This window comes from Mustela nigripes, chromosome 12 (assembly GCF_022355385.1).
Source record: "Mustela nigripes isolate SB6536 chromosome 12, MUSNIG.SB6536, whole genome shotgun sequence".
Classification (NCBI taxonomy): Eukaryota; Metazoa; Chordata; class Mammalia; order Carnivora; family Mustelidae; genus Mustela; species Mustela nigripes.
This window is the reverse complement of record NC_081568.1, coordinates 14,128,284-14,200,372: the sequence shown is the minus strand read 5'-3', so window position 1 is coordinate 14,200,372 and position 72,089 is coordinate 14,128,284. Positions and strand designations below refer to the sequence as shown.

At 36.3% G+C, this 72,089-nt stretch overlaps 1 long non-coding RNA gene and 1 other non-coding gene across 3 annotated transcripts; one reads left to right on the top strand and one right to left on the bottom strand.

Moving 5' to 3' along the window:
* Positions 1 to 23,874: 23,874 nt before the first annotated feature.
* On the bottom strand, positions 23,875 to 57,153 carry LOC132027727 (uncharacterized). 2 transcript variants are annotated; one of them, XR_009407177.1, is made up of 6 exons: positions 56,999 to 57,153; positions 56,092 to 56,237; positions 38,434 to 38,566; positions 36,347 to 36,458; positions 34,215 to 34,388; positions 23,875 to 24,073 (listed from the first exon to the last, which is right to left on the bottom strand). It is a non-coding gene; the product is annotated as an uncharacterized LOC132027727 (long non-coding RNA). The 2 variants fall into 2 exon arrangements; XR_009407178.1 differs by lacking the exon at positions 36,347 to 36,458.
* Positions 57,154 to 61,732: 4,579 nt separating this feature from the next.
* Positions 61,733 to 61,885, top strand: LOC132029010 (small nucleolar RNA SNORA62/SNORA6 family). The gene has a single exon (XR_009407649.1). It is a non-coding gene; the product is annotated as a small nucleolar RNA SNORA62/SNORA6 family (small nucleolar RNA).
* Positions 61,886 to 72,089: the final 10,204 nt, after the last annotated feature.

Here is a 72,089-nt window from a genome sequence, read left to right as displayed (position 1 = left end):
AGAGCCAGCAGCAAATCTCCACCGGAGGAGTGGGTTACTTGGACATTTTATTCTCAAAAGTGGTGATATTTGCTGAAAGAGGCTGGAACTGCTACCAGGTAGGTACTAACTGTTGGTAATGACTGACACACTTAAGACGTGAGTAGAAGATGAGGGAATGTGCTGACAACAAGATGGTTTACCAAGGACAGCTCTCGCAAGAATCCCCTCTGCCCAGTTGTCAAAAAGATGTTGAACCACTACAGATCCATATAGAATTTCACCTTGTTAGGGAGGTCCACCGTTACTGCACTTTTCCTCTGGATTGAAGAAGTATATACTGTCAGCAAATTTTCTTGTTTGTAATGATATATGCTGTTGCTGTTGTTGTTACTGTTTTCCCCAAACTAGCCAGGAATTTTGAGCGGCAGTAGGACGAGATTTTATGGGCAGCCTTTCGTCCTCTGTGAATTAGAAAGTAAACTGTTTCTAGACATTTGCCTAGACATTCTACACAAAAACGTTTAATGTTAAAGTGATTTTATTTATTTATGTATTTGAAAGAGAGAGAGAGCACACGTGGCGGGAGAGCAACAAGTATCCCTGCTGAGCACAAGCCCAATGAGGGGCTCAATCCCGTAACACTGAGATCATGACCTGAGCTGAAATCAAGAGTTGGAGGCTTAACTGACTGAGCCACCCAATGGTTCCTCTTGACTATTTTAACAAAATAATCCAAAAAGCACTACTTAATAGTTAAAGATTAGTGACCCTCAGGGAACGCCAGGCCTGAGCGCTCCTCCAATTTCCACCAGTTAGCTGGCTTACTTTGGGCAAGTCATTTCTGCTTTCCACCTTTCCCTTTCTTCAAAATGAAGAGGTTTGGGTGGTTTCTAGGTTTCTTTTCAGTTTTAAATTCTTAATCAAGAGAGGGAAGGAAGAAAAAAGAGATGGTGATGGAGATGGAGGCAGTCAAATTCAGTTTAAGAATGGTGGTGTTCATAAGAAGGAAAATGGAATAGAAATAAAGTTAAAAGAGCAGAATCTGTGTACCTTTGAAACCACAGGAATCACATAAAAATCTTTCCCAAGACAGTAGGTTCTGTGTAGGGATACAACTCTTGGTTCAGCAAATAGTGTAGAGGGGAAGCCTCATGTCTAGAGGACGTTCTTATAAAAGGAAAAAAAAAAATCTCCACTCCAAGGGCATCTGGATGGTTCAATCAGTTAAGGGTGAAACTCGTGATTTCAGCTGAGGTCATGATCTCAGGGGCATGAGACTGAGCGCCATAGGCTGCACGTTTAGTGTGGAGTCCGCCTAAGATTCTCTCTCCTTCGCCCTCTGCTCCTCCCCTGCTCACGTGATTTGCGCTAAATAAATAAATAAAATGTTCCCCCAAAAATCTCAAAAAAAAAAAAAAAATAATGTGCACTTCAAAACTACACAAACAGCAGGAAGAAAGAAAGACAGGCCCCCCCCAGGGGTGAGCAACACATAGAATGAAATGGGGGCGGACTGGGGAGTTTACAGGTGAAGAAAGTGCCCTCTTTGCTTGCCTTTTCCGTGAATCAGTGACCAGTAATGTTTCATTCACATAAATGAAAAGGCACTTCTTTCCAAATCCTCCCTGAATGTCTCATCCCTGGTAACAACCATTTGTCCAGATACCTCCAGTGTTCTGTGGGAAGCTGCAACTTCTGGAAAGCGGTACAACTGTACTCCTTTTTGCTACTTCTCTGCCCCCAAGCTTGTGAGAGCAGGTTTAATGACACCCTCTGAGGAGCCTGGATACGAGACTCTGCTGATTAGACATGAGTAACAGGAAAACTTTCCTCAGCACACATGGCCCATCATGAGGATTTTGAGCTGAGTCAGGAAAGTTACCAGTTAATACATGTTTGATTTTCCTGGACGGATGCAGGGGCAGGAGGAGGGACAGTGTATATATTTTTAGGGTTATTCTCACAAACCAGAAGACTAGACCTAGAGGCAGAATTTTCTTTCTTTTCCTTTTCCCGCTGAAAACTGGAAGGGAATATAGGGAACACTTGGATAATGTTTGTAGGTCTCATGAAACAGGATTGGGTATTCTAGACCATGATATGCATCAGAGAGAGACTCTCCTGCCAAGGGCCAGAGTGCTTCCCATAAAGACCAGCGCAGAAGTGTTTAAAAGGAGAGTTGTTGATCTGATCAAAAGGGTTAACATTGGAGGCTTAGAAGCTCAAGAGAAATATATGATGTTGCACTGGAAAACCAGATCCTATATGGAATGGCAGGCTCAGGCCTGAACAGGCCCAGCATCCCTTCTATCCATTTCTGTGGGTTAAAGCAAGTCACAGGCCCGGCTCAGACCCAATTCCCATTTGCAGATGTGGAAAGGAAGTTTTTTGGAAACATTAGCATTGCATTAGAGGTTGCACTGAAAGAAATGCTGTAGCACAAACTTATCTAATTTCATCTCAGCATGTTGCCTTTGTTAAGTTCATCAAAATATTCGGTAAGAAATGTAATGATATTGGAAATAAGATGAAAATGCAAACTGGACACTTATAGTTAGATGTCTGCAGTGTATAGATCTCAAGACTCAGATTTAAAGACAAACTTCAGTCTTATTGTAATCGATCCTTTTATCAATGGCTTTAATGTTTTATTAATTACGTTCAGTCATTAAATGTCTTAGTAAAATGAAGGAAAGTTCTCAAATTTTGTACCCCAGCTTATAGGCTATCCATGGAATTGTTATGCTTTTGGAAAAAGAGGAAAACTGAAGGATTTAAATGAAATAGTAACAAATATCATAAGTTTTCATATGTTTCTCATGAATACAGTATAAATAAAGCACACTACAGAAGCTTATTTATTTCTATATATTTTCCATCTTTTCATTTCTACAAACCTGACTAAAAACACAAACATTGGGGTTATATCATCTGTAATTGTTGACTTGAGGGATTTTTTTCCCTGATATATCTAGAGGATTTTCCCCAAAGTTTGTATTTTTCCAAAGTGTATTTCTTTTAACCACTGAGTTTTTGTGTAGAAACCGTGGCCTCTGATTCATTGCCTTCAGTTTCCAACAGCACATTTTGTTTTATCATGATTAGGTATGAACAAGTTCTCCAAGTAGGACACATCACAGTTTGGTCTCTTTGTCTCTTTTTCCAGAAAGTCTGTTGAATACATCCCTCAGAAGAATAGACAAGGGCATACTGAGAATGAGGTGACAGAACGTGGTTAAGGCAGTACCACCGGCACAGATGCCGCGAGGGATGGAGAGGGAGAAGCTCATCCTCGCTGACCAGCAAGTATCCAAGACCCTCCAGACAGCGTGAGCAGGAAGTGGAGAGCTGATAGATTGTCTGCACATCTGTTTCAGCTCTATCCCAGCGCAGGCAGCAAAGGGCTTCCCTCGGGGAAAACTGGATGACCTCCCCACTGCACCAAATTCTCCAGACACCAAAAACCTGTTGGGGAAAGGCTAAGACTCTTGGAAGACCTCATGGGAGCACTTTGAATCTGAAGGATGAGTCATTTTCCCGTTAGAGAATTTAAAGGTACTTCTTTGATTATTGCTCCCTCTCATTCTTCGTTCTCTAATTCTATAATTAATAGTAAGTAAACATGGCGGTTTCTGGATACATGATTGCGCACTCTCTCTCTCTCTCTCTCTCTCTCCACCTCCCTTCCCTTATCTGGGTTTTATTTGGGGGTGGTTTTATTCATTTTTTAAAATTTAGTTCTAGGCAAATTAACCTTATCATGATAATTCTACTGTTCAGGTCTTAAGCATTTCGAGTTAGTACTTCTAGTAGCTTTGTAATTAATGTTACAATTGTTAATTCTTAGCAACTTTTCTCATTTGAGAATTATACTAGATAGAACTTGAGTTTCTTCTAACTGAAGGAACAGATTTTTAAAAGTTTTCTTCTTTTCTATTTCTTGCAGTTACTCTTTTCATACCCCTACTTTATTACTTATTCTCCTCAAATAATCTTTGATTCTTCATGATTTGTGAACGTCTATTTGTGAGAATTTAAATCAGTATTGGCAAGTGGGATGGGCTTCCTCACCCGCTACAGTCTTGGCGTTACACGGTGATCCAACCCACTGTTGGTTTCAGAGGCCCGACTGGAGAAAGCTGACTGGCCTGTGAGGCTGGTCAGAATCTCTCCGAGGTGGCAGGGATCTGGCTTTCAGTGAGGAGGTGCTCCTTGTTTATTGTTACAGGAAATTACCTGGGGGACCTTCCTCTGTTTCTCTTTCTGGCCTCCATTTCACATGCTGCAGGAAGCAGTCAACCTACTTTATTTACAAACCTGACCTTACAATCTTACTGAAGGCAGACACTAATGCTTGGCCTCTGAGACCGGACTCTGAGATAACCCTTCCAAAATCTTTGGTCATAATACTTCTCTCTTGCCCATGGGATATTTATCCTAGTGTTTGCTGTCTCTGTCTAAGGGTTTTCCTCTATGTACATACATATTCCACATATTCTGCCAATTACGAGTTCAGCAATTCAATTAATTTCCTATCTTTTGGATGTCGACCCTTTCTAGGTCCCCTGATGGTATCCGTAGATGTTGTCTAGTGGCTATTAATTATCTCTTATTCTTACAGTTCTTTCATTTTAGTTGGATTTTGGTAGTGAAGAAAGATGTACCCATCAGCTTTTCTGAACCTAGGTCCCAAGTCCATCTCTAAAATTAACATTTAGCTGTGTCTACTTTAGTGAGAAACCAAAGAAATAATGGTAGGTGGAAAAAACAAACTCATTGATGAATACGAGAATTAAGATAAATGGGCTCTTGGCTTTTGATTAGAGATTAGAGATTTGGACTACATGTTGAATGGCGACCGTTAGCATGAGGAAGCAGGAAACAGGAGGTGGATTAACAGGATATTTGGAAATAATTATTTACTGGGATTAAAAAAAAAAACGGTTAGGCCATACAATTGCGGCTTAACACTATAGTGCCTTGAGGAAGTAAAATAATAATAATAATAATAATAATAATATTGCATCGGAACATCTTCTATCATCCATATGATGAGCCCTTTCCACTTTTCCCACTCGTAAATCAACTCCCATGAGAACAAAACAACAAAACAAAAAATCTCCTTCATTTTACAACTAACTGTAAATTATAGAGTTTCAAAATATAAAGATGAGCTAATGTCCTACCTTTACTTTTTAAAAATTCATTTATTTATAAGATTATTTCTTTATGAATCATGGTAATCCTAATGCTACTCTTAAATGCTCCTCTTTTCTATGCAGGGATGTTGGACTCTATTTCATTGCTTTTCATTGTTGACCTGCTAATATTTTACTTCAGACAGCTGATATAAACTGAACATAGATTTTTAATCTATTTTTTTTTTATAAAACCCAAATATCTTTTATCAAGCAGGATTTATCTGTCTGGTATTTTTTCAGATGTTTGTACCTTGTTTTAGAATGTCTCTGCTAGATTATTTTTATCTAGCACACTAGCTCATTTTAACTGGAATTCTCATAATAGATACATTCTGAATGCTGTACGCATGACTACCTCTATTTTCAGCATTCATTCAATTTTATCTCCTCATTTTCCACCATATTGAAAACTATAATATCATTTTTCAAATGTACAGTTTTATCTGGATTTTTGTTCATATTCAGTATTCTTAATGCCGTTCTACTATCTTCTCCATTACTCTTGTCTCATGAGATTGAAAGGAACTTCCACAGGAAGCATTGTAGTATCTCCCAGTCCAAAACCATGCCACCTGAAACCACAGGACTGTCACCCTTTCAACTTACTCTGCCCACTGAGCCAGCTCTCTCAGGTTATAACTTCCTGGTGACCTTAATAGAAAACAAAACAAAATAAAACAAAAAACCCTTTACACTTTTATTACCCAATTCACTGAGGAGTCTTACCTATTGTCTCTTTGTTCCAAATCTAAACTAAAGCATAACGTCTTTTCTTTACTGGCTCACAATACACAGTGGCATTGCATAAAGCATCCTGCTCTTTGATGACACTCACAGTAATTATCATCACCAACAATTTCATTTTCTGCGTTTTCCCTTGTGTAATGTCTTAGCAATTGTGTGTGGTTGGTTGCTCTGTCCAAATGGCTTTCAAGCTGAGCACATGCCTCAAATTCACTTAAGCATTTGGGCGGCATGGGAATCATCTATTACTTAGGGTACTCTTCCAGACCATACTTCTATTAGTGAGATACTCATACCCTCCCTAGTCAGAGAGGAAAAAAATGGCGTAAGGTCACGATGTGTGTGAGTTTGAGACAAAGCTTTTGAATTCTACAAATATCTCAATGCATCCTGAACGTTTAAATCACTCAGCTTCTGCCAGTGTAATCACAGCTGTGAAAATTGAATTAAGGTCTCTCTGATTTAGGTATCCTTATTTGACTCTGATCTTTATGTATCTCTTCCTTTTCTCTTTCTCATTTTATTCATTTATTTATTTTTGGCAAGCATATAAGATATGTACACTTTAGTGAGATTTTTCAAAAGTGTCCTGTAATTGTCATAAGGTCCAAAATTATAGATGTCAAGTGATCAGGCAGGGAAGCTTTTCCATATATAAAAATTGCCCAAAAAAATTGCCATGAAATATTCATATCTTACTACCTCTGAGCCAACAAATGAAGAAACAAGATGGTGAAGACGTGTTAAAATAAAATTCCAGTTCCATGTTAAAAATGTTGTCTTTTAAACAAAAATCTTGGGGAAAGGCAGAAGTAGAAGTTTTAAGGAAGTATTCATTGATTATCTTCAGTAAAAAAGAAATACGTTTTTATCCTCACAAAAGGAGAAAAAGCAAAAATTATATATGCAGTTTTCCCTTACTATCTAAAAGGAGAACATGGCTGTGAAACCTTGAGTTTGGCTGAAATGGCCTAAAGCAAAGAAGCAATTACCACTCATTTATTTGGAAAAAAAAAAAAAAAAATTGAGCATTCCCAGACCCTCCAAAATCACCTTTCTTTGGTTTTTCTGGTACCTTAAGATGCATCTTGCTAATGGATGCACAAATACATCCAAGATGAAACCCAGATGCTCACAGACACATTCAAAGCTGTGGGTGTGGGGCTGGACGCTGAGACGCTGAGCCTGGTTGGGGTTGGAGGGAGCTGGGTGGCGCCACTCCCTGGGCCAGGTGCTCTGTGTGCACAGTCTCTGCAAGGTTCCGTGCAAAGCCAACACCAGACAAAACCTTTGCTTTTTGCCTTTTTCAGTAAAAGCAAAGTCGCTTTCAGATTTCTTTCTAGGTAGTATAAATAGGTACTAATATAGGTCTTCAGCAAAAGCCAAGTGTATCTAGATACACTACCAGGGACTATGTGTATCTAGAACCCCACCATCCAGCTTTAACCTTCAGTACCTTTCCATGTAATCATTTACACTTATCTCTCTCTCTCTCCCCTTCTTTCTCTCCGTGTTTCCAGCACTCTAGTTGAGTTCTTACTTTGGAGAATGCTTTGTATCTTTTCTATTTCATTTCTTCAGGGTATTATTCTCTTAGAGATGGATATAGACTATTTTATTCTGTTGAATGGATATTGATTTCTGTTTCTCTGTTCTGTTGCTGGGTATTTGCACTGGGTATTAGAGATTTCCCTAATGACGACATAGGCCCATGCGGTGGCCCCTTGCTGATTTCCTGTAACGCGGATGTGGAACTGATGGTGTCAGGGAGCACGGCCTCCCAGAAATGGTGGAGTGACAGTCTGGACGGAACTTGAAACCATGGCAGATTTGTGGGGCAGAGTCATTATATCAGAACCCAATTTCCCAGCTAAAGTATTTATAGGGAAACCCCCATCTATCAACTCACTATGAGTCAATCCAGTCCAAGGTGGATGATACTCAGGAGGACCCAGCTTTGTCTCTTGTTCTCATTTTCAGGCAGCTCTGCACCAGAGCTTAATACTGCCAGTAATTCTCTCATATGGAAGCAATGACTCCCCTTTGCTTTCTGATGGTCCAAGACAACTGTCTTCATTGACTGGAGATTCTCCCATCATCTTCCTCTTCACATCTTAGACTCATCTTTCTGACTGGAAAGGACAGACCTTTCTCTTGACATGACTAGCTCTTCACAGAGGCTTTTCACTGGGATTCCATTTCCTCTTCTTTGATTCCCTCTAATTCCCTTCCCACTCCATTGGTAATGCAATATATTTTTGGACCCCAACTGTAGACACATTCAAATTCTCCCAGTAGGCCTCCATGATTAATATAAATGAGAACTTTGGCTGGATACCTGCTTAGGTGACCTCAGATATTCTAGGAAGGTTAAAGAAATCTATCCCCCCCCAAAAAAAGAGAGAAGAAACTTCAGAGATGCCTTTGCATGAACAAGTCATACACCTGGATTGGAACATGTATACTCTTAAAGGTATATCTGGGACTGTACTCAACATATATTACCTGATGTGCAAAAAAATTAGTTTACTTCTTTCTAAGCTAAACATAACTCATGATTCTGAATTCACAATTTGATGTGAGTTAAGCAATATAATAAATGAGTGTATTCCAACATACCAGGTTCTCTCTGCCTAATCCTATTTGGGGAGTCATGGCTTAAATTCCCATTATTATCCATTGTCCTCTTATCCCTTAAGAAAGAGGACCCAGGAGTTAAACTGATATTTCAAATGCCCAGTTAGAAATCACATTTTACAACCTCTTTTGTAGCTGACAACACAGAAACACATTTAGGCTTTGAAGAAGGTTGTACAGAAGGGCCTGAAATCAGGTGCGTGAGTCCCAGGCTGTCTACTTTCAAATAAATGATATTATCCTGCAGGATAAGCCACATTCCCATCATTGGTAAAATTCACTCTTCCTCTCCACTAGGCCTCTGGTTGGAACACTGTCTCCTTCCCTTTCTACAGTTCGTAGTACAGTTGCCATCATGCCCTTCCTAGGAAAAGGCTAATACATTTTTCTTGTGTCTGATTGTCCTGAGATACTTAATTGTGCTTCTTGCTTTCAATATCTTACCAGAGAAAAGTAGATTTCTCTATGTGGAGACCCTTGCCCTCAAAAGAAACCTCTCATTCTTCCTAATTTCTTTGTCCTTCTTAGGGTTTGGTCTGAGAGAGTCTGAAGGACAGAGATGAAATCCTGCTCCCTCTCGTTCCTCCCCTAAAACTCTCTGTCCCCTCATATGGGAGCTTGTTAATAACACGTAACTCATGGCTGGTAGTAACAGAATGAAGGGCCAACAGAGATGTCAGTAATTTAAGAGTTACTTATAGACCCTGCAATTGCATTACTGGGTATTTACACCAAAGACACAGATGCAGCAAAAAGAAGGGCCATACGTACTCCAGTGCTCATAGCAGCAATGCCCACAATAGTCAAACTGTGGAAAGAGCCATGATTCCCTTCAACAAACAAATGGATAAAGAAGATCTGGTCTGTTTATACAATGGAATATTACTCAGCCATCAGAAAGGATAAATACCTAACTTTTGCATCAACATGCATGGGATTGGAGGAGATTATGCCGAGTGAAATAAGTCAAGCAGAGAAAGTCAATTATCATATGGTTTCACTTATGCTTGTGGAGCATAAGAAATAGCATGGGGAGCATTAGGAGAAGGAAGGGAAAAATGAAGGAGGAGAAATGAGAGGGGGAGATGCACCATGAGAGACTGTGGACTCTGAGAAACAAACTGAGGGTTTTAGAGGAGAGTGGAGTGGAAGATGTGTTGCCTGGTGATGGGTATTAAGAAGGCACATGTTGCATGGAGCACTGGGTGTTATACATAAACAAAGAAACTTGGAACACTGCATCAAAAACTAACGTACTGTATGGTGACTAACACAACATAATTAGTTTTTTTTAAATGAGTTACATATAGTCCTTCATCTTTTTTGACCCCTATTTCCCACATGTCCTTGACATAGCACTCCAGAATCTCACATTTTTCCCCCATTAGTTGATATATGAGATGGTTTTGAGGAAGCAAAAATGCTTCCTCATTTCTCGAGTTGTTAGGTTGTCACAAATGATTTCGATGTGTCAAATAGGAAGAATGCCAAGAGAAATTAAAAAGGAAAGAAAGAATGGGGATGATTCGTGTATAATACACCTCCAGCCATGACACAGAGCAAAGCAGGTTATCTCATTGGGCTTTCTCACATTTCCTCGGTGCATGTGTCCCCTTTCCTCCACCTCCCACTGTGGCGACCTTCGAGAGCGTGCTGTATTTGGTGTTGCAGAAATGCATCATTACCAGATAGAGAGAGAAGAAAAAAAAAAAAAAAAAGCTGGCGTTGAGAGGGAAAGCTGGGTAGAAGAAGCTGTGAAGAGCCTGACAGGGAGAGCAAAAAGAAAGTAGGGAACCAACTGGAGCTAAGAATGGATGAAGAGGCTTCAGAGCAGTGGCTCCTCTCAGGTTCCTGAGCATCATATGTGTATGTATGCATGTATGTATGTATGTATGTATATATGTATGTATTTATATATGTATGTGTGTGTGTGTGTATATATATACCTGAGAGGAAAGCAAACAGGAGTGTGAGAAACGTTGCTGCATAGTGATTTACCTTTCAAACTTATTCTGAATGCAAGATAGAGATTATGAATATTGTACTTTTTGGACCTATTCAGTGACTCAAGCAAACGTCAGTACAAGGGCCGGAACTATGTGTCTGTCACTGACACAGACTTCCACACTGGACTTCCATGTGGGTTTTGGATACGAAGGTGCGACACTCAGCTTTACGGTCTGAGATCAAGATCACTACCTTACCCTTCTACCCTCAAAACATATCTAGATGCTCGCCCTCCTTATCATCTCTCTAGGTTCCCCTCCTTCCTCATCCCTGCTCTATCCTTTCCCACCTGTCTGGTTTATTGCCGCAGATGGATAACTGGTCTCCCTGCTCTGCACTGCTTCTGCATTTGCTTTCCTAACTGTACTTACTCTCTCAAGAACTGACCATCATTTTTTTTTTTTTTCTAAAATACATCAGCCCCACCGCATTATTAAACTACACAAAACTCTACCGTAGCTTCCCATCGTACTCAGCAAAGAATCCAAACTTGTAAGAGTCTGCAAGACCCTGCACGATTTACACACGGCCATCTCCGGCCTTCGCTCCCACACTCTGACTCTCACCCCCACCCCCCTCCCTCCATTCTGGAGATTTTGCTCATTTACTGTTCCTCAAGAATGCACTAGCCTCGGGGTCTTTTGGCTTACTGTTCCTTCTGCCTGGAATTTTCACTCATTGTGCAGCCAAGGAACCACAGATCTCATTCTCTCCCTTTTTTCCAATTCTCTTTTAAAATGAAACTACCAGGGAGGTCTACCCTGCTTCCTTTATTTAAAATAACAGGCCTACTTTCTTTCTGTGTTCTTGATTCTGCATATACGTAATTTATTTTCTTTGTAGCACTCTGACATGTTATGCAGGTGCTTATTTGTTTTCTTGTTTGTTTTTCTCACCCACAATTACAACTTAAGCTTTATGAAGTTTGTTTTCTCTTAAATTTCCTGTGCCTAAGAGTGCCTGGCACTCCATAAATGTTTGTTGAATGAAAGTAAACAATGGTGTATTCTGAGAAAAGAGTGTGTATTGAGGGAGTGACCCAGTTTGCACCAGGTAGCTTTCAGAAAATATTACAAAGGCCACGGTGGCATAGTTTCTGAAACTTCTTACTCATCTAATAAAAAATAACCAGAAAAATAACCAGAATCTAATAAAAAATAACCAGTAGGATAGCTAGATCAATAAACCAAACATGACATCTCCAATAAAACTTGGTGGAAATATATGGGTAGCTAGAGGCTAAGCTAGGCAGCTCTAGGGCCCATGGGCTATAAGCATATGTGGATTGGAAGCAGAGAAAAGCAAAGAGTATCAGATGAATATGAAAAGAAGTCTTCTTCCATTAAACACACAGACTTCTATTCTCTTCTCTGAAATGGTTTTAGGAGATCCCAATTAGCAAATGGAATGCTAGAAGATCATAGTAAATTCTGAAAGCAGGCTGGGATTCAAGCACTTTTGAAACTAACAATTTGAAGTTTTCTTCCAAAACAAAGCCTAGCATTGAAGGGAAAATGATATCTATAGTATCCAAAGAAACAAAAAAATACAGATAAAGGGGAGAAAGGAAAGAAGGCGGATCTCAGAAGGAAGGAGTACACACTTTTATTTTTTGCTCACTCAGTGAAAATGATGCAAGAGAGTTCTAAAGCAGTAGAAGTGGAAACGTTATCTTGCCCTTTTTCCCCATTCTAAAGATACAGAAAAACTTATTTCACTTTAAATCCTTAAAAAAGTAATTGCAATCAAATCAGGCATAATAAAGTCCTTATATACTTTAAAGAGACAAAGTACCCCCAAGATTATGACTTAAATTTCAAAATGGACTAAAGGCATTAAAAAGTAATGAAAACCATTAAAGAATAACTTAATATTTTAAAGAAATCTCAAAATCAGGAGATTTGTCTAAAGAATGAGCTCAAAAGAGGTGACACAGAATTTAGGAAAGTAAAGAAAAAAAAAGAAAAAAATTTCAGAAAGTAAGATAAAACTAGAAAAAACAGAAGGGCAAATAAATATAATGGGCACTGCCTTAATTACAGAAGATGAGAAGAATCATTTCTAAAATTTAAAAGTAAATGGAAAGGTATAAAAATGGATGCAAATTGAAGTAATAGACATAGAAGATAGATAAAAGGAGCAACATGCATTTAATAAAAGTCCAAAAAGATAAAACCAAAGCAATGGAACAGACTCATATAAAAAATTTCATTCAATAGAATATTCATAAAATAAAAAAACTAAACATTAAACTAAATATTTAAAAGATCTAATATATACCTAAGAAAATTCTGAAACTTAATTTTGTAAAATCACATGTAACAAAATCAATTGTAAAAATTAACTGTAGATCCAGATAAATGAAGACATGTTCTGTGCCCACGGAGAGGAAGACTCAGTATTGTCAAGATGTGATCTTCCCAAATCAATTTATAGACAGATTCAACACAATTCTGAAAGAAATCCCAGGAAGTTCTTTTGTGAATACCAACAAACTGGGTCTAAAGTTTATAAGAAAAGGCAAATGACCCGCAATAGTCAACTCAATATCAGAGGGAAAGAACAAAGTGGAAGGATTGTCATACTCACCTTCAATACATTATAAAACCACAATGATTAGGGCAATGTAGAATTGGTGGAAGAACAGACATATAAATCAATGGAACAGAGTAGAGTGTTCAGAAATAGACCCACACAAATAGAGTCAACTAACCATTGATAAAAGAGAAAGACAATTCAAAGGAGAAAAGAGTGTGTATTCAGCAAATGGTGCCGGAACAATGAACATGAAAGAAAGAAAGAGAGAAAGAAAGAGAGAGAGGGGGGAGGAAAGAAGGAAGGAACATAGGAAGAAAGAAAAGGAGGAAGGAAGAAATTGGACACAGATCTTACCTGTTTCACAAAATCGAACTCAAAACAAATTACAGATCTAAATATAAAATGCAAAGCTATAAAACTCCTAAAAGATATGTAGAAGAAAATCTAGATAACTGAATTTGAGGATGACTTTTTGGACACAATGCAGAAAACACGAACCACAGAGGGGGAGAATGACCAGTTGGATTTCTTTAAAATGAAAAATTTCTACTCTGTGAAAGATGTTGTTAAAAAAATGAGGGGACAGGCCAAGGGATTCAGAGAAAATCTTTGCAAAACACATTATCTGTTAAAAGACTAATATCCAAATATGCGAAAAACTGTTAAAAAGTTAACAGTAAGAAAATGAACAACCCAACTTAACAATGGGTCAAAGAGCTGAACAGATAATTTTGTTAAAAAGCCATCAGATGCCAAGTAAACATATTAAAAGATGCTCAACTTCATATGTCACTAGGGAATTTGCAAATTAAAGCAACAATGAAATATCATTATACATCTATTCAAATGCCTAAAGTCTCACACACTGACAACACCGAGTACTGAAGAAAATGTGGAGAAAAAGAAGCACTCATTCACTGTAGGTAAGGAATGCAAAATGATACAGCCACTTTGGAAGACAGTTGGGCAGTTTCTTAGAAAATCAGACATACATTTGCTCTGTGGTCTAGAAATTGTGCTCTTTCAGTTTGCCCAAAGGAGTTGAAAACTCATGTCCACACAAAAACATCCACAATATATAATCATAGCAGGTTTCCTCATAACTGTCAAAAGTTGGAAAAACCAAGACGTCCTTAAGTAGGTGAATTGATAAACTGTGGTGAATCCAAACAATGGTATGTTATTCAGTGCTAAAAAGGATCGAACTATCAAATCATGAAATCACATGAAGGAATCTTAAATGCATACTACTTTGTTAAAAAAAAAAAAAAAAAAGCCCGTCCAAGAAGACTACATATATGATTCCTATTATATAACATTCTAGAAAAGGCAAAACTATGGGGAAAAAGATCAGTGGTGACCATATGTTAGAGGATGAAATGGATGAATAGGCAGAGCACAGAGGATTTTTGCCACAGTAAAATACTATGTATGAAACCATAAATGAGGGCCTGTGAGGGGCTCAGTGGGTTAAAAGCCGCTGCCTTAAACTCAGGTCATGATCTCAGGGTCCTGGGATAGAGGACCAAACCGGGCTCTCTGCTCAGCAGGGAGTGTGCTTCTCCCTCTTTCTCTGCTTGCCTCTCTGACTACCTGAGATTCCTCTCTCAGTCAAATAAATAAGTAAAACCTTTAAAAAAATCTATAAATGAGGTTTATGTGTCATTAGAATTTTATCTAAACACATAGAATGTACAACACCAAGAGCGATGTAAACTATGGGTTTTGGATGATTGTGATGTGTCAGTGTAGGTTCATCAATTGTAATGAACTACGTAGTTCTCTCACAGAGGATGTGGACGGTGAGGGAGCCCATGAGTGTGAGGGAGAATGAAGTAAGTGGAAATTTTTTGTGCCTTCTGTTCAATTTTGTTATGAACCTAAAACTACTCTAAAAAACAAACAGAAAAAGAGTTTAAGAAAAGAAAGGAAGGAAGGAGAGAGAAAGAAAGAAAGAAAGAAAGAAAGAAAGAAAGAAAGAAAGAAAAGGTGTACTCGGGTGTTTCAATCAGTTGAGAGTCTGGCTCTTGATCTCAGCTCAGCGCTTGAGTTCAAATCCTGTGTAGGAGGCTCATTAAAAGAAGAGGGAAGATGAGGAAGAGGAGGAGAAGGAGAGGGAAGAAGGGGGGCAGAAAAAAAGTAAGAAAGAAGGGAAGAAAGAAAGAGTGAAAGAAGGAAGGAAGGAAAGAAAGGAAGGAAATATTAAGGCATCGAAATACACGGAAGAACTTTAAATGTATATTGGTAAGTGAAAGAATCGAATATGAAAGAAAGTCAACCTGAAAGAGTGCTTGCTATATGACTAAAACTATTTGGTATTCTAGAAAAGAAAAGCCATGGGGACAGTAATTAGATCAGTGGAGAGGGAGGTAAGAAGGGATGAATAGGTAGAGCCAAGAGGATTTTTAGGGCAGTGAAACTCTTCAGCGTCCTACTGTAATGGTGGGTACACGTTTGTCAATACCCACATACTGTAATGGTGGGTACACGTTTGTCAATACATTTGTCAATACCCACAGTGCACAACACAGAATGAGCCTAATATAAGCTCTGGACTTTAGTAGGATAATAATGTATCAGTACTTGCTCATCACTTATAGCAAATGCAGTACATTAATGCAAGACGTTAGTAATGAGGGAAATGAGGATCAAGATGAAAGGGTAGATGGAAGCTCTCTGTACTTTCCTTTGAATTTTTCTGCAAATCTAAAACTGCTACAAAGATAATCTATTAATTGGAAAACAATAAATATAAAACTTAACCTTTCCAGAAAATAAAAATCAACTGGGTATCCAGGGAAAAATGACTAATGCAGATTGTCCTCAGGCTCTAACAATAAATAACTCTCTATTCCAGAAAGCAATGACTTGATACATTTAAGATAACATAGGGAAGAAATTGTGACTAAAATATTCTGCATGTAGCTAAATGTATCTTATTTATGAAGGTCATGAAAACAAACATGTTTGAAAGTGCAAGAACTCAGAAAATACTTTTCCTAGGGGCTTTCTTGATCAAGTTACCTCAAGTCTGAAATAGCCAAAATTACTGAAGTGATATCCACATAAAGACTGGTGAACTGTGTCTCTGGCAGTGGTATATGGATAAGTGATAGTGAGAGCTTTTCCATTCTGGTCCAGAGGTGTATTTTATCTTGTAGTTGTTCAAAACTGCCAGTTCATGGTGATAGAGTCAGTTTCGTTATTGTTTAGATTCTCTAAAAATATTGCATCAACTTCTTACAGTATACTCAAGGCCAACCACTATCATCAGCCCAATTTGAAAAATCTCATAAATCAGACAGTCTTTCTGGAGTTTAAAAAAGAGAGAAAAAAAATATAGAACATAGAAAAAATATAGAACACGATAATATAGAACATTATCCTGGGGTTAAAATGCTCCTTACCTTATGGACTCTACTCCCAAAAATCCAGTTCTTTATTTTGAGTAGTTTATAGGACATCCTTAAATAATGGAAACAGAAGCTGTTACCTTCAAGACCAATTGTCTTTTTAGTAGAAGGAAGACTGTGAAAAACCAAACCTGACAAATGTAACCACTTTCATTGGGGAAGTAAGATCCTTATTCAAAATACAAAGGACATAAAAATATTGCATGAGAAGAGCAAATGGCTGGGAGGGGCTTTTTCTTTTTCTTTTCTTTTTCTTTTTCTTTCTTTTTTTTTTTTTTCCTTTAGATTTCCAGACATGCTATTATAGCTTCTAAAGAGCATTCCTACAATGAAGTAGGCACTATTTCATTCACTGTCTTCCCAACCCTGTTTTTCTACTACCCAGGATGCTCATACATACACATACACACACACATACAATACTGTAGACATTACTGAACAAGACATCAGGCCACTCCTATGTTTCTCTTCAAATCGATGATTCTGTATCCTTAGGCTACTAACAATCACACTGGAGTTGAGTTTTATCATTTGTAACATAAATGAGGTTTGGAATAGATGATTACCAGCATCTCTGTGTAAGCTAAGCAGAAGTAATTTTGTGGGGGAACATGGTTAAAAGAAGATCAGGTGAGGCAGTAAGACATAATAGTAAGGAATTGCATTATCAGTCACAGGATCAGAGTTTAAGGTATAAAATCTGGAACCACCCACTTCAGATCTTTGAGCCTAGTTATAAAACAGGAACAAGTTACTTTACAGAGCTGTGCAACAGGTTTGACTTTTTCCTGTAAAATGCTGGATATATATCAATGTCATTAAACCAGATATATACAATTTTTTTTTTTTTTAAATGTCTGAGCTACACTGGGGAATGTGCTGAACTTGGAGCTGTAAAATGCAGAAGTATGCAGAATTCCAACTTGGGAGTCTGGTTAGAGAAAAAGGAAAAAAAAAATAAAAACTCCTCAGTACTGTTAAAAAAAACACTAATTACCTTGTTGCTTTTTCTCCTCATTTCACTACCCCAAATTGGAAAATTATTACTTTTTCCTCCAAACCAAAGCTGGCTTCTTGAGGAATTGGTTTCTTCTGGGGATCAAGGTCCCATCTACTCAATAGTTTGTTCAAAGTCACTCCTGCAACTTCAGCAACAAAAACCAGAGTTATTTTATTGTGGTGAACTTAAAGGGACCATGCACAAATTGCAAGCAACCTTTTGCCCAATTTTTCCCTATGTACAAAAATACAGGCATTTAATAATTTCCTATGAATCAAAATTAACTTGCAAATAGAAAACAAAACTACCTCAGTGTTTTGCCTCTAAGAAAACACAGAAAAATTGGTAGACAAGGATTATCAGATAGTTGAACATAGACATGAAAGTCATAACCAACTCATTTATCTTGGCTATCAATCTTTAATCCTTGCTGCATATCAAGTTTCATATCCTCACTGAAGAGGTTGATGTACACAAGGAGAAGATGATGTAATAAATATGAAAAAGTAAAAAAAAAAGTAAGAAAATGTAAGAAAAATTGCGATTGTTACATAAACAAGTAAACCAAGTCTTACTAGGGACCACCATACTGAAATTCTTCCTGGCAAGAACTACAGTTAACTAAAATCTGGCTCCAGTTCTAGTAGCTGAATGTAAGTTATATTTAATAGGCTGGCAACTGGGTGCTGTGTTAATTACCATGGAAACAAGAGACAATCAATCACCAGACAAAATTAATGCCTAGTCATTGCTATATCTTTCAAATCTCAAGCACAAAGACAGATATAAGTTTGAAATATGCCTCCAATAGGGTATATGTTTACAGAGGGGATATATGAATATGCATATATAAAGAACAGCAAAATGAAAAGTTATTATAAGACAAACTAGGTTAGTGTAGATATTTTTAAGTATCTTCAAATTACATTGATTTTGCTTATGACAATTTGAATTTACATTATTTAATCAATAACCTCATATAAAGTTTCTGAAGCAGGAACTGTCAAATAAATTTGTCTTAGCCAGTCTCTTTTATGAAGTCATGTCTCCACATTCCCTACCTTATTATGTATCCTACTGCCCCATCTTCAAACATTTTTAAAATAAAGACAAGACTTCTGAAATATTTGGCATTTGGTGGTCATTTTGTAATATGATGACTCAAACCATTGTAAATGTACTGTGGGGATCTTAAAAAAAAAAAACAAAAACTAAAAGAGAATATTGTCTTTAGATCTAGAGTAACACTTTATATCCCATTGTTGAATATGCCTGAGAAAAACAATGCAATAGAAGAACACAATGTGCAATGTTTATGATTGAAACAAGAGAATTTCAGACCATTCAATAATAATTAAAAAGAGTTAATAAAAAAATCTATGTAAAAATGTTTTATTTGGGATACAGAAGGGTGTGGCTTAGTATCAGATAATGAACTCAACAGATAAAGTACTACATACTAGATAGATATTGCCATGCAGGAAAGGACAACATAAATCACACTTTTCCCCATGAAATATAAAGCAATCAATTCTAAAAAGTAAAAGTACAGAGCAGAAATGCAAGGATGCATGGAAGCTTTGGAAACAGCAGAAGTAGTTGAACTGGAGTCGATAGAACTCAAGAAAGAAGTAGAAGAAAAAGTAATCACAGAAAAAAGTAAAAGTGAAGGAATCATGGATGACGGAGGCATTAAGGAAAGTGTAAAAGACACAGAAGCTAGAAAGAAGAAAAGTAAATAAAATGTGTTGGAAATAAATATTTTTCCTAAAATTTAAGAGGAAATTATAGATATAAAATATTAAGTTGATTCAATATATGTATAATCAGAATCCCAAAAATAAATTCAAGCAATTATAATAAAAGTATTTATAATGCAGGGCCATTTGCTAAAATAAAAGATGTCTTCAAACTCCACAAAAGGGCACCCAGTATGTCAGAAAAAAGTGACCCACACTTGTTAACGCTGGGATATGTATTACTTAAATAGCTAATCTTCAAAATTAAAGAAAGAATTGTATGGGCAATGAGGCAAAAATATCAAAGGAATAAAAAAAAACTCTGGCTTTTCCAACTTCATTGCAAAATCAAAGAACAGTTGACAATGGTGCAATAGTTATAAGATATTTAGGGGAAAAAAGGGTGAGCCAAGGACAAACTAAATAGTCCTCAAAAACAAATGCTATAGTTGAGTAACTTCGAACATGCAAGCTTTTCTTTGGAGAAAACTACTACAGAACAATCTTAGCCAATCCAAACATTTTTGGTGAAACTATAAGAAAAATTAGTGCCAACAGATCTGCACTATGTAAAATGTTAAAGGAAGTTCTTCATACAGAAGAAAAATAACACCAGATGGAATCTTGGAAAAAACAAAAACAAAAACAAAAACAAAAAAACTCCAGAAATAGCAAGTTTGTGGGGAAGGATTAGAAAAGATTTTTCTTATTTTAAAATTTTTTTTAAAGACAAAGGATGGTTTAAAGCAAAATTATAACAATATATTCTTATATTTATATCATGTGTAGAAATAAAATGTAAGATGAAAATACAAGAATGGGAGGAGATAAATGGAATAATGTTGTATGGTTTTTACATTATATGTCAAGGGTCTATATTATTATTTGAAGGCAGATTATGTGACAAAATATGTATTATTAACTTCAGAGCAACAGCTAAAATTTAAGCAAAAATGCCTTTTAAGTTGCCTCTTGGGGATAAAATAGAATATTAAAACATACTGAAGTTTAAATCTAAATAAAAAAGAAAAGAGAGACTAAAGACAAATCAAGCAGATATAAAACAACAGAATGTTATATTGAAATCCAACCATATGATAATTTACACTAAGTATAAATGGACTAAATTCTCCAACTAAAAGCCCTTTTCTTTTCTTTTTTAAAGATAGATTTATTTATTTATTTATTTGAGAGAGAGAAAAAGAGAGATAGAGAAAATGATGAGGAGGGAGGGGCAGAGGGAGAAGTAGACTCCTCACCATGTGGGGAGCCCCATGTGGGAATCAATCCCAGGACCTTGAGAGCTGAAGGTAGATACTTAACTCACCCAGATGACCCTAGACTGACATTTTCAAACTGGATTAAAATGAAAAATCCAACCATATGCTGTTTAAAAGAACCCCAATTTAATGTGAAGACTAATATAGGCTAAAATAAAAAGATAATTATAAAAACATGTAATAATAAAAAGTGATCACAATAAATCTGAATATCTGTATTAATATACCAGAAAAAAATAGACTTGAAACATAAAATTATCATAGATGTTGAGGACAATTTTATAACAATAAGAGGCTAATTATTAATGAAGGAGATAGAAATATTAAATGTTTATGACCTTAATAACACCACTCCAAAATACATGAAGGAAGAAATGACACAACTGGAAACAACTCAAACAAATCTACAATTTTAGGTGGAGATTTCAATACTTCTCAGCTACTATAGAACACATAGACAACAAGGATTCAGCACCATCAACCAATTTGTCTTAATGGATATTTAGATGACATTCTTCTCAACAACTGCAAAATAAATACTCTTTTCAAGTGCGCATGATATGTATACCAAGATAGACAATAACTTGCTTATAAATAGTTATCAATTAATTTAAAATTTTGATATTGCACAGAACATGTTTGTTGACAAGAACAAAAAGAAATTAACTAAATAGAGATATTTGGAAAATCCCCAAATATTTGGATACTCTATAACACTTCTATATTATGGTGATTTACACCTCAAACATATACAATGCCTGTTTGCCAATTGTATCTCAATAAATCTGTGAAAAATTAATGCTTCCAAATGAAACAGAGAGAAGAAGAAATAGCATAAGAAATTTTGAAATACTGTAAACTGGGTGAAAATTAAAATGTAACTCATTAAAAAATTATAATTTGTTGTAATACTTTATTTTTAGCTATAAATGCTTATATTGGGGGAAAAGGGTGTAAAATCAATTATCTAAAATGCCATCCTAAAGAGCTAGAAATAGAAGACCAAATTATATCTAATGTAAAGAGATAAGAAGAAACAAACAAAAATATGATTAAAATCAGCAACAAAGGAAATTCTGAAAAGTAAAAAAATCAATACTAACCCAAAGCTGATTCTTTGGAATAAATAAGAAAATCGACAAATCTCTGTACATTGTTAAAGGTAAAAAGAGAGAAGGCATACATTACTGACATCAAGAATAATGGAGGGACCATGACTACAAGATGTTAAATGATTTATAAAAATTTACCATGAAACACTTTATATCAATACATTAAATACACATGTCTGTTGCTGCTCAGCTTATAAAAGGTTAAGCTATGGGGCTTCCAGGGTTGCTCAGTTGATCTAACATCCAACTTTCAACTTTTGGCTCAGGTAATAATCTGAGGGTCATGAGATTGAACCCCACATCAGGCTCATGCTCAACACGGAGTCTGCTTAAGATTCTCTCCATCTCCCTCAACCTCCTTTTCTGCCTTTCCCCTGCTATCTAAAATAAATAGATAAATAAAATCTTAAAAAATAAAAAATTAAAAAAAAAAGATTAAGATGTCATGTAACATTAGAGACTTCATTTCCTGGCTCATGTTCTTAATTATTATACTAATTAATGTCAAGTTCATTGCTTTCTTTTAAACATTTTGAAATTATTTGTAATTTATAGAATTACCAACATGGTAGAAAACATAGATACTACATTTTCCAATGCTTTATTTTACTTATATAGTAAAATAGCTTTTATTGAATGATATTAATGTTAAATAATATTACTGTATAATTAATGTTATTATGATAATACTGTTAGGCAATTATACAGGTATCATAACATTCACTGATCATCCCATGCTTATATCTTTCTGCCAATATGAAAAGGACATGAAGAAAGTGGGATAAGAGGAGGGGCAGAGAGAGAAGAAGGAACAAAATATGGGCATTGTCTATTATGAGAAATAAGACCTTTTTTTATCACAACCCTGAGATCATGACCTGAGTCAAAGTCAACAATCAGTGACTTAACCAACTGAGCCACACAGGAGCTCCTACCTGAAAAATTTATTAATGTTTATAACTTTCTAATTCAGAAAGGACCCTGCAGATAGTCTGTGTATCCCACAACAATATCTAAAATGCTATAACAAATTCAGCTTAGTTCAGACCATCTGACTCATTTCAATGGCACTGCTAAAATCATTGATTTTTAAGACACATAAATGAATGAATAGCTTGTGCTCATCTAATCATGACTTAAACTGATTAGTTTATTGACTACCTTTCTCCTCCAGGCAGAAGAATTTTCTCTCTCCTAGCTGTCCCTCAATAAACTAACTAGAACTAATAAGTACTTCTCACATAAGAAGATTTAATTAGAGAAAGAATAAGTAACAAAGAGGAAGTGCTAATACACAGAGAGAAGTCAAAGCATTTGTATTATCTACCTTCCTCACGGGGCAGAATGTGTTGGTTCCAAATCCAACTGAGCAACTACCTAGTGCTGTTGATGGTACCATAATTAAATACTGCTTAAAATGAGCTAGGAAGGGAGATGTTTTGCCAACAAATAGCCATACCAGAAGATTGGATATAATTAGCATTCTAAAATGTTACAAGTTGAAAGTGAGATTACTTTTCAAGAGAGAAAACTGAGTGTCTTTGTGTAGGGATTGTTGTTTACATGGTATCTCTAAAGAAGTTTGGCTACTTAACAAGGAGCCATGGAGAAATGGGCCACCAGGTAAACTGGTACAATATATGTAAAAGCATCAAAGCAAATATGGCAGGTGTGTTTATGATTAGTATTGTAAGGTATTAGCAACTTAGAGGGGGGTATAAAAGGAGAGGTATTTTGAGGTCCAAAGCATAGCACCTTTACCATTATGCTAATGAGGTTCCTCTTCAAACTAAGCTTTCTTAAAATTTTTTTATATTTTATTTTATACATTTTATATATAAATATCTATTTATATATAATATATATTTTATATGTTTATGGATATAATAAGAATGTAGTAAGGATGGATGTAGTAAGTAAGAATGTAGTAAGTATGGATGTAATAAGAATGTAATAAGAAATTATAGTTTTATAAAAATTTATAGTTATATAAATTAGAATATGCATGATGAACCCATTTTCTACTGCTAGACTTCTCAGAGCTCCCAATGTTATTTGTGATTGTCCCAGAGAATAACAGACGCACAACATTTCCTCAATGTATTTGACTACAGAACACATTTATTTTCTTCACTTAGTTCTTTTGAGATGTCTTACTAACATTTTTGGAAAAATAAAGAAGAGCACATGGAAAAATTCTACTAAAGAAATTTCCAAGATATTACATGAACATGAATACATAAATTATATTAAAATGTGAAAAATTCACCAAAATAATAATGTATAGAACACTTACTCCAGAAAAGATTAGTTCAAACTGGTGGCTGTGTCTACAACGATAATTCAGTTCAGTGAAGACCTTAAAGGTCGTCACCATGGTTGGTAGAAAGAGATGACAGATAAAGGGTGATCATTTCATTCTAAAATATAAGAAAATAAATATTTTATGTCAGACCTTTTAATTCCCCAGATTAAGCCCTTAAAAATTGAAACATTTATTTGTATATAAATTCAGAGCATCTAACTATACAAAACACCATTAAAAAGTGAAATGATAAATAAAATGCTGATAAAAAATTTTAATGCAAATAGTAACCTGAAGTGTTAATATTATATATAGGCATGTGTGTATATATAAGTGTGTGCACATATTTCTAAGTTAAGGGAAGTAAACAACTGGATATAAAAATATAGTAACTTTGTATAGACAATTTACAGAAAAAAATACAAGTAATTGGTATATATATAAAACATGTTCAACTTCACCAGTAATTGCAAAAGGAAAAGAACATAACCTATAATTTTTGTTTTTTAACTTTTAAAACTTAAAATGTCTGAAATAATTTAATGCTTCTGAGAAAATGGGAAGCCAGACAAGTTCCACTTCCGAAGCAAGTCTAAAATAGTGCTTAGTAGGGACCAATTTAGAATTTGGTATTGATCAGCATCTGCTATCAGGTATTTGATATGATATGTGATAAACTGTTAAACACTTTTTGAATGAGATTAGTGGAGAGCATCCAGGAGGAAAAAAATTTTTCACTTCTTACAACCTGTATATTTTATATTGAAAATATAATAGTATGGTGACTGTGACATTAAGATTCATAAGAAAAATACATTTTGGTCATCTTGATAATTTTTTTTTTGACAGACAGAGATCACAAGTAGGCAGAGAGGCAGGCAGAGAGAGAGAGAGGAAGCTGACTCCCTGCTGAGCAGAGAGCCCGACGTGGGGCTTGACCCCAGGACCCTGGGATCATGACCTGAGCTGAAGGCAGAGGCTTTAACCCTTGATGAATATTTTTCTTACATATTTGCTCTTGTTTGCTCTTCCTATGTGGTTCCCATCATTTTCTCACCAATCCCAAAGCCCTTGAAATTTCCTAAGTGTTAAAAGTGATAAAGCTATCTTTTATGTTAATGAAATGAGTTTTGGGAAGCACCTAAGGATGGAAGCTGGTTGCCATGGAGCCAACTAGAGAGGGGAGAGGGATGGAGACTGAATTCAATTACCAATGGTCAGTGATTTAACCAAATGTGCCTCTCTAATGAAGCCTCCATTAAAAACCCCAATGGACAAGATTTGGAGAGCTGCCAGGTCGGTGAACACATGGAGACATCAGGGTAAGTGATACTGGAGAGAGCATGGAAGCTCTGAGCCCCTTCCTACATACCTGCCTTAATGTGTTCCTTCCATCAATCTGTTCCTGAGTTACATGATTTTATAATAAACCAGTGCCCTAGGAAGTAAAATTTTTCTCTGAGTTCATGGGCTGCTCTAACAAATTAAACCACCCCCAAGAAATGGGAAGCTGGATACTCTGATCTCACAACCTGGACTTTTGATTGGTGTCTGAAGTTGGGAGTGGGTGGAGACAGGCTTGTAGGACTGAATCCTTGTCTGTGAGATCTGATGCCATCTCCACGTAGATAGGGTCAGAAGTGGTTTGAATTATAGCATATGCAATTGGTGCCAGAGCATTGCTTGTTGGAGGTGTGGGAACCCCCCACATCACCTCACACAACACACACACACACACACACGTGCATATTGAAATTGGGTCCAGGAACCTAAATTAGTCACCAAAAATAAAGATAAATGCCCTAAAGGAGTGAATGTGTTCTGAAAATTATTATTTTTTAAAAGATCTTATTTGTTTATTTGAGAGAGAGAGAGCAGGAGCAAGGGCAGAGGGAGGGGGAGAAGCAGACTCCCCACCAAGCAGGGAGACCAACTGGGGCTCAATCCCAGGATCCTGGGATCACGAACTGAGTAGAAGGCAGATGCTTAACCAATTGAGCCACCCAGACGTCCCTGAAATTATCATTTAAACAATCTTTCAAGATGAAAAATTGTGATTGCAACTTTTAACAATCAAATACTGGAATTTCTTAGAGTAGAATGTAGCTGTAGCGCATAAATGCATAGAAACACAAAATTATCATTTTAATCCATTTCCAAACTGAGTGCTCATTATTAGAAGCACAAACTTATAACACAATAATAAGAATATAACTAAATATACATTCTATTATACTATATTATAGCGAATCATACATTATAATATGCCTTCATAAAATACAGTGCCTTAGTTCATGTGTTTGAGAAGGGGCTAACTTTCCAGAAAGTGCTATTCTCTAGCTGGTAAGAACACAGGCTTTGAAGTCCTTAAGGAGAAGATTCTAATATTGGTCTTATCATTCACCAGCACAGTCACCTGGGTAATCTGCCCACAGGGGCTTTGCCCTTGGAATTTCTGCTGTCTGAAATGTTCTTACTCAGTCATCCCCAGGTTCTCTACTTTCCTTAACTCAGATCTCTATTTGGATGCTAGCATATTACAGTTGTCAACCCCAGTCACCTGTTTAAAATTTTATGTTATTACCCACTATTCCTTGCTCTGCCTAAATTTTCCTCTTAATCCTTACTGAAACCTTGAAACTATATCTACTTTCATTGACTGTCTCCCCTGCTAGACTGTAAACTCCATGGCCATAGGAGTTATGCACATCTCTGTCCACTGAACAAGGTAGTAAACATAGCAGATAGTCAATAACTCTTTGTTGAATACATGAATGAATGAACAATAAACAGCTCTGAGCCTCATTCTTTCCCACTTATAAAATCAGGATAATACGAAGCTCTTCCTGTGGTTATTTTGAAGATGTTTAATTATGATTATACAACACTGTTTCTGGCATATAGTTATCATCCAACACATAACTGAAATTTTTGTTTCTCATCCTGGTTTCCTACAATTTCAGTGATTTTTCCTTTTTGAAGAATCTAATATGTGAAAATGATTTTAATGCTCTCATAAGTTTGTCATTTGATTTTATATGTCATTGTTTTCAAGATTTGTTCTGTTTTGTTTTGTTCATTTTCATTTTTTTAATTGCAGTGGGTCCTCAGTAGGAAATTATATAAAAAGTATTTGGGGAAGTATAGTTTAAAATGCTGTAAGATAAAGCTCTTCACTCACTGTTGTCTGAAACTTAAAGACTGTGGTGATGGAAAGATTGAGTCTGTTTATATGAACAATAATGCATCTCTTTGATATAATCATTTTCTATCAAATTACAGGAAATTATTCCAAAGTACATCGAATAGTGGGTTGAGTTATTCCAAAGTACATAGAAGAGTAGGTTTTAGAATGTAAAGTTTGGCAAAAGCAGCTATATCTGATCTTGATACATTATTGGATATCTTTGATGTTCCTGACAATATTTTTTTTCATCCTCTAAGAATTGCATTTATGGTTAAAATAATTAAAATATAAATATTTGTTGTTGCATTCAAGATGAGAGGAAGTGTCAAAGGACAGCTGGGAGCTCATGTAATTTGTTTCAGTAAAAGTCAGATAACAGTAAAAGGAACTTAAGAAGTGTAATCTCAGACCTAGAGGATATTTGACTTTACATCATTCTGTATTTCAGTAATGAACCCTGAGAACTGGGTCACCCTAGAGAGGTTTTATCAACTCCAACTGACCTTGACTTTTGAAAGCAGCTTTTTCCTTTCCTTCCTAGTCTCCTCATCTCTGAAATGTGGGCCAGTTATCTGATCATCTCTTCTTATCTAGATCTATGATCCATTTGTTTATAATTTGCTTTTATAGCTCCACGAAGAGAACACTCAGTTCTACAAACCACCAGCAAACCCTCACTAAAACTTGAGGAATTTTTTCTTGAGTGATTGATGAACGTACATAATCAAGGAAAAAATACCTTGTAAAAGCAGCTGCTCTATTCTTGAAAATTTTAAGTGGCATTTCAGAAAACATATACATATATTTTTTTTTCTCCTCTAAGAAATACTGGAAAATGTACTTCCTTGTTAATGCATGTTATAGTTGTGGCTAGTTATATCACATTAGTTATATAGTTACAATTAGTTATATCATATTAGTCAGAATGCTCTCTCCTGTTTATTCCCATAGTATTTATTTTAAAAATTTACTTATTTTTAGAGAGAAGTGTGGAGAAGAGGCAGAGGGAGAGAGAGAGAGAATCCTCAAGCCGATTTCCTACTGAGCACAAAGCCAGGCTTGGGGCTCGATCCCAGGACCATAAGATGGATGCCAGAGCTGAAATCAAGAGTTGGATGCTTGGCTAACTGAACCACCCAAATGCCCCAATTCCCATAGTATATAAATGCATGTATCAGTCATATGGACCAAGAGTGACACTGCATTTTTGTCTGTTTAACCTTGACTATATTACCTTAATAAATCTTCGGTTACAAGCTGATTTGATGGGAATGAGAAATATCCATTCAAAGCCAAGCATTGAAATCATGGGGTTTCTTGAAGCTAATATTGATGCAATTTATAAATCATCACAATCTTAAAGGCAATCAGATCTCTGAAAGCTTGAAATTAAATATTTGCTTCTTTCAAAATTAAGTCCTCATTTCCAAAAAAAGTTTCTTATGAACCCAACAGGAAACATTTGCCTGAACGTATTAATTATCCTATTAACTCTTAAAATTTTATGGCAAAAAACCGTGTAGGAAAATATTATGAGTGAAATTCCTCTAATTGCAATGGTTTGTAAAATATTTTTAGCCCAGAGATTTTGGCACTCTAGAGCATTTTTTCCCCATTACCATGAAGAAGAGTGAATAGCAGCGAACTTTAGCTCATTAGGGAGGACCACGGCCTACTAGACAAGAGGCTTTTCAGGAAAACTACAGATATGATGGGCAGGGTTTGAAAAAATGAAGAGGAAAAAAGAAATGTCTTGTAGTTTGGAGGAGAAATAGGTCTTTCACATTGAGCAAGCAAACTGAGTACAGATGAAGTAGCTCTCCACTGGTAAATCCAAGACTCAAAACAGCAGAGTTTCCTAAGATGTCACTGGGGGGAGGGGGAGGGGTTGACCAGGTCCCATGCAGCTTCTCCTACCTCTTCTGTATGTTCTTTCTCTTTTCCAGCAGGCAAACTCTTTTTTTTTTTTTTTAAGGTATGATTTTATTTTATTTTTTCAGTTTTCCAAGATTCATTGTTTATGTTAAAGATGCACTTTTGTAGCAAAGAATGTAGATAGGATTTTCTGATTCATGTAAGAGCTGAAGTTTTGCATTTCAGGAGGTTCTTACAGACTTATTAGACTCTCTGATGTTTTGCCATGAGCAATTAGTTTCCTTGCACATCTTAAAAAATACTCTGGTTTTCCCTTTCACTAAGAGGATCACTCACACTGTTTTTCAAATCTTGATTCTGACTACAGGTATGTACCTAAGAAGAGAAAATAATCTGGGGAGAAGTTTTCGTTGTTCTCTCTAGGTAGTAAGGTCATGTCGATGTGGGCAGCTTCCGGCCCTGATTTCTGGCCTCCCTCTCTTGTACCCCGAATTACCTGTTGTCTGACTATACTCACTACATTTTCCATGATACGTGGGAGCCGACCACACTTCTTCCCTTGCTAGAAGCCCCAAGCAAAGTTCATAAAATACTAGAAACCACCATTTTCATTGCTTTGTCTGTCTTGGTATTCCTTCCTACTTCCCACAAACGCATTCTACCACATATCTCTCTTCTCTTTGTTGTTTTACATTAATGTGACATTTGCATCTGGTTTATGTTCTCTGAGTATTTCACAGGATATTGAGGGTCAGGATTAATCATTACCATGTACCAGTCATCATAACAGAAAGGCCTTGTGTGTATATATATCTCTTTTCTTTTTCTTTCCATCTTAAATATTTGGTTACTTTTGTGATTACTTTTATGATTGGAAGAAGGGACTTTCAAAATCTGAGACTTCCTAATAGCCTTCAGAATCAAATTTTTCCAAAGCCTTAATGCACACAGGCAAGATTTTTAACTTTAAGGATTCTAACAGATGTACTTGCATTCACATAATACGATACGCATTACAATTTTATTTTATAAGTCCTAAATTATTTTTCCAGCTGAGTGAGAGCGTGATCAGCATGCTTGAGGGATGGGTTAAAGGGATCATTTTCAAGTCCAATCCATTTGTCTTCTTGTAATAATATTCATGTTTCTCCCGACAAAGCTCTTTCTTTTATATTTGTAAATAGTCCTATTTTTTAGTCTCCAAGATGCCCAGTTTCTCTTTGGGTATTTAACATTGTGTTTTAAGGAATTATTGTAGATATATTATCTCTTGATTAGAGTCCCCTTAACAAGTGAAAATTTGCTGAACACATACATTTGAAAGGAAAATAAGGATTTATTTTTCTCTAAGTAATAGAAGCTCTTGTACTTCTATATTGAAATTAATGTGCTTCGATACTTTTCTACTCTTGTTCATTCAGTCATAATACCTTAATTCATAGCCACAGTGATTTGATTATTTCATACTCCAAACCAGGAATGTCAGGGACTCTCAGCCTTATTATAGTTGCGACTACTGTAGAATATAATTTTAAAAATCATATTGAGACAAGGAAATTAGATGTTTTGCATCTTTAGGAGATACATGTAGGAGTATTTTACTTCTATTTTTTTTTCAAAATAAACAAAATAGTTACTGATGTACAGGTGCATTCTATAAAATAGTACTAGTACTCTTGAAAATTGCCAAGTTGATCAAAAAACAGAGAAGTCTGAGAAACTGTCACAGTCAAGTAAAGCCTAAGGAAACCTGCTGACTACATGTAATGTGAGTTCCTGGATGGGAGCCTAGAACAGAAAAAGGATTTTAAATGGGAAAAAAAAAGAAAGAAAGAAAGAAAAAGAACAAGTAAATTTAAATAATCTGTGTTTAGTCACTAATAATTAGCATTGGTTCATTAATTTTGGCAAATTATAGCATACTAATATACAATGTTCATAGTAGCAGCAACTGGGTGTGGGGTATATAGGAACTCTCTGTACTATCTTCTCAATCTTTCTGTAAACCTAAAACTACTCTAAACAATTTTTTTAAGTTGAGTTTTTAACAAGAGTCATTACAAAATTGTGAATTTTATTATGAAAAAACATTACCATCAAAGAACCTGGAGAGGACCCCAAGCGGAGGAGACTGTCAAGTCAGAGTAATGTCCCTGTAATATTGAATCTGGTGTAGAAAGCTTCTCTCCTATCTCCTATATTGGACAATAAGCATTACCAGTGCATAGTTCTACATGGCTTTGGTCCCTGCTTTATTATTGCTGTTGTTTGTATCAGAACCCATTCATGATTCTAAGTCCCACATGGCCTGCAGGTATGTAACTCCCTGTGTTTACCTTACACAGTGTAAAATAGAATAATCATGCCACCTACTAAACAATGTGCTTTCTTTTTCACAGAAACTTTTTACCATATTTTTAAAGTAGTTCTCGATGAGGGGTGCCTGGGTGGCTCAGTCCATTAAGCCTCTGACTCTTGATCTCAGGTCTCGATCTCATGAGATCGAGTCCCTCAGTCAAGCTCTGAGCTCAGTGTGGGAGTCTACTGGAGATTCTCTCTCTCTCTTTCTGCTCCTCCTCCTGCCACGTGCTCTCTCTCTTTCTTTCTCTCCCTTTCTCTCTCTTAAATAAATAAATAAATCTCTGAAGTAGTTCTCTATGTGATATACATATATGGGGATTTTGAGCTTCTAGTTACTAATAAGTAATCAAAATGTATAATGTTTTACAATCCTAAAGTGCTGGGAAAAAAAAATGTAGCTCAACAATTATTTCACAAATATACCCAAGAATTTAAATTATCTTAACAGTTTCTCTTATATAATAATAAGTAACTCTCATTCACTAAACTTTAACCATAATATCCAAGAAGTTCTCTGTGACATATGTTGTTTTCTTTATGAATGTGATCGCAATTATTTTGGAGGGCTACAGTAACCTTTACTCTAGAACTAATTTAGTCTTACTACTAACGTGTACCTAATCTGCTGCATTTCTTTGCACCTTGTGTGTTCGTTAGGTCTCTCTACTCTCTCTAGTGAGAGAACTGAAACATTTCCAGCACTTTGGGGGTTCTGGGAATTGTTTCACGTTCTTTGGAAATTTTTCTTTGCCTACCTGGCCTTGCAAAGTTTTGTGCTTGCTTCCACTTGTGCTCAGGTAATCTAACACAAATGGGAACATTTCATTTGTTTGTCTGCTTTTGTTAATGCCTCAGTGTGGCATTCCTTTGCCTGGATAAAGTTTCACCCTAGACACATACAGGGCTGCATCACACAGGTGTTTCTTTCTTTCTCATTTTTATTTGTTGGTGTACATTTTCCTAGGAGTTCACTATTTTCTTTCAGATCTCCTGCATTTATGTAAGCTTAAAAACTCTTTTTCTAGTCCTAGATTCTAAAGGTGTTCTTCTGTGTTTGTTTTTAATTCTAAAGGTTTCCACATTTTATGTTTTACATTTTAGTTCAGTATCAATCTTTTTTTTTCAAATTTGGTATTTAAATTCAATTTAGTTAACATTTACCGTATTATCAGTTTCAGGGGTAGAATTTAGTGATTCATTAGTTGCATAGAACACTGAGTGCTCATTACATCAACTGCCCTTCTTAAGGCCCATCCCCCAGTTACCCCGTTCCCCACCCACCTCCCCTCCAGCAGCCCTCCGTTTGTTTCCTATAGTTAAGAGTCTCTTAAGGTTTGTCTCACTCTCTCTCTATTTTGGCTTATTTTATTTTTCCTTCCTTTCCTCTATGTTCATCTGTTAGTTCCTTAAATTTCACAAATGGGTGAAATCATACGGTATTCTCTCTCTGACCGACTTATTTTGCATAGCCTAATGCCCTCCCTTTCTACGCCCGTCATTGTAAATGGCAAGATTTCGTTCTCAGTTTGGGATAGATTTTGAGTTCATTTGTGTCTGAAGTGTGAGACTCAGTTCAGTGTTTATTTTGCTGCCTATGGATGCTCCATTCCTTCAGTATCATTTGTTGAGAATTTATCTTCCCCTCATTAATTGCTTGTGCCATTTTGAAAAATTGGTTGTGACTGTCTGTGTGGATCTTACTTCTGCACTCGTGCGTCTCTACCATTGGTCCAGATGTCCAACTCCACCAAAATGAGATTCTCAACTTCCTCCTCACTCTTCTCTCGTACCACCTCAATGGGGGAAGGGAGGGCACTGAATCCAAGAAACCTCCTCATTCCAGCCCGGCAGGGCTGGAATTCTGGGCTCCCCACTCAAGCCTGGCTGACTGGGATGGGAATGGGACACATATTTTTTCTGTTTTCATCCTTCCAGGCTTCTTCATAAGGTCCTTTGGCCAAAAAGAGTGGGATTTTGCTTAGACTTTCTTTTTTGAGGGGGTGTCTTTTCCTTTTGGTGTTTCTGAGTTGCTGGCTTCTCTGGGATATGTGAGGCAAAAAAAAAAAAAAAAAAATCCCAGGAAACTCACCACCGTGTCGTTCCTCAAGCCTGAGGTCTTTAGCTTGTCTGTTTTGTTTCTTTCCAACTTTCAAAGTCTCGTTATGCTTGTTGTATGTATAACGTTCATGGGTGTTATTTACACATAATAAGAGGAATAGGGAAAAGCACGCTTCCTCCATCTTCCCATGAACAGAAGTCTTTAGATCTCATTCTGCTGTCCCAAGGGCTATCACACACCTTCAGAAAATTGAATTCCCTATGTATTTTAACTATTTTTTCCAATTATTTGTGTGTTTTAGCATGCAAATATTGCACATAATAATTTTGTTTAGCATGCTACTGAAAGCATCACTGTGAATTTTCAGGGAATATACAGATAAATTTGCACAATTTCATTTTATCAGTCATCTGTTTCATTCCAGATCGATCACTCAAGTAATAGTAGAGTTTTGGTAAATACATCTTAAATAAGTAATGAAGGAAGAAACACATCAAATCAATAACACCTAGCCACTGGGTTACCTTCTAAAATCAATTATCAATCAAAAGATTTATCTTAGGGTACCTGGGTGGCTCAGTGGGTTAAGTCTCAGCATTTGGCTTAGGTCATGATCTCAGGGTCCTGTGATCAAGCCCCGAATCGGGCTCTTTGCTCACGGAGAGCCTGCTTCCTCCTCTCTCCCTGCCTGCCTGTCTGCTTACTTGTGATCTCTCTCCCTGTCAAATAAATCACGAAAAGATCTTTTAAAAAATTTAAAAAAAGAAAACTCACCTTAAAAAAAAGAAGATTTATCGGGGTGCCTGGGTAGTGCAGTGGGTTAAAGCCTCTGCCTTCAGCTCAGGTCATGATCCCAGGGTCCTAGGATCGAGCCCCGCATCAGGCTCTCTGCTCAGCGCTTGCTTCCTCCTCCCTCTGACTGCCTCTCTGCCTACTTGTGATCTCTGTCTGTCAAATAAATAAATAAAATTTTTAAAAAATTTATCTTAAATCAATTATTCATTATATTAAGTAAAGATTTCTTATTGTATCTTTCCAGATCACCCGGCATTCAGATAATTAATGATTAATATTTAAAATTAAGCGAAGGTCTAATGGACATTTAGTTTATGTGTTATGGCTTAAACAATGTCAACATCTTGGAAGTTTCATGTGTTTAGTCCTGCTTCCTACTTCTTTTTCCTACCCACTCCTCCCCAGTTTCCACATAAACAACTAATTAGATCAATCTCAGGGCTTCACTGCTCGGTTTTAAAAATTTTCTGTTTTCTATGTTATCTCCATGACGACAGTTAATCTCACTGCCCAACTTTTACGGCTGTCTAGAATCTAGCACCACATACTTATATGCTTTCTCTCATACTATCTCCTACAAGGGCTAATGCTAATTAAGTTGTTCCCCAAATCAAATCATGTCAATTATAAGTCCCAGATCTCACTACTGCTGATGAAAAGTATAGTCCCAATTCCTTTTCTGTGGTCAAAATGACTGTGATGTCCTAACATCCCAATGGTTTTAAGTTGGTAGTCTTCTTCAAATCACTTCCTAGAAATTTTCACATTTCCGTAGAAGCTGTTTCACAAATACTTTGAGACAGTGGTCTCAATTTCCTTTTCTCAGCATTTGACTTCCAGTGCCTCCTCTTGCCCCACTAAGGTATATGTCAGAGGGGAAGGACTGTGCTTCTCAATTAATTATGCCCACAAAAGCCATTCCCCCTTTTAAAAAATGTCTACACCACAACTGAAACCAAGTACTATTCTGATAATTTCCACTAAAATATCATGGATTATGGTTAGGATATATACCACAAAAAGATGGTTTACCTGTTGCTTCTCTAAACACCCCTGGACAAAGCTTTCTGTGAGGTTACTCCTGTGCCTTGCTTTTGCCTGTAGGCTCATTTCCGCGGACAACTCCCTCATCTCCATACCTTAGAATGGGTCTAGTCTAAGTTCCCTTAGAGTCTGAAAGAAGTATATTTGAAAGAGGGAGGATTTAAGCTATAAAAAAGAAATAAACTCTCATTTTTATAATTTGTAAGTGAAATATATCTTGCATGTTTTATATTTAATGACAGGATTAAGATGTATGAAAGTAAATTCAGAAGAACATGGCCACATGCTATTCAGTCAGACATTGAAAGAAATAGCCAACAAGAAAAAAAATATCTAGAATTTTTAGGTGTTTGTTTAGGTGTTTGTTTGGTTCGGTTTTTGCTTTTTTTTTTTTTTTTTCCTGAAAAAGCAATATTTAAGTGGGTGCACAGTTGGAGGTAAACAAGTAAAACAGAGGGCCTGGCAGAGACTAAAATGGCAGTCACCCAATCCAGTTGTCTTGATTACAACAAACCCCACCGAGGTCTCATGCATAGGGGGTGGTGAAGTATGAAAATAAAACAAATAATTACTTCAAGCAGAGTGATTTTTGAATAGCTTCATCTTGATGGAAGATCCAGGTAAGTGTTTGGGAGTTTGTATGAATAGAACACAGAAGGAGATGTTATGCAAAAGGTGTGGGTGACCAATTGGTGGCCTGTGCAGATCCATGGTGAGCCACACGCTTGCTCTCTGCCTATCATGTCTCCAGCTGGCATGGTTATGTCAAGTGGATGCAACCCAGAGGTTTGTGGTTTGTATATCACATTCCTTTTCTTCCTGGCCAACAAGGCAACACAGTGTAGAGGAGGGGGAGACTGGGAGGGGTAGGGTGGGGAAGCAATGGATAATTATTTTGCTATCCTCACATAGATACCCCCTTACCTATTTCTCATTTCTTACTCTTAAATTAAGCTTTCCAAAGAAGACTGAAAGCATAATTGACCAATTCCCTGAAGTACCACAGCCCACTTATACCCATAGGGTGATTCAAAAAAAAAAAAAAAAATCGACCCCAAGAAAATTACCTAAAAATAAAAATATCTGATATTTTCAAAAAGGACAGCTCTTTGTTTCATCTGCAGTTAACTTGCTATGGTCACAGACTCAGTATCTGCTTTTCCTCTTTGGTCTGGAATCCTAGTAGGAACGATAAAGTTGGAGTTAGAGACTAAGGTTGAAATCTGACATTGTGTTTAACAATGTTAAATTAATATAGACTTTCCTCAACTTAGTCAATTATTTCATTTGCCAAAATTGAATTTGAAATGAGTTGGAAATGGATATACATGAAACCGTGGATCTGCTGAAGGATAAAGATTCAATGATTTCTTTTGGCAATCTTCTGACACATTAGTCTCAAATGAAAATATCAGTCTTTCTTTTCAGGGCTTTATAGATTAGCATTTGAAGTTGTTTTTTTTTTTTTTTTTTTCCAAAAAATATGCATTCCATCTGGTATAGAGTTGTCAAATAATGTATTTCCTTCCACATTAAAGCGATAGCAAGCTACATAATTATGACTGCCGTGATTTTTCTACCCACTTCTGAATGTGGTTAAGTCTTTCTCATTTCAGGAGGAGAAATGTTTTCACAAATATTGATGCTATAAAAATTTGGGAAGTTGTACATCTTTCACGACATCAGTTATTAACCGTAACTTTTATTATGAGATCAATAGAAAGACTTGTCACATTTTCAAACAACCTTTTCACTTTCGATTGAAATTTAAGCCCAAACAACTCACTTAAGAATTAGATTCTGAATCCATGTGTTGTGCCCACTTCCACTTCCACAGAAAGACACTATAAACTAACTCACTGTAACCGTGCTTTTACAGGCAGAGTACCCGTCCTCTTTTATATATTCCTTTAATTCACAATATGCTGCACGAGTGAAGTTACAGACCAACTTTATCTGCATTGAGATGTAGGTTTTGATCAACTTCAATTTTTTTTCAAGATTTTATTTACTTATTTGACAGAGAAAGAGACAGTGATAGAAGGAACACAAGCAGGAGGAGTGGGAGAGGGAGAAGCAGGACTCCCGCTGAGCAGGGAGCCTATGGTAGGGCTCAATCCCAGGACCCTGAGATCCTGACCTGAGCCGAAGGCAGGAGCTTATCTGACTGAGCCACCCAGGCACCCCAGATCACCTTCAAATTTTTTAAAATATGTTTATTCTTTTGTTTTAAACTAAACTTTCAGACTTATGAATTGGCCTTGCAGATTAGACCACTTTATAGTCATGAATGATCCCTAAATGTTTGTGGGGATGTGTCTATGATTCCAGACAGAAGCACCAAAATGACTGAATAAGGGCATATATGTGACTACAGGGTAAATACATCATTCAACCTAACTGATCATCTTCCTAATTTGTGGCGGTTACAGAATTTAACAAAGATTAAGTGGATGAGATACACTGATTTGAAGTCATCCATTACCTTATTGACTATTAGAAGGAACTCATTGCCTAACTTTATGTGTCTATATGTGATAGAGAACTTCCACTGTGGACCATAGACGGAAGAAAAACAACAGAATGTTTGGAAAGAACCTTCCCAGCTCTGCTCAGCTCCAGTACTCCTCCATATGGGAGGAGTGACATCTTATCAGATGTAGGGAGAAAGCTTTCAGCCTGTTTGTTCCAGATTATAACTTTTCAAGTTGACCTACTTCCAGCAAGGATGTATCTTCTTAGATGTGGTGGGACTCTATCTCCCTAGGGAAACTTTGAAATTGTCCAGTTTGCTAACAATTGGTTATCTATCTAATTCAGAACTGAAGTACTAACAACCGCAATTGCTAATAGATACAGATATACACTCTTTTTCTCCAATCAACTTTCTCAAAATAAAGTGGAAATTTTATTTGTATATGCCACTGCTGTTTCAGTTCTCAACTAGCCCCACAGTAGAGTAGGAATGATCAGCTCTTTAGTACATTACCTGTATATATTTACATGTTGACATGTTTGGCAAAAATGCTATCTTACTCAGGGAGTTTCCATCACTACCAAGCCTGTCTCTTTTGATTGTTTTGAAATCAGTGTAAAATACATAAAACAAATACATAGGTATAGATGTTTTAAAGAATTATATAACATAAAATACCAATATTCTCCTTGTAATTGTCACTCGCATCTGTATCATAGTCATATCTTTGGGCATATGCTCGCTGCCATATGAAGTCCTTGGTTGGAATTGTGGAGTCAATAAATCAAATCCTTCTTCCCAAAGTTCAAACCTAGAAGGAAGTCAGATATTGGTCAGAATACCAGCTCTGTTAATGCTACACACATCAGACAGTGTACCTTTACATTGACAGAGAAAGGGTCTTATCAATACCTTTCCTTCGGTTTATATGAAATTATAGATCATTAGATGCACAGAAGAGAACTTTCTTAAAGAATTTCCACTGATTCTCAAACAAGAAGATCTCGGCAGGATGTGCTTAAGTATTTCTTCAAAATTAGATTAAGTCTTTGAGCAAGTAGGACAGGTTGTTTTGTTTTGTTTAATTCCATAGGGAAGAAAGTATGAGGAGTGTGAAGAAAAGCCAGGAGTATTTTATAGTTAATGTCCTTCATATTTTAGGAGGCTAAGGAAATGAAGGTTATCCACACAACTTCTAAGTAATTTCCTGTTTTATTCTTGATGTCAGTGCTTTGAGACTACTGGTCATGTGGCCTAATCCTTAACTATGGTCTAGACCTGGCTTGCCTTCCAATGACCTAATACCTCTGTATAATCACTTGATTTACAGATTCCAGGTCTCCTTATACGGACTCTGATCACTCCGATCTCTTCTTTTTTACTTACTTTATTATTAATTTCTTAACTATATAGATCTACGTAATCTCTCATTGGATCATGGTTCTTAAAGATCGTCACTAGGCTTCTTGACCTGTAGCACATGATTTTATGATTTTTAGTAAGTAACATTCCTCAGTCACTCCTTGAAGTTTGGTCTACCTCCTTGCAAGCTGAATCCTGTCTGTTCCTGCATATATGTATGTGTGTATGTGCCTATGTGCTTGTGTGAATGCATTTGTGTGTATGTGTGTGTGTGTGTGTGTGTGTGAGTGTGTGTTCTAAACAAGTACGTTACTCAAGTCCTTATTTTGTTTTTCTTGAATACTTTATTTTCTTTATTCTACCATGGCAAATTTTACTCTTTCCTCACATTCCAGCTGAGAAGGTATCAGGTAGGAAAAGCTAGTCATAGGTTTTGAAATTAGCCTATATTTCTCTATGTGCATACTACCTCCACAACCTTCAAACTGTGTGATCTTGAACAGGTCACATATGGTAAACTTCAGTAACTACCTGAAGAAAGTTCTTATAACAGAGTAACACATTCATTACATAAATTACTATAAAGAGTTCCTAGTAAATCATCAGGTTAAAAAAAATACCTAAGATGCCCTCAAACATGTTAGATTTCTATAATTTCTCATTAATTTATGTTATGTACATTCCTTTCTCTCCCATAAATATAGACTTAGAGAGCTCAGTTTTTATGAAGTATTAGTATACTTTTCCTATACTATTCTATTTATGTCATGTGCCATTTCACTTCATTCATTTGTTCATTTAGTAATTTAGTACTAATTACTGATTACTAATTAATTAGTAATTATAATTAATTACTATAATATTATAATTATTATAATAATAATTACTAAATTATAATTGATTATAATTAATTAGTAATTAGTAATTAATTATAATTACTAATTTAGTAATTCATTTAGTAATATTTTGCTTGGTCACTTCTTATGTTGCTATTTTATCCATTCATGACTTATTTTCCTACACTCTCATTTCCTCCATCCCCTTGTGTGAAATTCTCCTTGTTAGCCAATGGTTGTGCATTTTATGTCCATGAATGTGTTAAGCTCAGTGGATTTCACATCATAATTATTCATTTAAATTATTTAGTAAATAAATGATGCTTAACAATACATAAAGTTGTGGAAACCTGAATTACATGAAAATATTCCACCAAAATTTTTAGGAAAATTTAGGCAAACTACTTCTGTACATATTTATTGGGCCCTGGTGTTAACCTAAAAGTGTAGAGATGGCAGAAAACAATGTAATTACATTCTATCTTTTGAGCACAGATTACATTACGCATAGAAAAATAATTATGATGAAGTAAATTAAGCAACTGAAAAATGAAAAGTGATTACGCAGCCCTTTAGCAGTCTAAAGATACTATCAGATTACTGAGAATGCAAGGGTAGGAGGAGGTATGAATCTCATGATGAAGATTCCCAATTATGGAAATCCTGTTGGAACATCCAAAATACGAGCAATATATCATATGTAGTCATAGATTACATAGGTAAAGTATTTGTGCAGTTTTATATTTCTATTTAAATATCATTTTCTTACAACACATAAAATAGAAAATCACTATTAATGTAATATGGACAATAAATACTTCCCTTATTCTTTTCATTTCACAAAAACACAGTTTTGTAAATGAACCACCATAACTCTCAACATAATTTTGGAACCTAGAAAGTTATGTTAGTAATCTTTCATCTATTTTAAAAGTAAAATATATATGATGAGGAATGAACAATTTGCATGATGGTAATGATGACTAACGTTGATTGAGTCCATGATATAAACTCATAAATCCTCACAATGATCGGTCTTCTCTATCCCCACTGACAAACAAACAAAAATATTCAGGTGGGTGTACCTACCATGCCCTTGGGATAAAGAAATTAGAAGTTGGAGCTCTTGAATTTAAGCAGCTTACAGTATAGTGGCAAGAAAATAAATAAGGCTGTGATTGCAATTCAGAGTAATAAATATTATGATCCCTAACTATCCAGGATGTTCTTTTGGCCCAGAGGCAAGGCAAAAAAATTTTGCCTGAACCAACATCCTGCTAAAAAGGGTCAAACTCAGCTTGCTGAAAACCTGGTAAACTCTTCCTTTCATTGCCCTGAGTTCTACCAATATTATCCAAACACCCTTCGCGTCCACTTCCTTTTCTGCAACACTCACATCCATTTCTGATATCATTGCTGAGCTGCCTTTTTCCCCTCACAAACACACAATAAAATAAAATAAAAACATAATAAAATAAAATAAAACAAAACAAAAATGGTTTCCTTTCTCCTTCACTTTCATGTAATCAACACTGACAGGAACTTTTTAAATACATAAAGCCAGGACTTAAGAAATTTGGTCTGACGAGAACTCTACATGGATTAATCATGTATTTGTCTTGAAAGGATTTCAGGAAAAATTTCAATTACCTGGGAGTTTTGATCCCGGCCTCCAAAAAACTGAAAACTGTAATATTTTATAATTGGCAGTTCTTATCTCCTCTGCTTAGCCTTTCTCCTGCAGAGGGGAGAGAAGCTGAGGGAAAAGTAGCAGTTTTTCAACTCCTGAAATACAAGTGAGGCTATGGGTTTCAAGTTGTCTCTGCGTGGTTCCACGATTTTGTGCAGAGATGCAGGCAGATATAGACTAAAAATTCAGGTTGACAGATAAGCACCTTTAACATTCACATTTTTAAGTGACCCAAATAAAATGCTTTTACACTTCTTTTTTTTTTTCCACATATTTTCCCCTAGTCTTTATCAACTTAGTAGGTATTGAGCAACTATGAACTTCAGACCTACAAGCAATGCCAGGCTGCCAGGAATGCTTCGAAAACCAGCTGAAGAAGGTGTTTTGATGAATTTCTTTCTCTGCTATCTTTGCCCTAGACAAGAGGCTTTGCCTCCTGTTGGAGAAAAAAAATTAAGTTGCTGTGGGTTTCAAAGCTCACATTTATCTAAGTGACATTATCTAAATAATAGTAGTATCTAAATAACATTAGAATTTCAAAACTGTCGAATACCTTTGAAAAACCTCTCCCCCTCCCCTTTCCCCAACTTGTGTGCTTGCTCTCTCCCCCTAAAATAAATAAATAAAATATTTAAAAATAATAAATAAAAAGTAATAATTTTTTTAGTACAACTGCGTTCGTATCATTTCTTTCTTTTTTTTTTTATTTTATTTTTTTTTATTTTTTATTTTTGATAAACATATATATTTTTATCCCCAGGGGTACAGGTCTGTGAATCACCAGGTTTACACACTTCACAGCACTCACCAAATCACATACCCTCCCCAATGTTCATAATCCCACCCCCTTCTCCCAAACCCCCTGCCCCCGGCAACCCTCAGTTTGTTTTGTGAGATTAAGAGTCACTTATGGTTTGTCTCCCTCCCAATCCCATCTTGTTTCATTTATTCTTCTTCTACCCACTTAAGCCTCCATGTTGTATCACCACTTCCTCATATCAGGGAGATCATATGATAGTTGTCTTTCTCTGCTTGACTTATTTCGCTAAGCATGATACGCTCTAGTTCCATCCACGTTGTTGCAAATGGCAAGATTTCATTTATTTTGATGGCTGCATAGTATTCCATTGTGTATATATACCACATCTTCTTGATCCATTCATCTGTTGATGGACATCTAGGTTCTTTCCATAGTTTGGCTATTGTGGACATTGCTGCTATAAACATTCGGGTGCATGTGCCCCTTTGGATCACTACATTTGTATCTTTAGGGTAAATACCCAATAGTGCAATTGCTGGGTCATAGGGCAGTTCTATTTTCAACATTTTGAGGAACCTCCATGCTGTTTTCCAGAGTGGCTGCACCAGCTTGCATTCCCACCAACAGTGTAGGAGGGTTCCCCTTTCTCCGCATCCTCGCCAGCATCTGTCATTTCCTGACTTGTTGATTTTAGCCATTCTGACTGGTGTGAGGTGATATCTCATTGTGGTTTTGATTTGTATTTCCCTGATGCCGAGTGATATGGAGCACTTTTTCATGTGTCTGTTGGCCATCTGGATGTCTTCTTTGCAGAAATGTCTGTTCATGTCTTCTGCCCATTTCTTGATTGGATTATTTGTTCTTTGGGTGTTGAGTTTGCTAAGTTCTTTATAGATTCTGGACACTAGTCCTTTATCTGATATGTCGTTTGCAAATATCTTCTCCCATTCTGTCAGTTGTCTTTTGATTTTGTTAACTGTTTCCTTTGCTGTGCAAAAGCTTTTGATCTTGATGAAATCCCAGTAGTTCATTTTTTCCCTTGCTTCCCTTGCCTTTTGCGTTGTTCCTAGGAAGATGTTGCTGCGGCAGAGGTCGAAGAGGTTGCTGCCCGTGTTCTCCTCAAGGATTTTGATGGATTCCTTTCGTACATTGAGGTCCTTCATCCATTTTGAGTCTATTTTTGTGTGTGGTGTAAGGAAATGGTCCAATTTCATTTTTCTGCATGTGGCTGTCCAATTTTCCCAGCACCATTTATTGAAAAGGCTGTCTTTTTTCCATTGGACATTCTTTCCTGCTTTGTCGAAGATTAGTTGACCATAGATTTGAGGGTCTATTTCTGGGCTCTCTATTCTGTTCCATTGATCTATGTGTCTGTTTTTGTGCCAGTACCATGCTGTCTTGATGATGACAGCTTTGTAATAGAGCCTGAAGTCCGGAATTGTGATGCCACCAACGTTGGCTTTCTTTTTCAATATCCCTTTGGCTATTCGAGGTCTTTTCTGGTTCCATATAAATTTTAGCATTATTTGTTCCATTTCTTTGAAAAAGATGGATGGTACTTTGATAGGAATTGCATTAAATGTGTAGATTGCTTTAGGTAGCATAGACATTTTCACAATATTTATTCTTCCAATCCAGGAGCATGGAACATTTTTCCATTTCTTTGTGTCTTCCTCAATTTCTTTCATGAGTACTTTATAGTTTTCTGAGTATAGATTCTGTGTCTCTTTGGTTAGGTTTATTCCTAGGTATCTTATGGTTTTGGATGCAATTGTAAATGGGATTGACTCCTTAATATCTCTTTCTTCTGTCTTGCTGTTGGTGTAGAGAAATGCAACTGATTTCTGTGCATTGATTTTATATCCTGACACTTTACTGAATTCCTGTATAAGTTCTAGCAGTTTTGGAGTGGAGTCTTTTGGGTTTTCCACATATAGTATCATATCATCTGCGAAGAGTGATAATTTGACTTCTTCTTTGCTGATTTGAATGCCTTTAATTTCCTTTTGTTGTCTGATTGCTGAGGCTAGGACCTCTAGTACGATGTTGAATAGCAGTGGTGATAATGGACATCCCTGCCGTGTTCCTGACCTTAGCGGAAAAGCTTTCAGTTTTTCTCCATTGAGAATGATATTTGCGGTGGGTTTTTCATAGATGGCTTTGATGATATTGAGGTATGTGCCCTCTATCCCTACACTTTGAAGAGTTTTGATCAGGAAGGGATGTTGTACTTTGTCAAATGCTTTTTCAGCATCTATTGAGAGTATCATATGGTTCTTGTTCTTTCTTTTATTGATGTGTTGTATCACATTGACTGATTTGCGGATGTTGAACCAACCTTGCAGCCCTGGAATAAATCCCACTTGGTTGTGGTGAATAATCCTTTTAATGTACTATTGAATCCTATTGGCTAGTATTTTGTTGAGTATTTTCGCATCTGTGTTCATCAAGGATATCGGTCTATAGCTCTCTTTTTTGGTGGGATCCTTGTCTGGTTTTGGGATCAAGGTGATGCTGGCCTCATAAAATGAGTTTGGAAGTTTTCCTTCCATTTCTATTTTTTGGAACAGTTTCAGGAGAATAGGAATTAGTTCTTCTTTAAATGTTTGGTAGAATTCCCCCGGGAAGCCATCTGGCCCTGGGCTTTTGTTTGTTTGGAGATTTTTAATGACTGTTTCAATCTCCTTACTGGTTTCTTTCTTGTTCTTTCTCCAGCTCCTTTAGGTGTAGGTTTAGGTTGTGTACCTGAGACCTTTCTTGTTTCTTGAGAAAGGCTTGTAGCGCTATATATTTTCCTCTCAGGACTGCCTTTGTTGTGTCCCACAGATTTTGAACCGTTGTATTTTCATTATCATTTGTTTCCATGATTTTTTTCAATTCTTCTTTAATTTCCCGGTTGACCCATTCATTCTTTAGAAGGATACTGTTTAGTCTCCATGTATTTGGGTTCTTTCCAAACTTCCTTTTGTGGTTGAGTTCTAGCTTTAGAGCATTGTGGTCTGAAAATATGCAGGGAATGATCCCAATCTTTTGATACCGGTTGAGTCCTGATTTAGGACCGAGGATGTGATCTATTCTGGAGAATGTTCCATGTGCACTAGAGAAGAATGTGTATTCTGTTGCTTTGGGATGAAATATTCTGAATATATCTGTGATGTCCATCTGGTCCAGTGCGTCGTTTAAGGCCTTTATTTCCTTGCTGATCTTTTGCTTGGATGACCTGTCCATTTCAGTGAGGGGAGTGTTAAAGTCCCCTACTATTATTGTATTATTGTTGATGTGTTTCTTTGATTTTGTTATTAATTGGTTTATATAGTTGGCTGCTCCCACATTGGGGGCATAGATATTTAAAATTGTTAAATCTTCTTGTTGGACAGACCCTTTGAGTATGATATAGTGTCCTTCCTCATCTCTTATTATAGTCTTTGGCTTAAAATCTAATTGATCTGATATAAGGATTGCCACTCCTGCTTTCTTCTGATGTCCATTAGCATGGTAAATTCTTTTCCACCCCCTCACTTTAAATCTGGAGGTGTCTTCGGGCTTAAAATGTGTTTCTTGGAGGCCACATATAGATGGGTTTTTTTTTTTTATCCATTCTGATACCCTGTGTCTTTTGACAGGGGCATTTAGCCCATTAACATTCAGGGTAACTATTGAGAGATATGAATTTAGTGCCATTGTATTGCCTGTAAGGTGACTGTTACTGTATATGGTCTCTGTTCCTTTCTGATCTACCACTTGTAGGCTCTCTCTTTGCTTAGAGGACCCCTTTCAATATTTCCTGTAGAGCTGGTTTGGTATTTGCAAATTCTTTCAGTTGTTGTTTGTCCTGGAAGCTTTTAATCTCTCCTTCTATTTTCAATGATAGCCTAGGTTCAAAATCTGTGGGACACAACAAAGGCAGTCCTGAGAGGAAAATATATAGCGCTACAAGCCTTTCTCAAGAAACAAGAAAGGTCTCAGGTACACAACCTAACCCTACACCTAAAGGAGCTGGAGAAAGAACAAGAAAGAAACCCTAAGCCCAGCAGGAGAAGAGAAATCATAAAGATCAGAGCAGAAATCAATGAAATAGAAACCAAAAAAACAATAGAACAAATCAACGAAACTAGGAGCTGGTTCTTTGAAAGAATTAATAAAATTGATAAACCCCTGGCCCGACTTATCAAAAAGAAAAGAGAAAGGACCCAAATAAATAAAATCATGAATGAAAGAGGAGAGATCACAACTAACACCAAAGAAATACAAACTATTATAAGAACATACTATGAGCAACTCTACGGCAATAAATTTGACAATCTGGAAGAAATGGATGCATTCCTAGAAACATATAAACTACCACAACTGAGCCAGGAAGAAATAGAAAGCCTGAACAGACGTTCGTATCATTTCATCAAAATTTTTACATCAACGAAATACAGTATGTATCACCTAAATTTCTAGCTTCTTTAAAGTGGAGTATAGATTTAAGTATACTATCTGAATTCAGGTTGCTTATAGATATTAATAGTTTTTTCTCCAATATTTTGGTTAATTTCTATACACATAATTCAAGGTTGTGTGTGCATGTGACTTGTCAATCTTTCCATAGCATTTAATTTAGTTTTCATAAAAATAACAAACATTTCTTTTTTATACTGACATATCTCATTTGGTGTACATTTATAAGTTAATTGTTTACAATAGCAAGTGAACTGACAACAGATTAGGGAAGCAAAAACAATTCTTAATCACACAGGTCAAGTGTGGGGAGCAGAGGGGCTCAGGCCTTCAGGAACACGGCCTCTCTGGATGAACACGAACTGTGGGCACAGGTCATAATGTTTTACAGGGAGATAGAGAGAGAGGGATGTTTTATTTGCTTAGTCTGCAGTAATAAAGTCCCACAATAAAGTAATAATAATATTCTGTTGTAATAAACAACAGAAATGTCTTGTCTCAGTTCTCGAGGCTAGAAGTCCCAGATCAAGGTGTTGCCAGGGTTATTCCTTCTGAAGTTTCCCTCTTTGGCTCTGGATGGCCATCATCTCACTGAGTCTTCATATGGACTTCCCTCTGTACATATTTTTGTGTCCTAATCTCCTCTCCTAATATGGACACCAGTCAGACTGGATTAGGTGCCACCCAAATATGCTCATTTTAACTTAATTATCTCTTTAAAGATGCTATCTACAAAAGCGGTCATGTGATACGATCCTGGGAGGTAGGACTTCAACATAGGAATTGAGGGGGATGAAATTCAACTCATGACAATCCTTAATTCATAAAGTATCTCTATTAAGACATGCAGAGTTTTAGAGTATAAAACAAGCTAAGTTGCAGGACCCAATCGCACCCACAAGCATACCCACGTGAGGGATGTCCGAGAAGCTTGGTCTGTTGGGCGTCTGACAGTTGGTTTTGGCTCAGGTCATGATCTCAAGGTTGTGAGATTGAGCACTGAGTCCAGTTCTCCCTCAGAGGAGAGGGTGTTTGAGAGGCTCTCTCCACTATCCCCCTCTTTCAAACGAATAAATAAATAAAATTTAAGCATATCAAACTCTAGGATATCTCTAGATATCCTAGAGAATATAAAGACAGGTACAACTGAGAAAGCAGTGTTTATCCCTGCCACATTGGCCTGCTTCCAAAAGCAAGCCATGTTCAACTTTCATATTTTGCTTTTGTATAAACCAGTTATCCTACCTGGAGACGGCCTACCTCTGAAACACAAGTTACCAAACTAAACCTACCCTTTCTAATCGGGCTGCTTAGAAAGCAACATCTTTAACATATCTATTACAGTAAAGCTTATCTTTAAACAAAGCATAAATGGACCATGTCCTCCTGTATTTGTCTTCCTTTTGTGCCATCTTTTTCTACGATAAAATGTAGTATTTCCCGATCTTACCTTGGTTCAACTTAAACATAAATCAAAAAATAACATCCATTAGTTGCTTTTTATAACAGAGCAGGTAAGGCACATTTATATTGTCTATGAAACTTACATCGGTAGCAACATGAACAAAACACATCTTCCAGAGTCTGGTCGGGTGATGGATTCCAAACTCTGGGAAATTTTCCACAGGCATTTCAAGGAGGTTAGTTTCTCAATGTAGCTGATAACGATTCCTTCCCCCTGAATGACTGCCGTTAACTACTGTCAATTTAATACTCAGTTTACCGTAATAAACTACTCAACAGAAAGTAACCATTCAAATCAGAAATTTTGGTAACTTGAAAGCTAATAAATTGTTCTGTCAGAGTTTCTAATCACATACTATTTTCAACTAAGGATCTGTCATCACTGAGTTTCATCATAAAGTTAACTATATGCATCTAGAAAGTACAGCTGCCCCCAGTCTGAGGACTAAGGACAGCATCTATGCCTTTGCTTTTAAATGATCCTCCCCATGAACATGTTGCCTCTTATGAGAAACACAGTTCCTTGGTTTTTGCCACAGCCTGTGGTTTTACTACTTTCCTTGTGTTCCTCTCTCCTCCGTTTCTGAAGATTCTAACCATTTGTAGGTCCTGCTGCATGTGGTAACACAAACTCCATTTGCAATAGCAACTGAATTTCCTCTGATAGGCAGACATTCACCTACATCTTCCTATTACCCACCTTTCTCGGCGCCCCCCCCACCCCGCTTCAAAGCTTAAATTTGCCAGGTTGAAATGTTAACTTTCAGTTTAATAAAACCACTATTGTTCACAAGGGAGAAACATTTTTTTTTAATTTCTTTTGAGGGTAAAAATCTATAATTAAGAAGACCTCAGGGTATCAAGAAAAGGCATGTTTTTTAGGTAGAATAGATCTGACAGTGAGAAATATTGTTCTCTGATTCCAAGCATACATGGCCCTCTATATGATGACTTCCCAGTCTCATAAAGTTTAATTACCATCCAGCTCTGCATCTAAATCCTGGCGAACCATCTCACTATTTCAGGTGAGGGGAGTTACTTCTATTTAATGAGATACATTATAGGACCAATGGGAAATGCCATGAGTATCAGACCTTTCCTTATCATTTTGTTTAAGAGTGGGTTTCTTGGCTAGTAGCAAGATTGTGAGGTAAGTTCTAAGGAACTTTTGTTTTTACTGACGGTGTATATGTAAATATAAACATGACTATAAGCATAAATATATTTGTTTTTGACTGAGGTTGGTGAGAAGAAGAAATATGTTCTGCAAAATGCAGAAAGCTTTAAATCTTCAAATACAGCATGGAGGGGCTCCTGGGTGCCTCAGTAAGTTAAGTGTCTAATGTTGGCCCAAGTCCCAATCTCAGGGTCTTGGGATAGAGCACCATGTCAGGTTCTGCGCTGCGTGGGGAATCAGCTCCCTCTGACCCTCCCCCGCACTGGTGTGTGTGTTCTCTCTCTCTCCGGAATAAAATCTTTAAAAAACCATATTTATATGTAGGTAGCATGGAAATACTCAAATAGAGGAAAATATACCGTTTTTGGAAAGGAATATTCAGAGATGGAGATAATGCTGATAGTTTACCAAATGTGTTCACATGTAAATAAGAATAATGGAAATACAAAAGTTATCTCATCTGGATACTTGGTGCTAGCCACACTTCCCTCAGTCCGTGGACGTATTGCCAACATTTGATAAGGTCCTATTTGGTCTTACCTCAAATGTAAACAAGCAGTTTTTATCAGGGATCATGTAGGTTTGCCAACAATATAATATCTAGTCAATTTAAATGTAATTAAAACCAAACATTAGTATAAAAATGAAGAAAATCTGCATTATAGCTTAAGATAACAGTTTAAGTATATTTATGTAACAAAGTTTCTCTTTATCTCAAGCATATAGCAATACTATTATGAGAAGTGAGGCCGACTTTTATCCTATCATGAATCATAGTGGTTTCTTTACTCTTCTAATGGTTGCATTTAGAAATATACAAGGAAATTGGCGATGAGGTTTTCAGAAGAATACAGGATAATGTTACTTTCATTCAGCAGAAGGGATTTTAGTGTTTCAAATTATGGCTATTTCCTAAAGACATTTTTTTTCTGTCAACTACTTTTAGGAGATAAGAATATTTCATAATTAATTCCCAGCTGTTTCTTGTTATGCTTCTAGTAATATATTTCTGTAATTTAACAGATTGGAGGTAGTGTTACAAAATAAATGTAATCCACATTTTCTATTTGTCAAAGCCTTCTCTTTAGAAACATAAAACATTCTGAAATTGGAAGTTTGTAAATTACACTAAAATAAATAATTACTGTTTGGAAAGTTCCGTGTCCTTGACTCCATGCTAGTTTCTCTGAAAGATACACATAAATATAACATGGTTTCAACTTGAAGCTTAAGGAAAATATAAACTTTCAGGGTGAAGAACAAGTATATATATTAATAAGCACAAAGCAGAATTCAATGTGCATTACAAGGACCTTTGTGTACATTATAAAAGGAATAGTATTTGAATTACTTTTTAAAGAATGAATAAGATTTTGATAGGTAGACATGTGAAAAAGAAAGCATTTCAGATGGAAAAAAAAGCATATTTAAGTGGGCAAATATTCAGAGGCTAGAAAGTTTGAGTCACTATTAGTAAAACACATTTATTCCATTTGTATAGATTACACAAATGCTGTTAAAGTGTAACCAGCTCTAAGACAGAGAAAGCGTGGGGGTGCCAGGACACAGGGAATTTTGAAAATTTAAGACTATGGAATATGGAATGAGTGAATGGGGCAATGGAAATGCTTAAGAGATTTACTTAGGGAAGATTGATTTCGCAATGCCACAATTTATAGAAGGTGTGTAGGTAAAGTGATGATCAAGATTAAAGGCAGTACTTGGACATCATTTCAGTAAGCTTACAATTGCATTAAATGCAGAGATGGAGAGAAGAAAATGATTGTAAACAAAACAAATCAAAGCAAAACAAATGCACTCTGCAAATAGAGAAGTACAAATGCAATTGCTGAAAAGATTTAGATGAAAAAAGAAGAAGACCAAGATAACTAAAAATCTCATATTTAGCTTTTGAGAGATTTACGGTCCATTACTGAGAGTTGTCAAAAGCGTGGTTTGGAGTTCACATCTCAGGGAGTCTCGTAAATAGGCTGTAATTATCAATTTCAGCCCCACAGTTCTGAATGACTGTTGCAATATTTAATGACATCAATAAACTCATAATGTCATTACCTGAACGACTTTGATGAAAATTCAAGTGAGATTTACTTATATCCTAAAATTGATATTGGGTCTATGGGAATTAAAATAGCTTCTTGATATGATGTAGTTTAAAACAATTTAAATTATATTTTCAATTAACAACTTGTGAGTTTCTTTGTTTTACTCTTATCTATGCTTTATTCTCTATGCTTATTTTCCGAATATGAGCTACATAGTTCCAGCTAACACAACACAACACAACACACACACACTTTATGAGAGTAAGAGATGATAACACCAATATGTATAAATAAAAGCGGTGTTTTAATATTACCAAATTCCAGCCTGGCAACATTCTCTACTAGTTTTGATTGGAGCAGACACATATGTTTCACGTTGTTTTTGTCATTTTCCTTTGTGTTTAGGGACAAAGTAAAATGATTCTTACTGCTGAACTGCAGTTAACTAGGGGCTCAATGGGGTAAGATTAGAAAGTCTAATTTTCCATCCAAATTTTTCATAAAGGTTTATTTCATTTCAAACCAGAGGAAGATGGGAAATGAGTTCCTCTATTTTGTGTGACTAGGAGAAAATTTATGGCTCTGCCAGTATTGCCAAGGTCCTATCCATGCCATTGATTTATAAACCCATGTGGTCGTCTAAATAGTGGGCTTCTCAGCCTCTCATAAAGCCGTTACTCGCAACACCCAGGACCACAGCCCAAAGCAGCTCTTGTTAGAGCATGGGGTGGGAGCTGTAATTAGAACATGGCTGTGTCCTGTGAACTCCATAAGGATCCCTACGTTTTACCTAAATCTTCTGTCTCTTTCACTCTCTCTCTCTCTTTCAGATCAACTATTTCCTTCAATCCAAATCTCACAGACATTCTTTGGCAAAACTATTCTCAGCTTTTAACATGGGAGCTTTAAATCAGATTTTTAAATAATGTTTGTTTTGTTGACTTTTCAAGAAGAATTAGAGAATGTTTCCAAAGAGTGTTTATGCCCTTAGTTTGCCTGACTGTTAGGATACGTGAGGTGGAGGGGGAAGTATTTGCCACAGAGAGATTAATTGTGTTGATACCCACAGCACAGTCTTTCCCTAGGTTTAAATGTATTAATTATTTAGACTAATACTAGCTCCTACAACAAACAAAACCACAAATTTCAGTAGCTTAACAATACATTTTATTTCTAATGTACATAAAATCTAAAATATGTATTTCTCTTACATCTTGTGGATCTGCTGTCTTCAACAGGTAGTCTCCAAGGTACATTCGTGCACTAAGGTTACCATAGCAAATGACTGGGTAGCTTTAAATAACATAAATTTATATTCTCATAGTTCTGGAGGTTAGAAGTCTGAACTCAGGTGTTATCAGGACTGTGCTCTCTCTTACCGTCTCTGAAGGCTGTAGATGCCTTTCTAGCTTCTGGTGATTTCTGGCACTTCTAGGTGTTCCTTGCCTATAAGCAGATCTCTTCAGTCTCTCCCTCTGCCGTCACACAGTGTTCCTCCTGTATGTCTCCGAGTTTAAAGTTTCTTATTCTGACCAGGACCCCCGTCCTTATATAAAGATACTAGTCGTTTTGGATGAATAGACCACTCTAATCTACGAGGATCTCATCAGGACATGATTACATCTACAATAACCTTATTTCCAAATTAGGTCATGTTTTCAAGGACTTGAAATTTGAGGTAAATGGTTCAAACCTTACACAAGTCATAAGGATGAGCTACATTAATCTACAGGAAGGTAAAATACACGGAATATCAGAGCTCAGAGAATGCTAAATGGACTGGGCCTCTAGCTGATGTCTATCTGTGCTGTTCCAGAAATAGCTACATGAATCCATTCAAATCTCCAGAGACTGGTATCAATGGGACAGGTGTGTCGCCAGGTGGTAAAGATGCAAAGAGGTAAACCTGTTTGGTTTCTGAGCAGGTAGTCAGTATGTGTCACACTTTGTTCCTCCTTTTTTTTTTTTTTTCTGTCTTTTCTAATTTAAGATAAACCAAAATAAGACACAACTTGGGAAAAGTGAATGAAGCTAAGAACAAGAAAAAATATTTTTTGTCGTCTTTTTTTGTTTGTTTCCAATTCATCAGAAAGGAGATAATATTATTAGAATCTTCTTGGTTATAAGATTGGAATAAATACCACTGTATTCATTGAAAAAGAAAACACTATAGAAATAAAAGCAATTGATACGCGATATATCTCTTGATATATCTATTGTAAAAAAATTACCAAATTTATCATATTTCTCTCAGACATAGATATCTATATAGAGAGACCTCTCTATATAGATATCTATTCCACACCCAGTGTGGAGCCCAATGTGGGGTTTGAAGTTATGACCCTAAGATAAGACTTGAGCTGAGATCAAGAGTCAGATGCTTATGGACTAAGCCATCCACGGACCCCCTCAGATATCTGTTTTTTAATAAATAAAAATTGTGGACAAATTTAAGTAAGCGTGTTTTCTTCTTCAGATCCTTTACTACCTCCTCTAGAAAAATCTATTCTTTTTTTAAAAAATTATTTATTTATTCATTTATTTGTCAGAGAGAGAGAGAAGACAGTGAGGGAGAGAGCGCGAGAGAGGGAGTGGCAGGGAGACAGAGAAGCCCCTCTGAGCAAGGGGCCAAATGCTGGACTTGATCCCGAGACTCTGGGATCATGACCTGAGCCGAAGGCAGACGTTTAACAAACAGAGCCACCCAGGTGTCCCTAAAAGCTATTCATGTGTAACTGATATATATAATTATTTTTACTTTGTTTATTAAATAAAGTTCCGTCTAATTACTTTGGAGGTGCAATACAATTTTGCTCAGAACAAAAGCTATAAATATTTACTTGGTTCTTTTATTAAGTCCAGTGTATTAAGTTGCAACTTAAATACAGTCAGTCCCCACCTCCACCCCCCCATCCGCAGTATGAAGTTTGACAAGTTTTAGCAAATACATGCAGTCATTTAACCGCTACCACCACCAGGATGCAGAACATTTCCATAACCATAAAAACATTCTGGTGTTTCTTTGAGGTCACTCCTCTAGCCCCAGCCCCAGCTCCTAGAAAACAATTACCTAATTTCTACCTCTATAGTTTTATCTTTCTCACGTAAATGGCATTGTACAGTATATATACCTTAAGACTTCTTTTCCTTAGCATAAATCATTGGAGATTTATCTGTACTGTTGCACATACCCGTAGTCATTCCTTTTACGACTAAGTATTCTAGTGCATGGCGGTACCACAGTTTGGGAATTAATGTTACTAATTATTAATAATTAATATCAATATTCTTTTTTATTTTCCTTCTGTTCTGTAAATGCAAAAATTTCAAATACACCAATTTTGGGGAGGGGAAAGCAAAAGATCCTATGTGCTCCCAGAAGAAATTTTGAGTGGTGTTTGTAAGTCAATGGCCATCTTAAATCTGGAAGTGTCCTTAACTTGTGCACTGGAAGCAACAAATTTATTCCTTGATATTCTACAGCATGTCCCCTCTCATTAAACTGAGATTTCTCATCAAAGATAAACATCAGTGTATGCAGTAAACCCACACAGTTCAAACCAGTAGTAGGTAATGTTTTGACCAGTATGTTTTAATTCTCAGCGTCCCCAGTCTGAAACTGACAAAACCAAGGAAACTTTTGGGCTGTGTGAACAGCCTCAGGGCTGCTGAGGCTGGAGAGTCTGGGCACTCAGGAACCACACAGCCAGCTACTTAAGGAGCCTTTGTAAAGTCAAAGCCTGGGACTCATTGAAGAGCCTCTGGCAATGACTCCGGATAGCACCATGCAAAGAATGGATTTTACTTCCTCTTCACAAAAATAGAAAAGCTGTGCACTAATTTGACATTTCATACAGATACCTTTATTTTGGAATGTTAAATCAATGATGCAGGAATCAAGCAGATAAAGCAATAGATTATGATTTGCTGCTGCCTGTTTAGAATTATTTTAATCTTGTGGCTAACAGAGTAATTTATATCTATATATGGATCTCTTGACACATTGATGTACTTGTATGAAAAATCAATAGAAATATCACAGATTGCCTACAGATGCACTCATCTTGTTTTAGAACAGGTTTGTTTGCCTTCTGTTTTTCAGTATTAGTTTAAAAAAATGAAGTTATTACAGTGAGAAAAAAGACACATGAAATTAATGATTTGAAGTTAATACATACTGGCTTCCTCCAAATCAATTTCATTACTGTGGGGTAAAATACATAACCAGAGAATATTACAAATTTCACTTTTGGTATGCAAGCTAAATACACAAAGCCAGCCCCCAGAAGTTCTGAGACATAACCTAACATATATGAAGAACATTTAATACTGGGCCCATGCAATGAGCTTTCTGAGGGCTATACTGATAGGCGCTGTGTATTACACATAAGTAAACTGCGTGCAAAGCTATTCTACATGTCATATGCATTTCTTTGTGAGGTTTCCCCCCACTTTCTTATTTTTAGTTTTTTTTTCTCTTCAATGACATCCATAGACATTGCTTATATCATTTCTCTATTAAAGTTTATAAATGGGGGTACCTGGATGGCTCAGTCTGTTAAGCCTCTGCCTTCCACTCAGGTCATGATTTCAGGGTCCTGGGATTGAGTCCTGCATTGGGTTCCCTGTTCAGCAGTGAATCTGCTTCTCCCTCTCCCTCTGCTTCTCCCTCTGCTGTGTTTTCTCTCTGTGTGTCCAATAAGTAAATAAAATCTTTAAAAATAAATAAATGAAGTTCAGACTCATCAGAACAATGTTTTGTCTGAGGAAATAAACTTGCTACAATAGTAATAATACCCATCTTCTCGATCTTATACCTTTGACTAGTGCTGGTCAAGGCTGAATCATGAGGTTTGATTTTGTTGCCTGAGCCTATTCTTTTAATATTTATTTTTGTTCCCTGTGTCACCTAAACTCCCTTGCACAACCTAGTACCCTGAGGGTCAGCATCTACATTTAAATAATTTTTCATAGTCTTAATATCAAGTTACTCTCAATATAAACTGTAGAAGTAGATAATTATGAAAATTTCAGTATGAAATATTGCCTTCATTTTAATATGGAGGAAAAAATTTGACTTTTAAAATTTCCAGAGTTGGAGGTTTTGAAAGTGAGAACATGTCATAGACTGAAGTTCTCTGATACCATATAATTGTCTCTGTCTCCTTACAAAAGCAATCTTAGCCTAGCCTTCACAAAATATATTTTTATTCCATGTATAACAAAACATCACCAAACCCCCAGATACTCTTTCAAGTATATGACATCAATCGAAATACGTCTTACTTGCTTATGTTTTAAGTCGTAGAATTCTGTTTATAATAGAAATATTCCAAGGAGAAGCATCCGGGAAAAAAAAAGAAAAAGAAAAACTGCTTCTTTCATGTGGCATTTGATCACATAAACTATTTTAAGAAAAATGCCAACAAACTCTCATCCTGTACTTACTGTCGAACGCATTCACAAAGATTCTCCAGGTTTGTGGGATAAAGTCATTTCTCAAAAACAGAAGTAAGCCTCTTAACGCTATAATTTTCCCAGTAGTAACTTAAGAGAAGTGGTTGGTACCCTGGCACCTGACTCTGCTAGCGCGACCTGAAAGACAGAGCAGCGTCAGATGGACGCGGCGGAGCGCTGGTTGAGCATGTGAAACACGGCTATGTGTACTTTTAAGGGTGAACTTTAAATAACAGGAAACGCTGGCAAGCTGCTCTGTAGTGGCTCTGTTTCGGGGAAATGGTTGTACCATCTGCAAAGCTAAACTGAAATGACAAGCCTTGGAGGCAGAGAGTAAATGTTCAATCCATTTGGCAGATAAATCAGGTCATGGGTTCGTTTATTTAGCTCCAGTTTCCCGTAAACAATATACAAGCAGAAGTGATGAACCATTGCTTAACTCAGCTGCATCTTCCATTTGAGGTTTTATCGAGGCTCCAGCTTCCAAGGGTCTACATTCTCCCACTCCATCTCTTTGTTATGTTCGTCTCTGCCACGGCTGCCAGTGGATTGGGGGAGTTTAGATAGCATGATTTATTGGAACAACACATCTTCTGTCGTCAGAGAATAACCGAACCTTCACCATTCCAAAACTTGCCGAGCCATATTTCTGTAATAGAAGGAGACGTGTAAAGAAAAAAATATATATATAAAGCATGCTTTTCACATTTCCAAAAAGATCATAGGGGACATACATTTAATCACGGGAGAAATGTACTTTCCTAGCATTTCATGGCCATGTGCGCCCAGCAGTCTCAAACAGCCCTAGATGCCCTGAGCAGCTAATCACTGAGGGGCAGTGGCCACACATCTCTTCTGCCTTTGATCCTTGAGCAGAATTGCACATTGTGTTGGTGAATGTAAGGAAATGCTAGGTTCCAGTTCTGCTTGACTTCTGAACTCCCTGTTAGTCTAGACAGCAGAGGCATATTTTCATTTTCAATGTTGATGAGAGAATGTGAACTGCATTTTACCTTTATTCTCTGTGAAGGTCAAGGTGCAAATATGGTCGAATACTAAGATTTAAGTCCTTTTTTCAGTTTCCTGTGAACCAAAGCAACACACTCAGTTTAACAACTTAATTAAAATTGGTCTTTTTGTCTTCATACTATCAGAATATTTTGTATTCACAGAATTGTTAAAAAGTAATTTCTTAATAGAGGCAGAAAGACTTTGTTACTCCCATTGGAGAAATGTTAACAACAACAACAAAAAAATGTGTTATTCAGTTATAACACTGCTATTCAGTGTTAGTCATGTAACAGGATGGGTACAGGATATTTTAAAAGAATATACTTCTCTTTTTCTATAACTGCCTAATTTTTTCATATTTTTTCAAAATCGAATAATATCAGGCCATAATAAGACCTGTAAAATTCTCAACTTTTTGCTATGTTTTGCCAAATTTGAATAGTAAAATATACCCTGCAATAGGTAGGTTCAATTCACACACACACACACACACACACATACAGTTTTGTCTTATACATTGATTAGTATTATATAATGTTTGGAATTACATAATATTTTAAATATTATTTTTGCATTATATATACACGTATAATACTTTGAAGACATTTTGAAGACTTGATTCACTATGAAATCAATAAAATGATTTGTTGAATCTAGCACAGTAAGACCTTATATGAGAAAAATGTATATATCTAGTTATTCTTCAGTTTTAATCTAGTGAAAAATGTTGATCCAAGTACAATTAATATAGTTGATTCTATACTGGTACAGGTTAATTTTCTTTTCTGTTTCCATCACCCTTTTATGGTATGTCCTAAGCTGATTCTAGTGGACTCTTAGCTGTTTCCTCTCGATTCCCCTTCAGGACCAAAGCGTTTATTATTCAGTACTGGTAAAGCTGCTGCAGGCTGTCCTCAGGAATCTTCTCCAAGGTGTGCCCTCTGCTGAAGAAGGTGGTCATGCCCAAGTTAATGCATCCCTCCAGGGGCCAGCCCACATGTAGTAACAGCCTAATGGATGGGAGGCCATAAACCCTGCCCCTTCTTCCAACTGCCAGGGAACTCCAATGAGTTCACTGGGTGGTCGAGGGCTTTCGTGTGATGTCACTGAAGCTCTGATTTCTTCCTGCCATACCCTATTTCCTCCTTCCCTCAAGAATTGTTGAAGCTGAGAATACTATTGTGTAAGTTAGCCACACTCCTATCTATCCATTCAAGAGCCTGACCTGCCAGAGGTCGTAACAGGATGGATTCAAAAAGTAGATGCTGGGGCGCCTGGATGGCTCAGTGGGTTAAAGCCTCTGCCTTCGGCTCAGGTCATGATCCCAGGGTCCTAGGATCGAGCCCCGCATCGGGCTCTCTGCTCTGCGGGGACCCTGCTTCCTCCTCTCTCTGCCTGCCTCCCTGCCTGCTTGTGATTTCTCTCTCTGTCAAATAAATAAAGTCTTAAAAAAAAAAAAGTAGATGCTACAGTGTGATGTTGGGGTTGGACTGCTCAGCATTGCCACTGCCCAGTTGGCCATGAGGACCTCATCACTGGCAGTATGTGGCCATGAGAGTCTCTGGCAGATTGAAGTACAGTTGCTCAACTTTCATTAATGGTGGACTGGGATTAGATGCCTATAGAATGAAATACACTCATGGATGTAATAAGAGATGCAGTTGAAAAGATAACAATTATAATGTAATGGAACTGGATGATTCTTATTTAGGGTAATTAATTATGATTCAATAAAAATGTGCAAAAGTCAGTGGCCACCTTTTCAGAATATGAAGAAGCTCTCATTCGCTGAAGGTGCAAAGAAAGCTGAAGAGACAACATAGAGCTTAATCATAAGAGCTCCAAATAAGGATGTATTCTCAAATTAGGCAAGGGCACTATGTTGAGTCCAGGACTATGATAGAAAAAATGGGATGCTGATTCAGAGGATGGTGACATCTGGATTGATGCCTTTAAACATTGTGTATCCCCAAATCCATCCTACTGAGGGATGGTGAAGGGCTTCCCTGAAGGTGACGGAGATAGCCTTACCTTGCAATAAAACAATAGTCCCCTCAATATTTGTATCCATATTTCTTTGTGTGGTCATAACATACCAGGGTTAGAGAAGCTCTAGAACTTTCTAGGAGAAAAAAGAAGACTATATGCAGAAGTCTTGTAACTTCTGTGCAACAGGAGACTGGTGAGTGTATATGGGACTGGATCCTGAGGTTGCTGGATCAAGTAGGAAAAATGAGTTTGGACAAGGAATTGTTTATCAAATTAGAAATACTCTCACAGGGTAGGATCTAAAGTCCTGGCAAGAACAATAGAAGAAAGGGTCAAAGATTTTGAGAATTAGATATGATGGAGTTTTTATTCTGTAAAAAGCTAAGAAGCCCACTTGGTGACTACAGTCCCCAGAATATAGTCCCCAGAATGGGACATAGGATATTATTAACCAAAGCAATCAGGCTGCACTATTGGTAGAAACTCAGTACTACTGGAAAACTCACTGATGGTTGTTGTCTATGGGCAGATGTGATGGTAGAAGATCCTGTATAGAAATGAGGATCCCCATAGCAAGGGGGTTGAAAAGATGATCAGAAGTCATCTTCTGTTAAAAAAAAAAAAAAATGATGAACCTTTGCCCAATTGCCAGTCCCGGACCAGTTTTTAAATGTAAAACCCATTTTGTGAGGGAGTGTCATTGTTCCAAGGCAGAAGATGCTGCAACATCAGAGCAAGTATATATTTATAAAGTGCCGCAGTCTTTCCTCAAAGGGATCTATGGTGATTTACTTGAGTATTGGTACAGAGAGGGAGAGATAATATCCAGATATTTTAAGGATAATTAAACAAAGTGTAAAGATGATACTGATTCTCTGGGATTCAGAGCCTCACCATGAATCCCCTATTAGAGCGGGGGTATGTGGAGGACAAGAAATGAAGTCCTGATACTAGTCCACTCAGCAGAGTCTTCTACTGGGATCATGGATACACCAGTGATCATATGTCTACCTGTCAGTGAGTTGCTGGAATGCACTTCCTAGGGAGTTGGCAGCATTCCCTTGATGTTTGGGGTCTACAGAGCAAGAGTTTCTCATTAGAAAATACTGAGTTAAAGCCCCTGAAACTCTTCCCCACACTCTGAGAAAGATGGTAATAAAAGACATTGGCATATCCCACTTCAGTATCAGGCACTAGCATCACCCTGAGTTAGTTATCTGTTTCCCCACTGAAGGATTGTGCACAAACTATTACATCTGTCTGGAAGTCTCTTTCTTGCCATTTCATCTCACAAAGTCCTACTAATATTTCAAACTGAGTCCGGTCCTCATTTCCTTCCAAAGCTATCTTAGATTGTTTTAATTAGGCCAAATCCCCCTTTCCATGCTATCACAATATCACATCATTTTTCTCTGTGGGATTTGTCTTTACACACATGTTTATTTGATTAGTGTGCATTCTTATACACTAGAATTGCAATTTTATCTCAGAATCTAAGACAGAGTCAATAAATACTGTGATGCATGACTTGGTTATATCTAGTCTTCCTACAATTTGAACACAGGGAATTCTACGTTGTTGTGAAATTTGAGATATCTTATAGAAAAAGATGCTTATCTTGTACATCACAAACTTAGAGATTTCACAGTACTTTCTTAGGAGAAAAAACTATTATTATATCCATCTTCAAAACAGGAAAGAGAAATGGACTTAAAGTCATCTGAGGCTACATGTTGTTAAATGCTGGATTCGAGGCGGCTGGCTGGCTGAGGGGCTACAAGTGTGGACGGTGTGCTGTGTGAAGGGCCAGCCTTTCACTAACACCGCAAGGGACTCTATCCCAATGAGTGGAGTTTGATAGTAATTTTTGCTACAAGTAATACAAACAAAACAAAAAACCAGAAAAAGAACAGCAAAAATCATATTAGGAACTAAGTAGCTTCTGGGAAAATTTTAATACAAGTAAAAAAATCAATATTATATAAAAGTTTATAGTAAGGATAAATGTATGAATGAATAAATGGGTAAATATAATATGCCTAATATTCTGGTAGAAATTCATGTGTGTTTCTCTCTGGTAGAAATTCATGTGTATTCTTTACGAAAAGAATAATGTGTAATTTCTACCTTAAGAAGGTAGGTGTGTTGCTCTAGGAAGGATTTTGAGGAGGAAACAACATCCTGACTGATATATACAAACGGAATAGAGAGCCAGGGAAATTATTTATTTAGCACAAGGTACAGTTTGAATTGTTTTACATACATGATCTTATTTATTATACATAACTCTGTAAACTAAATCCCATACTCCTACTTTAGAGAGACAGACAGTGGAGAAGGAATTAATATTTATTACTGTGTAACAGGTATTGTACCAGCTTTATATATGTTCTTGATTAATACTCAGAATATGCAGGAGTGTAGGTCTGATTATTGATGTTTTACATATGAAAAAGCACAAGTTAAAGAGAATATTTAATTCGTTGAAGGTCCCAGACCCCAAATAATAGTTCAGATAGAATTTGAACCTAAGCTTGTTTGTTCCTGCCATGTAACGTGACAAAGGTCCCTTTAGGGTCAGAGAAAATCTGAATTTAAGGATTTATAAACAAACTTGGCAGAACATCAGGCCTTTATTAAACACATTATTCTATCTGCTGTACACAAGACCCCGTGTGTAGAGAAGCTTTTTTCTAAAGGGGTCTATAGAAGTCAATTATATATTTGTGTTTGGGAAAAATGGGCATTATAACAGAAAGTGACAAAAAATTATGTGAAGTCTTCTTATATTTCACTTTTTATAAGAGTTTTCAATTATGTACAAGTTAGAGATAGATGGGAAGAAAAATTGATGTAGAGAAAGATGATAGATTCAAATAAATAAATTACCCACATACTTTCAAAAAGCATATAATTATTTCAGTGTCTTTGCTTTCAAATTACAACACATAAGATCTCTATTGAAGAGTAACGTGCATAATAATTTACCCAGTAAACCATGTTATTTTTAAAGGAGATTTTTAATTTTAAACTTTCATTAATATTACATGAATGTATCTTATCATAGTCACACACAAGCAGTTAAAATGTAGGGTGAATGAAATAACATAATATTTAAGAACCCAGGATCTTAGATTCTATAATGATTTATTTATGAGCCATCTGGTTATCAAATATGATATTATGGTCAAATGTGTTCTATATGCATGGAAAGAAAGGATTATTGGGAAAGAAATAATTAAGTTTTTATGAGTTACAACCCAAGGCAAGCTGTAAGATTTAGGTAACAGACTCTTCTTGCAAGCGAAAAAAGTGTATAAATATATATTATAATGTATACAATAGAATATTAGCACAAACACATACACACCTATTACATCACTTTACCATAGTAAGAGAAACTTAGAAATGCAACATTTTATCTAGGGGGTTATAAATGCAAACAGATACAGTGACTATGACTCATTCTGAGTTCTTAAGGGATGGCAGGAGAACCCAAGGGAGTATGGACTTCCATTTCTGTTATTACTACCATTAATCAATTTTTACCTCCCCATCTGTCACATGTCTATAGTAGACCTGCACAAATACATTTGTAGGGTTATATGTGGAATGGGATGGGGGATGGTGTGAAACCACTTCAGTTTCTTCCTGATGAATTCCTAATTCAAGTCATGTTCATATATGGGTGAAATTCACTTCCAAAACAAGTAGAAGGGATAGAAATTATAATAAGCCAGAAGTCTTTTTTATAATTAAAAAATACGACTCTCTTGAGTATAGCCAAAAATCAAAATGAAAAGTAGTCTCCAATCTGTAATCAATGTTGCAAGCCAAGACAACTAAAATTAAAAGCAAAATTTGGAACAACTTCAGGACATCATGGACATAAATGTGATGATAAGTTGAAAACACACTAGATCATAACATATAGTACATATGCTGTACACTGTACCATTCCAGGATGCCATTTGCATTTGCTATGATTTTTATGGTGCTTCTCACCACCATCAAGTTGTGTAACATGGCAGCCTTATCCATCTTTACGTTATGGGCATCTATTATATCTATAACAGTGAAAATAAAAACTTAACAAAGGGCAAAGGAAGTGTCAGATACTTGAGCTCTACACAATACCAATTCCAAATACCATTTACCTTCCGTTTTATATTAATAACCATTTTTTACTATGCAAATGAATTATTTTATCATCAGTTGAATACTGGAAATTTGGATCATCTGTACTACTAAGTGAATATGTACACAAAATAAATATTGATTCTAACCTAAGGGAAAATTTGCTTTATTTAGTTAAGAATTTTTATTTTTTTGGTGTTGGAGTAGGCAGAAGCTCTCAAATATTTGCAAGTATTTATCATTTTTTCCAAATATCCGTATGATTCAAATAATTTATATCAGTGTGCATATATGAGGTTTATATCCAATGGTAAACCTTAAAGGATATAGTGCAATATTTATTAATAGTATCCCATTCCTGTGTGTTTATCCTGTAGGGATAAATAATAAATAAATAAATAATAATAATAAATAAATAATCTTTTAAAAAAATAGAAACTTCTCTTGTTTGCTTATTATAAATATTTTGATACTAAATATCAATTAAATATAGAATATTATAATTTTCTTACATGGTCTTGACAATTATATTTTCTTATTTAGAAGACATTGTATATCATATACAAATAGTTTCAATTTTTAAAGTTTGAATAAAACATTTAAACTTCCAAAGAACATAGGTCAGAGAGAGTTTGTAATATATCTAACTATCTAAATTAAAGGGAGAAATGGTCAGTTCAACAATAGTATTTGAATACTTCAATACCTCACTTTCAATAATGGATAGAACAGTTGGGCAGAAGATCAACAAACACTAGAAGATGTGAACAACACTGTAATCTATTTAGACCTATCAGACATCTGTAGAACATTCCACCCAATGATAGTTGAATACGCATTCTTTCCAAGTGCAAACGGAACATACTTCAGGATAGACCATCCCTTAAACCATAGTATAAGGCTCAATAGATCTTAAAATATTGAAATCATATAAAGTATGTTTTTTTTACCACAATGGGATTAAATTAGAGATTGATAATTCACAAACTGCTAAATTCACAAATGTGTTGAAATTAAACAACACACTCATCTTTAAAAACTAAAGGGTCAAAGAATAATTCACAAGGGAAAATAGAAAATACTTGAGATGAATAAAAATGAATGCAACATGCCAAAATCAAATTCTGATAAACCAGTGCTTAAAGATAAATTTATATCTACAAATGCCTATTTTTTTTTTTTAGTTCCTTTTGGCTTTTTTTTTCTTTTAAGATTTCATTTATTTATTTGAGAGAGAGTATGTGAGAGAGCACAAGTAGGGGGAGATACAGAGGGAAAGGGAGAAACAGTCTCCCCGCTCTGCAGGGATCCCATTTCGGGGCTTGATCCCAGGACTCTGGGATCAAGACCTAAGTCCAAGACAAACCCTTAACTAACTGAAGCCACCCAGGCACACCCAAATGCCTATATTTTAAAAAACAATAAAGATTTCTGACCCATAACTTAACTTTTCACCTGAGAATACTAAAAACAAAAGAGGAAGGGCACCTGGGTGGCTCAGTCAGTTAACCAACTGACTCTTGATTTCAGCTCAAGTCATGATCTCAGGGTCATGAGATCAAGCCCCGCATGGGGCTCCACGCTCAGTGCGGAGTCTACTTGAGATTCTATCTCTGCCTCTGTCCCTTCCCCAGCTCATGCTCTCTCTCTCTCTCTCTCCCTTTCTGAATAAATAACTTAAATCTTTTTTTTTTTTTCCAGAGGAGCATGCTAAGCTTAAATTAAGCAGAAATAAAGAAATAATACAGATTGGAGAGGAAATAAATGAAACAGAATTAAAAACAATAGAGAAAATAAACACATCCAAAAGTTGGCTCTTTGGAATGTCAACAATTCAGTCTGCATTTTAAACTTGATTTCTGATTGAGGAATCAATTCTTTAATTTCCTGCCCCAAGATGTGTGAGCTAGCAGGTGGGAAGTATAATGTTGGCCTTGGAGCCTTAACTGGTATTCTTGAAAACACATGACAGAGCAGTTACAGTTAATGAGGAAACATTTTGGATAGACTGGATATATTGATATCTTTAGGATCCAAGTCACAATAACAAGTTCACTCCAAATATGTAAAATAATTCCTAAAGAAAGGAATTAGTTATAGGGACAGTTCTATGTGTTTCTTCTCATGGATGGAGATGGTAGTTGAGATGAGGTATACAAATAGAGTTAGCTGCCTTGCACAGCAGCTGAGAGTCAAAAAAATATATAAAATAAAATTCCACAAAATTTCCTGTGATCCTCTGGTTAGCAAACCTGAGCAAGAACAATGACTCACTTTTCTGTTTTGTTTTGTTTTTCTGAAGTACTGGTCATTTTTCCATTAAACAAGTTTGTCATATTACAACTATCTTCCTATTACCATTTTCTATAAATTAAGATTTTTATCAATTGAATGATAAGGAAAATATACATTTCCTAGTTCTTATCATTCTACTTACAGATGAGGACTATAGCCCTACCTCTAATTATCAAATATTTATCAATATTGCCAAAAATGCATTAATTTGATTAGATCAACTGCTGGTAAGTAAGTTATCTGAACAGGCAATTTCTTTTAATGTTATGTCTTCAGTACCTGGGAGAGTGCCTGGCATATGGAAGATATTTAATGAATATTGGTTGAATGTATTGATTGAACCCACAATGTCAGCCCAATATATTTGACACAGAAAAGATGTAATATTTAAATAAATTATCAACTAAATAATCAAACATTTTTATCTAAGGAGCATAAAATACTTCAGTGAGATGAAGTAGCCAAAAATTTGTCAGGGACTGTAGATTTGTTATCATGATTTTGTTTGAATTTTTGTGTTGTGTCTTATTCCTTATATCTTGTCACATAACATAACAGTATTACCACAGACTTGGCTTAAAATAACACACATTCATTATCTCACCGTTTCTCTGCATGGCTTTGTTATGTCCTCTGCTTATGGGTCTCACTCAGGAAACTGCGGTCTTGATGTTAGCTAGGACTGGATTCTGTATCTGCAGGATTCAGTTGGTTGGATATTCCTCCTTGATCACATGATTCTTGGAAGTATCCTATTCTTTGGATGCCTGACTGAGTTTCTTTGTGGGCTGTTGTCACATGCTCAGATCCTAGAGGCCCCCTGCAGTTCCTTGCCATGTGGGGTTCACCAGCATGGTTGCTTGTGAGAGAGAGAGAGGGAGAGAGAGAGAGACTAAGTTAGTTAGCACTACAGTCATGTCTAATATAGTCACATTCACATAATCCAAATATTCTGTCTCCTTTTACATTTTACTCATTAGAAGTAAGTCACAGTCTCACCCACAGTCAAGGTGAAGGGATCATACAAAGGACTAAGACTAGAAGGCAAGAAACATGGCAGCCACCTTAAAAGTTTGTCACACGTATGTAGGGGGAAAACTGAGAGCTGTTTACAAACAACATTTCTGTTATACTGAAAGTTAGAAGAAGAATAAGAACTCATATTCATCTTGGAAGTTACAGCTTATCTTAAAGTATGTATGAGAAAGGATCGGAAAAGAATGTTATGAGAGCTGAGACCAGAATTGTTAGCAAATTTGGAATGGGTTTTGGAAAAGCCAAAAAGAAAAAGTAGTTAGATCAGAAAATTAACAACTAAAAGATAACTAACTTGTCTACTGCTCCCAGCCTCAGCTGGCCCATTGCATAGACACGGAGGACTTGCTTCCCTCCAAAATGTGTACTGACAATACAGAAATTAGTAATGAGAAAGCATGCAAAAAGGCACATTAAGTTGCAGAGTGAAGGTGTTAAAACTTAGGCAAGCCTTAAATTTTAATTATAGGAAAAAAAATATTCAGGAGAAAAGAGAGGGGAACTTAGTTAGTCTGCATTAACAAAGCAGAAAGAAATATGCTTTAAAAAAAGAGAATGAAATCAGAACCTGAGGTAGTCTCCCAAAATGTGAAAGACTCAGAATATAGTGAAGGCTGCTTAAGACCCTAATTAAAGAAAGAAAGTCCCCCTGTTGAGATGAGTCTGTGCTGCAAAGAAAAAGTGTTGGTCCAAAGCTGATAAGTAGCTCTCACATGAGCAGGAAGCTGAGTTTCATGGAGCTTCTTTTAGATGTGGAGGCAGAATGGTAACTGGCTGTGCTTTCAAGCCTGTTTGAGGATTCACAGGCATTGTGTTTATTAAATCAAGTGTTTGAAAATTCTTACAAAGAAATATTTTGAATTTGAAAGCAAATTAAGTTGTTTGGAGGTATTTATTTAAAGCGACACTTTAAAAGGGATTAATCATTAATTAATCTAAGGCTTCTCAAAAGTAGTTACATATTTATGGATTTAGAAATAGAGTAAAATTTATCAACTGAACATTAAATTTTAAGAAAGAGCTAAGATTTTGAATTTGTAAATCTACTAAATTTAGTATCAAATATCAACAATAAAATATAAATTATTTTTTCTAAAATAGTAGCTGCTAATTTTTAATTATTTATTTTATTTATTTTTAAGATTTTATTTGTTTATTTGAGAGGGAGGGAGAGAGAGAGAGAGAGCAAGAGCAGGGGGAGGGGCAGAGGGAGAGGGACAAGCCGACTCCCCACTGAGCATGCAGTCCAACTCCGTCGTCTCAATACCAGGACACAGAGATCATGACCTGAGCTGAAATCAGACATTTAACTAATAGAGACACCAGGTTTTCCTCAAATGCATTCATCATTTTTCTATTTCTGAACCTATCACCATACTCAAAGGGACACAGTATGCTGATTAAGATTAGCTTAAGGTCAGCTTCTACTGAATTATACAAAATCGTTTCCATACTGGAAAGTGAGGTCCTATGATCTAAAAAGGAGGGTTACAGAGTATATAAGCTTTGTTAGTGTATACCAAATTACCAAAACTTTAATAGTTCAAAACCACCCACAATTGATTATTTCACAGATTCGTGGGTTGGAGAGTTCAAGCATAACTTAGTTGAATCCCTTGTACAGGGTCTCAAAACATGTAAGCATGGGCTTGTCTGGGGCTGTGAGCTCATCTGAGAGCCTTGGGCTTCTCCCGAACTCATAGGGTTGTTAGAGGAATTCACTCACTTGAATTGAAGAACTCCTGGTGGATTGTTTCTCGAAGGCCATGAAGGCAGGATATCTGCAACCCCAGGATAATCTCTCTCATGATTCCCTTTATAATAATCCACTTCACCTTGCTCAAATGCCAAAGAAAAACAAGAAAATTTTCTTAGAGTACATTTTTTTTCCAAAATGATACATTTATTTATCATAAATAAGATAAATGGAAATGGAAAAGATAGTTGATATTTACTCAATGTCTTTTGTATAACTGATATTGGTAATGTTGATTAAACAGATTTTATATCATAATCAGTACCAGTCTATTTGTGCTCCAAAGAAAGTGAAATTGTCACAGTGATATAAATTTCAATGTGAAAAAGACAAAGCAAAAATGATTAAATATGATATTTTCTCTTATCAGGAATAAGCTCAGAGATAATCCAGATGGTGGAAAATATTAAAATCTAAAAAGGGAGATATTTTTTAAATTTAACTCTGTCAGTGCAAAATATTCTTCTTCTAATTTTATTTTTGAAAGATTACTCTTGAAATGAGCATGGAAGTCTGAAAAAGAAAATATCTATTGAGCAATTGTTCCTAATAACCTACCATAATATAAAGATACTGAAAAAATATATAGAGGCAGAATATTTAAGTAAACTTCTATGTCCACAAGAATTGGCTTGGGAAATAATTTGCTCAGAATGCAGATTTTGGGGGCGCCTGGGTGGCTCAGTGGGTTAATCCTCTGCCTTCGGCTCAGGTCATGATCTTGGGGTCCTGGGATCGAGCCCCGCATTGGGCTCTCTGCTGGGCAGGGAGCCTGCTTCCGCCTATCTCTCTGCCTGCCTTTCTGCCTGCTTGTAATCTCTCTCTCTGTGTCAAATAAATAAAATCTTTAAAAAAAAAAAAAGCTTTAAAAAAAAAAGAATGCAGATTTTGCATCCTATCAAAGAGTTAAACATGCCCTTATTGACATATGTAGTTTTTCTGTGATATAAGTCAAACAATTAAAAAAAAAATCATGATAGTTTTTTGGGGTCTTTTTTATTGTTGTTGTTGTTTTTTAATAACCTTAGCTGGAATTCCCTGATACTGGTGAGAAGTCATTTCTGACATGCTGGTAGCAATTTGCATATGATTAAAAGCAATGTTTTTGCATTTCATTCTGAACACTTATTTTAACTTGTCAAATGCCAGTCAAAGAAAGAGTGGTCCTGCATATTTCTGAGAATCAAGAGCAATGCTGTCACAGCAAAGGTGATCAATTGGCCTGAATAATGACCAATGAATTCTATAGCTCAGGTCAAAAAGGATTTTTAAAAATTTTTTTTATGGGACAAATATGCAAAATAAAAAAGTTATAGAAGGATTAGAAATGTAATTATTGTAAATTCATGTAAAGCGAAGTATTTAAATATAGTCTGAGCCCTTGAAAACACAAAGGAAAATAGACTTCCTCCTGTATGTAAGGTTCACCTGACTTCATAATGAGAGCTTAATCCTTTTTGCTGTGTGAGATCATTTATTCATTTTCATTTCAAGTCATATTCCTTTAACTGATACAGAATTTACATATGTCTCCTCATTCAAATGTGTCATTAAGATGCAGGCTATGTTACAGGGCTTGGAAATGATCTTCAGACATCTGTCTCTGGAACACTTAAGAAGCTAGCTACTCCAAACAGACCCTGGACACTTCTCATCAGAATATGTCCCTAATGCTGATGATTAGCATGAGAAATAACTTAAAAGCAGAATTTTATCATTGTGTGGGTCAGGTCAACTCTGTCGAGTTTATGGAAGCAATGAAACACACACTTGGCAGCTCTTGGGAAAAATGTTTCTATTTTGCATTGTCATACCTACCAAGAAGCACGTAGCACATTCTGGAAAAGAAAGGAAGAGATGGAATTTTGATATAAAAACCTAAAATCTTGATGCAGGAAGATTTTACTTACGTCTAATCCATAGCATCCTTATTGGTCTGATCTAGCTGGGAGCAGGGAAGGGAGCTCTAGAGGATACAGGATTTAACATTTGTGGAAATCTCTTTTAAAATAATGATCTAGGGCGCCTGGGTGTCTCAGTGGGTTAAGCCACTGCCTTTGGCTCGGGTCATGGTCTCAGGGTCCTGGGATCAAGTCCCACATTGGGCTCTCTGGTCGGCAGAGAGCCTGCTTCCTCCTCTCTCTCTCTCTGCCAGCCTCTCTGCCTACTAGTGATCTTTCTTTGTCAAATAAATAAATTCTTTTAAAAAATACTGATCTATAATATCAAATAGAAAAAATAATTTATGAATTACAGACACAAAAGAGTCTGTGTGTTTGTGTGCCTAAATGATTGATTATTAAAAATATAGAGAGGGGTACCTGGGTGGCTCAGTGGGTTAAAGCCTCTGCCTTCAGCTCAGGTCATGATCCCAGGGTCCTGGGTTCGAGCCCCACATTGGGCTCTCTGCTCAGCGGGGAGCCTGCTTCCTCCTCTCTCTCTGCCTGCCTCTCTGCCTACTTTGTGATCTCTTGTCTGTCAAATAGATAAATAAAATCTTTAAAAAAAATATGGAGAAAGCGGACACATTTGCCTAAAGTAAATTGGTGATCAAAGACGGTGAACCTGTTGTGAACTCTTATATTAGTTTTTGTTTTGTTTTGGTTTGGTTTGGTTTTTTATCACCGCTGTGGCAAATTCTCATAAACGTAAAACAAGAACCATCTATCAACAGCTCTGTAGGTTGGCTGACTGGGTGGGCTTGACTGGATTCTAAGTTAGAATCTCATGGTGTCAAACTCACTATGTGACCTAAGTTGGAGACATAGCTGGAGGTGCTGAGGAAGGAAGAAAGGAAGGAGAAAAGGTAGGAAGGAAGGAAGGGAAAGGGGAGAAGGGGGATAGAAGGAGGGAGGAAAG